We start from the raw sequence: 72,089 nt of genomic DNA, 5'->3' as shown, positions 1-72,089 counted from the left end.
GTTTTTCAGGCAGGAAATCAGCCATGGTAATCTTAGGAGGTGGATTTTGGACTTCTTGGTGAGTCGTTAATGGGCTATTTCTATTCTTGGATTCTTTTTGGTTTGAGGCTTCAGGAGTTTATCACAGGCGACCTGGGTGCTGTCGATTTCAATGGGATGTGGAGTGTTGCAGGTGTCCCAGGTGGATGTCATCAGATTGCTGCATGCATCGTAAAATGAGGGATTTCCATTTTTTCCAGAGTAATCTCTTCTGGTTGATACATCTTGCCCTTAGAAATTGCCAGATTTGGTATTCTCCTTCAACCTTTAGAGGCGTTCTGCAATTCATGGGTTGCGGCAAGCTTCATCTTTTGATCGATGAATTCTTTCCAGGATTCAGTCTTACCTTCCTAGGAGAATAGTGCTCTGCCTTTTTTATTCTTCGGAGAAGAGCTCTTCATTTCCTCTCTGCATGAATCTAGGGCTGGCAATTTCACCCGAAAAAGCGGGGATCCGCCCCGCCCCGTTTGGGGCGGGGATTCCCCGATTTGAGAGGGGAAGGGGATTTTAAAAATTCCCCGGTGCGGGGAGGGGAAGGGGAAGGGGATAGAGTTGTCCCCTCCCCGCCCCGCCCCGTTAATCAATGCCATATTTTTGTATATTTTTAAGTGTTTTTTTGTAGGAAAACTACTAGAAACTCTGTGGATCGGCTACAAGATTCCCCCAAACATAGACTTAGCTTGTCTTTTCCTTTTAATTAGCTTCTGAGAGCATTTTGGGAACTATAATAACCTTTTGACAGATGTTGAAATAATAAAGACAAGCTGAGTGAGTGAGTGTATGCAATTATCAAAAAATCGTACTGCCAACATCGGTAGCCAAAATAAATTGCATTTTATTATTAAAAGTATGGTATGGCCCGCACCATACAATGATCCAAACCATCCATTAGATGGGGCACACCCTAAAAAGGTTGTGCCCCAAAAATCATTTCCATAGGTTGATCCTAACCCTCCGATCTATAGAGGAATAGGATCATTCAGTACCTCTAAAGATCGGAGGGTTAGGATCAACCTAAGGAAATGATTTTTTGGGCGCAACCTATTTAGGGTGTGCACCATCTAATGGACCGTTTGGATCATCCTATGGTGCGGGCCATACCTTACTTTTAATAAAGTCAGGAGTGCGATCAACAGAATACAGTAGTGCTCACAACATTTCCCAAAATTAATGATCCAAAATAGGGTTTGGATGTTGGGTACTCTAAGTGGCAGGCTATGATACCACTTGATCTAAAATTGAAGTTGGATCGAATCCAATTAGCAATGTGTAGAAATCCCATCATCCAACAACAGCTAATGTCGGTCCAATGGGTCCATCCATCCATCGTCCACACACAAATACCGAATATGGATCTGCCCTCTCTTATTAAATCTTCAAGTAAAAAAACACTGCAAACAAGTGAAATCTGGACGTTCGTTGCTGCCCAGCATTTCAATCAATATATAAAGAAGAGAAGACAAACTCCTTATACCAATCTCTTGCTAATTTAATTAACAGCTAGCCTATCGATTGTTAGTTTATAACATTTTTATATATTGAAATTGTATCAAGTTGATTAGGGACACCCAGCATCAGTGTATCAATGACTAAAGAGGGGGTGATGTTGGGGCGGGGCGGGGATTTTGTCCCCGAAGGATGCGGGGAGGGGAAGGGGAAGGGGATTAGATATTCCCCGCGGGGAGGGGAGGGGGATTCCCCACCATCCCTGCAGAGGGGAGGGGAAGGGGAGGGGGGAAATTCCCCGCAGAGGGGAAGGGGTAGGGGACCCCAACATCCGGCCCCGACCCGCCCCATTGCCAGCCCTACATGAATCTCAAGCATGGCTATTTTATGTGCCTTAGATCCTAAAAATATTTCTCTCAAAAGGGAAAGGAAAAGAAAAACAAAAAATAAAGCAATCTTTGCTACGGGAAAGAAATAGAAGTTACCTGGAAGAGAACCCTCAATGTCTTCGAATGCATCGCTTTCCCCTTTGTCATCGTCCACAGGGAAACTAGGGTTTCTCTGCGTCAAAAGAAACTCTGAAAGCTTAGAAGAAGTATTCTATGTTCTCCTATTTCCCTCTATAGATCCCTCAAATCTCCATTTCAGAAACTCTAATAACTCTTCGATGATCTCTCATCTTTCTATTTCTATTTTTGTATGTGACAATCGGTGAAAGAAGAACTTGATATTTTCTCCTTTTCTTTTCCGCCATTCTCCTCTTGTTAGGATTTCATTTTACATGACCTTTTCTTCCTACACGTATAACCCTATACAATTCGAAAGTTTTTGAGTTATTTATTTTATTTTGGACATCTGGGAGATGTGTAATGGTTCAAGTTCATGAGCTTGCGTTAGGGGTAAAATCCGTCCACCTAGAAGCACATGACACGTTGCCTCGGTCTGACCTTAGAGAACTGAACTTACCAATTATAAAACAAGGACAGATAAGTCTTTTCGAACTCCCTAGAGGAGCAACTCTGACAACCTTCCTAAAAGCTCGGAGATATATATGGAAACCGAGTTCCATAAGGAAGCTTTAAGATCGTCCGGATAAACATGGAAACTGATTCCTTAGGGAAGTCGGCCGATTAGAAGGTCAACAAGAAATGCAAGCTTCCTAAGCTTCTTAGGACTCTGGCTCTGTAAAGAAACCCCTACGCTCGAGGTACTCATCTAAGTTGTCAGACACTTACCGTTACTCTGCTCATTTGTTGCTCAGTTTATCTCATGTTGAGCCAATTTCTAACTTGAGCCTCGGAGGGTCTTCCCAGAGTCCAAACTCTGGGACCTCTAACATTGAGTTCTCTGAGCACAGGACGAGCATGGAGCATACTCCTAGTTCCTCCTCTGGCCCGATTGAATTTTTGCACCATCAGATTAGCACCATCCATGGGAACTTCTCTTCTTCTCCCTTTTAAAGAATCCATACATGAGTAACACATTGACAAGGAGTAATCAAAATCATTTTCGGCCCCCTTCTGCAAGACCCCTTGGGATGAACAATACTCGAATTCCTCCTCTGCTCGAGGGTATCCCACCTCCGAGTAATCAACCCCTCAAGGCATCGATGGTCGACTAGTTCAAAAGACCAAGCACGACAAGTCGCTAACTTGGCAGGCATGTTCAAGACCTTCATCATCGGCGATACAAAAGAACCATGACCAAAAAACGATTAAACGATGGGCCGACCATGCCATCTATACCAGAATCTGTCGATCAGACTGTTACTGGGAGAAACCCGAGAAGCCTACGTCAGCCGAGGAGCCACGTTGTCTCAACCTTGGCCACAATCCCAGGCCAGCCCACTAAACCAAACCACCCTGCGGTGACTTTGCTATCACAGATCTTTGAAATCAAATCCAAGACATGAGGCAGAAGATCACTGAGAAGAATGAAAAAGGTCTGATGGACAAGTGAGAAACTGAAGGCGACCCCAGGTACGCTCCGGAGATATTAGCCAAGCCAATCCCTGTGACTTTCAAGATGCCCTAGATTGAATCATACGACGATACAACCGACTCGCTCGAGCACCTCAAGTCCTTCCAAAGGCTTGTGGTCTTCCACAGAATACCCGCCATTGTGATGTGCCTGAGCTTTCCCCTCTACACTTAAGAAAACTGTCAGCAGCTGGTACTCGTGGCTTCAGCCTGGGTCCATTACCTCCTTCTAATAGTTCAACGGGGACTTTGTCCCGCATTTCACGAACAACCGCCATAACCAATAGGAGCACCGACGTCCTGATTGCCATCAAGCAATGAAAGGACGAGACGCTACAGGATTTCGTTGCTCGCTTAAATGCTATGCTGGGGCCTCATAAATCCAGGAATTCGAGATGTGGATGCCAGGAATTTGAGATGTGGATGCCAATCCAAAACCTCAACCTCGAGCTTGATGTTAAGAGGATCCTCGTCGAAAATGGAAGTTCGGTCAATGTTCTATACTACCAAGCATTCGAGCAGATGAAACTCGGTCTAGAGCGGCTCAAAATAGTGGACCCCCCCCCCTTTTGGATTCTCCGGAGATGCAGTAAAAGTTGGAAGATCCATTGAGCTCCCCGTCACCGTGGGCACCGACCATTGCCAACGGACAATCATGGTGAATTTCTTGGTCGTCAGAGTGCCCTCAGCATACAACGCTATCATCGTCCGACTAACATTGAATACTCTTCGGGCCGTAGTCTCCACCAGTCAAACAGATCTGATATCCAAGGTGAGTGGGAACGACGAGTGTCAAATGAAGTCCATCTGTTAAGGTTACCCAATGAATATGAAGTTCCCCACTAGCCAACGAATGGGGGAGGTCAAAGGAGACCAAGTTGTAGCCAGGCAGTGCTACATCACTGCCTTGAAAGGGACCAACGAAGGCGAAAGAAACTCTATCCATCCAGATGCCTGACCTCAAGGGCGAGGCTTAGATCATCCAAGGAAAGCCGGCCGAAGAACTGACCACGGTGTCGCTCTTCAAGATAGATGATGTCTGAACCGTTCAAACCGGGTCTCTCCTTCAAGGAGAGCCTCGGGTGGGCCAATGCTGACTTTTTCGCTTGGTCGGCAGCTGATATGCTTGGGATATTAGCCAAAGTCACTATCCACAAACTTGGCGTTAACCCGAGTTTCAAGCTCAAGAAACAAAAGAAGCAGAACTTCGCCCCTGAGAGACACCAGCATATCAAGGAAGAGGTCGACAAGATCCTCCAAGTCGATTCTGATGCCCAGGTAGGCAATCAGAGTGGGGGTAAATTGGTTCTTTTTCAAAACTTTTCCCTAAGTCCTTTCTTAAGGTCTCCCTTTTTTATCTTTTATTTTATGTAAATAAACAGATTATCACAACAAAAGCGCATATCTGATGTCAAATAAGTCTCAATATAAATAGTAAAAGAAATGCAATTTAGTGAAAGAAAAATATAAGGAGAGAGAGCAAAGGAAGAGTGCACCAGTTTATAGTGGATCAGCCTATTCCACTAGGCCTACATCCACTCACATGAGCAAACCCACTCACGGTTCCACTATTCGCCTTCATTAACAATGAAGACTCCCATGTACAATACATACATAGTTTTCCCAAACCCCAACCAAGAGCTTTTACAATCCACTTGTTGGATCGGTATCCTATTCATTAAGATTTTAAAAAATGGAAGTGAAACGCCTTGTTTTAAGGCTATCAAACCAGTTCTTCTTTCTTCAATAAATGATTACAAAGAAAGCCTACAAAGATCTTCTTCAAAGGTACAAGTTCAAGGCACAAGTGAGGGATTTGAATGAAAACTATTTTCTCAAGTGTAATATAACATTCAAAAAGGTGAATAAAAGCTTTCCTCTAGAATGGTCTTTATATAGGAAAACAAAATATGACCATTTGGGATAAAAAATGAAAGTTTTCAGATAAAAAAAGATTCAAGAAAAACCTAGCTGTTGCAAAGAAATTTCCAAACTAGTACGCGGGCAGATGTCTGGCAGGTGTGACGATCGTGTGTCAGTTTGTGTGCGTGTTGGGGGGGCGGGGGGTGGTTATGAATGCACTGGCGTTCTAATAAAAAAACAAAACCTCAACATTAGGGTAGTCGATCAAATTTTTTGTCCCCCAGGATTGGATTTCTGGCAATTGAGAGGGAAGAGGGGAATCCCACTTCTTCCTTTGGCTCTAATACCTTTCTAAAAAAATAAATTTTCTAGAACGACATGATGCCAAAGTGGAATGTCAACACACGCAAACAACACAAAATGCAAACGACTCATGTATTGATTAACTTGCTAACAAAAGAACACAAACAAATGCCAATGTGAGGGATAGGGAACTAAAGAGAAAGGCTCACTTGAGAAGATGAATCCATCATGTCTTTAATTCTTCAAGGACAAGCTACAAATACGAAAAGTAAATGACAGTGTGGAAAAGTAAAGATAAATGTAAAATGCTAAGACATGTTTGATGTTGGTTATGGGAAAATCTTCTTCTAAGGCAGTCGTACCTTTTATGTAAATGCCCACTACTGTCTCACTTTCTTACAAAAGGAAACTTGCAGCAGCCATCCACTTCAGCTTATACTTTCACACATTCCCTTCTTTAAGGATAATTGCTGCCTCCATCTTCTAGAAAATTACAGTTGGCACGCAGCTTCTATGATTCTAAAGAACAAATCACCAGTCGATAATTCGGTCTCACGCAACTGATTTTAAAGTTCGGTCTCACGCAACTGATTTTAAATTTAAAAATGGGTGTAAAGAGAGATTCAATCCCAACTTATCTACCAGCAAAGTTAACCAGAGAGAGATCATTAAAGCCATCCAAAGGGCGAAAAAGGGGATACATTTCTCACTTCCCAAATTAAATCAGGGCCCGTTTGGATACCTCAATGCATTTGTATTTTGATTTGGATTTGAGTTTTATATACAAAACACATCAATCATATTCATGATCATGTTTTAAGAGAGAGAGAGAGAGAGAGAGAGAGAGAGAGAAAAAGGGGGGGGGGGGGGGGGGGGGGAGCGAGGATGCCTTGTTGCTGCCGGAGCAATGTCGAGGAGTAGCGATGGTGACGGAAGTTGCCAGAAACGTTGATTTCCAAATAATGTCTCGCAAAAAAGATTTGAAAATCGGAAATTTTTGCACTCTTGTAACTGATTTGGAAATTCTAAGGATCTGATCTAGTTCAAACTATCAACTAAATCCAAATCTAAATCTGCTGGTACCCAAACGTGGTCTCAAAGGTTTTTACTTGGGGTAATTTCTGTCTTTTCATGTATAAGGATGTTTTGGTCATTTTATGAGTAAAAAATATCTACAATGGGTAATTTGGTCACAATTTTATGCTAGATTGGATTTGAAAATTCCACTCAATTGTGATGACGCGATTTGTAAATTTTCAAACTAGAAGACTGTTTTTGCAAATAAGGCAAAGGAGAAGGCTTCTTTTGCAAAAACCCCATCACATTTTTTGTGAGGGGCTCTGATTAAAATATAGAGTGCTGCTGTGTAAACTAAGAGTGGATCCGAACAAGTCCCCACGTGCAACATGGCATGGGAGGGATAGTTTTGCCATTTTGAGGAAAAGCCAAACAAAAGAGGAAAAAGATTGCTAACGTCTGAAGAGGCTATTTGACCGGTTCTATTCTCGGTTCCCAACTCGGTTACCATATCATTATGCTAAAAAATATGTTTTTACTGAGATTATTTTAATCCCTTCACAAAAAAGCGAACGACTGATCTAGGCAATAATTAATCGCAACAACAAAGTGAAACTAGGGGTGTCAACGGATCCACTTCGGATCGGATCCACCTGTGTCACAGTCACAATCCATTCAAGTTCCTTATCGGTCGGGTCGGATTCGGATTGTTCTTCGGATCCTACTTTCCATGTCACGATCACGATCCATTTTAATTCGGACCGTCCATCGGAGTGTCCTATTATATCCCACTAAGCTAAGTACACAATTAATTGTTTCTAAAACAGAGTTAGAATGCCAGTCCACTATTAGTGTCTATATGCATTTTCTTCAAATAAATTAAAATTTGTTTATGTTTAATCTATGAGTGAAATAATGCTTGTAAACAATAAAATTAGGGAAATGATTTCAGCTCAACTATGTTTTGATACATGCGCCCATGTATCTTGTCTTTTAGCCTTTAATTGTCATGAAAGTTCTTTTTGGGAACCGTAAAAATCCTTTTACAGCTCTTTAAATACTAAAAGACAAGAAACATAAGCGTCTTGTATCAAAACATGTTTGTGTTGAAATCATTTCCCTAAAATTAATCTAAATTACATATATGAATATAATGTATAACTATTATCAAAGAATATGATATATAACTATTATCAAAGAATATGATGTATAACAATAACATTCAGTAATATCAAAATGATGAACTAATAGTATATTAATGACAGCAGATATTAGTATATTAATGACAGCAGATATATGTTCAAGAGACTAGCATAATGAAAGCATAATGGAGGTGCTGCTATTTTGAGGTGATTATAGAGCGGTGGCCGGGACTTAGAAGAGGTGGTGGAAGTGGCGTATGGGGGGAGATGGTGGAGGGGATCGGTGGCCAGAGGAGGAGCTCTAAATTTCTTCTTATCCTCTCCTCCCTCTTCTTGAAATCTCACAGCAAAAGAGAAAAAAAATGCTAAAACACGAGAGGCGAGAAGTCGCTTTTCAGTCATGAAATCGCACTCCACTTAATTAATTAGAGGTTTTGACTAAAATACCCTTAAAAGAATTATTAAAATTATGAAAATTTGGAGGGCACTTTGGTAAAACGGTTTGGATCGTCACTATCTAGTGGATATCTTTTGCAAGCCCATATCCAATCCAAAAATTTTCGGATCCCACATTTGATGATCCAAAATAGGCCCATGGATCCTATTGATATGTTTAGATCATGTTCATTAACGTTCGAATTCGGAGGATTCATGACCGTCTGGATCCATTGACACCCCTAAGTGAAACAACCTCATAAAAGCTTGTAAAAGGAGTGGTATTGACTTATTTCGGCCTAGAGTGCAACTCGGTCTGGTCGGGTTGAGGCATACCATAATCCAACCCAAGGTACCATTACCTTAACCCCAACCCGAACCATGGGTAGAGGAGGGTAAACCCTAACCCCACTCGTTTGAGCTGATTGTTCAAATCATGTCAAGCTAGGTTAGAGTTTGCCCAAGATAACAGAGAAACAAACAACAAAAAATGCATATTGGGTTAGGGGTCAGGTCAAATACGAATCACAATAAATTTTTGGGTACGTGATCACATTTGGGTTTGGCTGAGTTGCCTAAGGCCTCAACTCTAACCCAACCCAAAATTAATTAAATTGGGCTGGCTTTTGTTGCAGCAAGATCGTATCCTGCCACTAGAAATCCGATTACCGGTAACCACTCAAAGCAAACAATAACAAATGGCAACTAGTAACCCACATGATTAGCCCAAATGAGTATGTGCAAGAAATCAAGTGTATGGAAAAGTAAAGAAAGGAAACAAGTAATCAAGGGACACAAGAGATTCGCGTGGTTTAGCACTTGGCCTACATCCGCAATCCGGCAAGTAGAAATTCACTAAGAAGAATGTGAAACAAAAACAAGGGTGAAAACCCTTACCGCTTCAACAATGGTGAAAAACCCACCAACACCCTCTTCTTGCATCCCAAGCAAAAATCCAACTCCCTCTTTACAATTTCTTAAAAACCCAGATTGCACCATAAAGGAAACCCAACAACCTTGGATCAAGCTCTTGCAAAAGAAGAAGAGAAAAAACCCTAGGAGAGAAATAAACCTCTTTTCTTGTAAAGAAAGGCCCTAACTTCATCTAGAGAATAATTATCTCCCAACTAAAGATAAAACCCTCTTTAGTGGACTTAAAAATATATTCCAAGAATGCCCTTCGTAAAGAAGTTAATTTCAAGTGATTTTATATCACTAATCCAACATCTTTTCCCAATTCTAACCTAATCCAACCTAAAGGAAGGCGACCCCAACCAGAACCGAAATTGGGTTAAACCCGCTAGCTTCAGGTTCGGCTCGACCGAAGTTACACCCCTAAAGCTTTGTTTGGATACAAAAAATGTGGAAGACGACTGGGCATTTCCCGGAATATGGAATGCCACATGTTGTTTGGTTGCCAAATTTGAGCTCAAATTCCATTTGACTACAAGAAATGGAGGGGACACCATTATTAGCTTTTTTCCTATGTGACACCTACGTGGCGGAATTGTCCCCCCTACTAATCTTCCAATGGAAAACCTCCATTTTGGTGGATTTTAGAAGGGAGAAGAGTAGAATATGTCTTGTCTTGTGGAATCATTACATTTCTCTTTCTTTTATCTCTCTCCTACTATCTATTTTGGTTATGACACCCCTATATTTTTTCCACATGGTTTGACCCAACCAAACACACTACCACTCTTCCCCTATTCTCCTCTGGACAACTCTACACATCTCCCATCCTTGTCACCTCCTTGTTGACTACTACTTCCACTAGTCTCCCAGCTAGACCTGGCAAACGGGTGGGTCGGGCCGGGTCAACCAGCGGGTGATGCGGGTGCGGGTTCACGGGTCGGGTGAGGAAATGACCTGCATTTTTGCGGGTCAGAATTTAGGTGACCCGCGCGGCCCGCGGGTGGGCCGGGTCAACTCGCGGGTCACCCGCAAATATGGGATTGTAATAATTCTCCTGATTTGACCGCATCTGTTTTTTCCGTAATTGTTATAACTTTCTATATTTTATTGGTATTTTTTTCGTAATTTTACAACTTTATAACCATTTCTAGGTAATTTTTCATTTAAAACTTTGTAATTTAGCTATTTTACTTTTTTTGTGCAATGATTACTTTTTTTTGTTTGCTAGCAACATTTGCCATGTGCGCATCTTTGCACCCGATAGCCACATGCCGAGAAGTTGCCATAGGAGAAGTTTGGTAGCAAATTCTTATAAAATAAAAAACAGAAGGAAATGTTATCAACACTACTGTTTCTTATGAGCGCACTCTCACTTTATTAAAAGTATGGTATGGCCCACACCATAGGATGATCCAAACCGTCCATTAGATGGGCCATAGCCTAAATAGGTTATGCTCCAAAAATCATTTCCATAGGATGATCGTAACCCTCCAATCTGAATGTTAGAGGGTTGATCCTAACCCTCTATAGATCGGAGGGTTAGAATCAACCAATGGAAATAATTTTAGGGCATAACCTATTTAGGCTATGGCCCATCTAATGGACGATTTGGATAATCCTATGGTGCGGGCCATACCGTACTTTTTATAAAATGAGGAGTTCCCTCATAAAAAACAGTAGTGCTGCTGTGCTGATAACATTCTCAAAAAAAAATTAAAAAATACGGTAAAAATGCAGGTGCCCGCGGGTTGACCCGACCCGACCCGTGTTTTTGCGGGTTGGGTCACCCGCGGGTTAGTTTTGACGGGTCACTAAAACTTAAACCCGTGCCCGCAAATTTGCGGGTGGGTCGGGTCGACCCGTGGGCACGGGTCGCTTTTGCCAGGTCTACTCCCAGCTAACCAAATAGGGCCTCAATGCTTCAATAGGGTATGCCTCATCTAAATCCAATGAGGCATGCCCACTATTATATATTGGGCCCATCTTTAATTGATCCAAACCATCCATAGAATAGGCCATAATTTCGATCTAATGACCCAAATTTAATGACAAAAAATACATATTATTAGATGTTAAGAATGCCCAATTGGCTTGATATTTGCGTAGATTTGGGGTTGTGGAGATCAAACATAGGGCTGGTGCCCTAGCGAAGCTCTTTTTGGTCAATGATAACATCACCCACGTACTGTCGATCTCACCGGATGAGAAATCTTAAAATTCAAAATTCAGACTGATAAATAGGACCCACTTTTTAGTAGGGTCCAAACCCTTGGAAAATGTGTCCCAAAGTACAGTTTTTCCATTAGCAATCTACTGTACCGACTTGGACCTTTTTAACCCTCATTAATAAAACGAAAAAAGGCACCTCAGAGATTTCCAAAACCCCATACTTTCTTCTTCTTCTCTGCTCTCTTTAAAACATTTCTTCTCTGTACCTCTATTTCTCTCAATCAACCTACACACCCATCTAATTATCCTACCTTTCAGCAGATTTGTTATTCTGTTTGTTCTTCAATCCAATTAGATACAGTCAGATAGAGAGAAAATGAGGGCTCCGAGGAGGCCAATTAATGCTGTGGCAGGATGGGGGAGGAGACAGCCTCCAATGGTAAAGGCCTTTCTGGGTGTTGTTGCAGGCATGGTGACCCTTGTATTCCTTCGCTTTATTGTCCATGACCATGACAATCTCTTTGTCGCGGCTGAGGCCTGTCACGCTATTGGAATATCTGTTCTCATTTACAAGCTCATCAAGGAGAGGACTTGTGCAGGTGAAAAATTAAATTTCAGTTGTGGGTTTTTCCCTTTTTCTGTTTCTCAAGTTGGGGTTTCTCTTTATTTTTTCACAGTATGAAGGAATTAACAGATGGGTTTTGTGGTACAGTTAGTTTGGGCTTCTGGGTTTTAGTCCTTTTTGGTTCTGAAATGAAAAAAAAAATGTTTTAAGTTTTTTTCTTCTACAATTTATTTTTAGAGATGGGTTTAATGGGATCTCACTGTTTGTTTTGACCAATCAAGATAAAAACTAAAACACAAAAGAAGAACAAGAGCACAACACAGTTTCTGAAGAGATCTTTAAGACATCACTCATTCTGTATTTAATTAATTATGACATGGGCATGAGCTTCTGATTTCAGTTCCCAAGTTAATTGATACAGGCTCTAATGTTGTTTGAAGGAAAATTGGGATTTTTTTTCTTAAACAAGAGTTGATGAAATATATGGCACACAAGACTTATATGACCATTTATTTATTCAATAGTTCACTTTATTAGGATGGGTGAGTGTCTGATTACCCTCCACAAGGGAGGAAACATCCGCAACCATACTTCAGGAAAGGTGAATAATCAACCTACACTGTTTAGGAAAACTATTATTGAACTTAATACAATAGGCTCTGATAATTACAATTGGGGCAGAACTCCTTTGAAATGTCAAGCTTACTATTTTCGTTAGGGACCATAGGGCCCATAGATCCCGAGCTTCAAGTGGATTAAATATATAGAAGACATTGACAGATTTAATCGAATAATCTTTGGGGACCTCCCTCATTCAGATTTGAGATTGCTTGATTGGAAATCCCTGAAACAGGAGAGAAGTTATCTGAATGATGGAATGAGGCTAGGGGTGCAACTCGGGTCGGGTTGAGGCCAACCCGAACCCAACCCGCGGATCCATTTACTCAACCCGAATCCGACTTGACCGAAGTTCCAACTCGAGGAACCCTTTTTTCCGACCCGACCCGACCGAGTTAACCTGACCCAGCCCCAAGTTTTTAAGTTACTAAAAAACTGATAAAAAATTTCGGGTTTCACTCGGGTCGGCTTGCCCAATCCCTCAACCTGAACCCTACCCGAACTCCACCCAGTTTTGGAAAACTCAACTCGAACCCGACCCCGACCCGAAATATACCCAACTCGACCCGTTTTTTTTTCAGGGTTGAATCTGACGAGTTCGGGTTGAACCCGACCCGAGTTGCACCCCTGAATGAGGCCTCCTGCTATGGATCGACAGATGTGGTTATCAACCAAAAGCTACACTTTAATAAAAGTAAACTCAAGGAGTGGAAAAAAAACTCTTGAATGGCTGGTGAAACGAAAGATTGACTATCTTATAGCATTTAGGAAATTTGTCGAGGTGAAGAGATTGGAGAAGCGAGTCAGGAGGACATATCTGAGCTTGGCCGCATAAGGGAGGAGTATAACCGATTAATCATCCAGGATGAAATTTATTGGAAGCAAAGATCTAGAGTTAAGTGGCTGAAAGAGGGGGATAAAAACACAACTTACTATCATAGAATTGCTAGTGCTAGAAGAAGCAACATGATTAGCACTCTCCAAATTAATGATAGAATCGCTAGTGCTAGAAGAAGCAACGGGATTAGCACTCTCCAAATTAACGGTACACACTGTGAGGATAAGGAAACCATCATTAATCATGGTCTCTACTTGTTTACAAATAGAGGCCTCTTTAGACCAGTTGGGGTTGAATTTGATTCTATCGAGGATACTGACCGCTACCACCTCGAAAAACCTTTCCTTGAGGAGATTAGTGTTAGCCTCTTTTCCTTGAGTAAAGATTGAGCCCTGGTCATGATGGATTTTGCCTTGCTTTCTTCCAAACCTGTTGGGAGGCTGTGAAGAGTGGATATTTGTAATTTTTCAAGGAATTCTATGAAAGATTGGTGTCTGACAAAGGCACAGGAGCTACCTTTATAGTGTTGATCCCTAATGTGTACAGCACAGACAAAACTAGGGAGTTTAGGCCAATTAGCTTGGTTGGATGCCTGTACAAAGTGTTAGCAGAAGTTTTGGCAGATAGATTGATGAAAGTCATGCCTAAAATCATTTCTTCTATCAATCTGCCTTCATCCAGGGAAGGCTGGGAAGCCAGATTTTAGACAATGCTTTAATCGTTAAAAAGATTATTGACTACTATTCTAAGACTGAGACCAAAGGAGTTGTGTATAAGGTAGATATGGAAACCGCCTATGACTACTTAATGGGGCGAATGGGCTTTGGAGATTGGTGGCGTAGTTGGAGATGAAGATTTATTTCACCAACTTGGCTCTCAATTCTAGTAAAAGGTTCTCCTAAAGGATTCTTCAAATCCTCCCTTGGTCGTCATCAAGGCGATCCCCCTCCCCCCTTTCTTTTCTTTATAGTAGCAGAATCTTAAAGCAGAATCATGGAGAAAGGAAGGAGACGTGGCCTCAATGAAGGCTTCTATATCGGTCATACGAGGTAGAAGTTACTCATCTACAATTTGCAAACGATACCTTTATTTTTATCAAGGATGAGAGGGATAAAGTTCTAAAGTTAAATGCAGTCTTTAGATGCTATGAGGTTATTACGGGGCAAAGGTCAAAATTCCCGAAGTCCAAACTTACCGGCATCCATATTGATGAAGAAGAGAGAGAGATCGGTTGGCTGGCCTCCTTGGGTGTTCTCCCTACCTACACCTAGGACTTCCGCTTGGCGGGGTTTGTCCAAAGAAGAGAGCATGGAATGTGATTGTGGAAAGAGTGGAGAGAAGATTATCTAGTTGGAAACAGACTCTAGTATCGTTGGGGTTGGGGTTGGGGAGGATCATTCTTGTTAAATCAATCTTTGCAAACATACCTATTTTTCATCTATCTTTACTGAGACGTGTCATCTCTGTATTCAAAGTGCATTGAACATATCCAAAGAAATTTTCGCCTTGTGTATTGGGAAGATGTTTGCAGGCCTATCAAATCTGGCAGTCTGGGAATTAGAAACTTGATACTTGTGAACACCACTCTCCTGGGAATGTGGCTGTCGATGTTTGGGGAGGAAAGAGAGCAACACTAGGCTAAAGTTATAGAGAGTAAGTATGGTACAACTGGTGGGAATTTGATTTCAAATGAAAATTACAGAAGTACTGCTTTGACCCAACCCTATGGAGAGAGATATTGCAGACATAGCAAATATTTTTTTTTCAACGGTTAGACTAAGCAAATATTTTTGGAAGGAACTAAATTCATAGTGTATAGAGAGAGACTTAGGCGGTGTTCTGGGCTCCTCTTAAGGATTTGCAGTGATATCCCAAAACAAGTGTTGGTCAAAGATTGCTTTGAAAGGATAGAAGGTCGCATAGCTTAGAATATTAATTTCTGAAGAAATCTTTTTTGATAGAGAGCTCGCTAAAGTTGCTCACTTCATTCCTATTCTTCAATCTACTTACATTAGCAATTCTAGGAGTGACAAAAGGGTTTGGATCTGGAGCACATCTGGAATCTTCATCCAAAAGTCCTTGTATACCCATATTACATCTAGCTCGCAGTCCTCTCATCTATCTAAAGAATGGAGAGTTTGCGCGTTTGGGTGGACAACCTTCTAGGTTAAAATCCTTACGTTGGATCACCTTCGTAACCAACAAACATGGATTTAGATTTTCCTTAAATGACTAAAATGTTTCAGTTTCATCCCCACCGAAACAAAATCTCAATGAATTCTTTCCAGGTCATTATTGTCGACCGAAATTCCCAAAATTTGACCAAAATGGTCAGAATGACAAAAAATGGAAAGATGTTATGATTTGCATTTGATTTCATTTCATTAATGTAGGGAATGATATTTGGTAGGCAACAACATTGAATTGCACAGCAAAGTAACCATATTATATTCATGGGATGTCAGATCGGGATGAGACCTATGATACCTTGTAACTCTATGTCGTATTGACATAGAGTTGGGGTCCTTGGAGGGGAGACTGGTTATCATACTTTTATATTCCATTACATTGTTCTTCTCCATTGACTTTACGATTACAGAAATGTGCGACAACACATGTCATTGGGTGTTCGATGTGATTAAACCATTATGGATGGCTTTCGTGCTTATGTGATGGTTTCTAAGTATGTATTTTTGCTTATTCTAGCATCTCCCAAAGTTTCATCTTAAAATTTCATCATTTGCATATGTTTACATATGTTTCCGTGATTTTACAAGATTTCCGGTGAAACCGTAATGTTTCCATTTCTGTGTCTACAAAAATTAAAAACCGAAACCAAAATTTAAAACCTTGCCAACTGTAGACCCTAACTGTAGACACCCCATTCTGTTAGGACAGAACTAATGACAGGTTGTTGCGATGATGAATCCTATGATGAGTTCCGAAGCTTCTGTGGTCTTTCTCTTGATGTCTCTCCCAGTGTTTCTCTAGGTTTTCAACAACACAGTTACCAAAACCATGCAAAAACCCCCAACAACCAAGCCTACACCCAGAACCCCCCCCGCCCCGCGAGTTCACCAATACCTTTCGACTGAGCCCTGAATTGGTCAGACTAAGGTTCTAAGGATCTAAGGATCAAAACCGCAAAGCCCCGATAGCTTGACACCCCTCATTTACAGAAACACAAGATCCCGAAGATCCGATCACCAAAACTCAGAAAAAGCTCCACCGGAAGTCGTTTTGGCACTTTCGGTCATAAGAAACCACTTTCTGGGAACCGTAAACCACTTTTGGCCACCCAAAACAACCTTATGGGAACCAAAAGTCACTTGTTAGACAACCAACAAAACCAGAACCTACAATCGGGAACCAAAAACCAAAACCGGGAACTCGAGACCCCACCCCGGCGATTTTGGGAGCCCCCATAATCGCTGGTAGCGATTTTGGGAGGGGAGGCCCTCCCACCTTCATTTCCATAACCTCACTCCCACCTCCTCCCTTGCTCTAGTTTTACACCCCCTCTTTTGATAAGTACACCACTTCAGCCTTAACACCCCTCCTCTTTTGATAAGTACACCCATTTAGCAATTACACCCCTCCACTTTGATGTTTCACCAATCCCTCTTTAATATTCACACCCCTTCCCCTTTGGTTTTAGAAAACCCAAGAGAGAGAAAGTGAGTAAGAGAGAAAAAGTCAGAAGCTTGTGGAGATTTCCAGAAATTAATCCTACCCAGTTTCTGCCGAAATCTCCTTTGATATATCACCGAGCGTAGGAGTTCTGCCAAAATTGCCTCGGATATACCACTGCACGTCGGAGTTCTGCCGAATTTCTGAGGATTTGGAGCAGCACTAACCCTTGATTTGATAATTTTACAGCTTTCAGTACTTTTCATTACACACTCGGTAACAGGTAGTCTCGTTATCCTACCACTCTATCTTGGGCCCCACTATAGGTCGTGAGAGATAGAGAAGAGAGCTCTATGCTCTTGAGGTGTTGGACAAACGAAAAGAACTGAATTCTTTTTCGTTACTTCCATTCATTTACTTTCTGTCATTTACAACTTTCCGGTTTTTCATCACAAACTCGGTAGTGGGTAGCTATAGGGTATGGGGATCCTCTGGCCCCAAACCCTATAGTATAAATCCCCTCCCTTTCCTAAAGACTTTTCTCTAACTTCTGCTCTATGCGGTCAGTAATCAATTAAATTGAGGATGCCCTTGCTTTCAAGTGCCAAATGGCGAGGCATTGTATGTCCAATCTCAATCTTTTGAGCATTACTATCCGTAAAGGCTTAAGTTAAAGAATTCTCTTTACCTTTTATCATTTACCTTCAGCTTCTTTTATTTATCGCCTTCTTTACCGCTTTACGCACTTACATTCGGGGATCTTGTTGACCCAAGTCATATAATAGGAAATCCCATTTCCCTTACATTTGCGAGCAGAAGAACTATTTTCCATACCTTTTATCTTTCCTTCTGTTTAAAAACCCAACTCGAGAATAAGCTTAATCTTAAAAAGAGTTTAAAATCAATTTTGCTAAACTTTTCCCACCTCCCACCAATTCAAGCCAAGAGACCGGGTTTTTCCGGGCATGAGGGGTGCCTAACACCTTCCCCTCATGTAACCATATCCCTTACTCAGATTTTTGACAAGACCATGCTAAAAACAGAGTTAATCGTCAAACTAGATCGCAACTTTGGTTATCGCCTTTCTCGTAAAATTCGGATTCTTATCCCAAATTCACTAGAAATGCAGATCATGGGTCCTAGGCCCTAACCTAGGTGGCGACTTTCCCGTGAAATTCGGATCTTTATCCCAAATTCACAGAAAACGCAGACACAAACCCACCCCTAACCAAAAGGGAACAAGAGAACAATAAAAAAACACCACCCGAGTGTGGGGAGATACAGAGAGATAGGGCGGGCCTCCAACCAAGACGATGCACTTCCTCTGCTATTCGGGATCCACACCAACAGATGTGGATAATTGATCATCTCGCCTTATGTGTGAGGAATGAGGAAACAGTTGACCACTTGTTCCTTCGTTGCCCTTTTGCCAGGGAGGTTTTGTGCCGCATCCTTGATAAATTTGGGATGTCCTGAGTTTTCCCTTGTTGATTGTTAGAGTTCTTGGATAGGTGGTTCTCTGTGCCTTGGCCTTCAAAAGGAAGGATATTATGGAGAGCGGCAATGCTAGCCTCTATCTAGATCCTCTGGAAGGAGAGAAATGCCAGGCTTTTTAAAAATCAATGCAAGGGGTCTCTTTCTCATTCACAAAGATCATTTCTATTCTTATATCGTGGGTTAGGGTTCTCCCTTCCTTTAAAGTCTACTCTAGTTCTGGCTTCAACAGATGTTGGAAGGAGATTTGCTATGTTGAAGAGAGGGGTCGGTTACTCCTATTTGGGTGCCGTTGACCCTGGGTGGCTCAAGCTAAATTTTGACGAGGTTTTCTTAGAGATATGGAGTGACTAGATGGGCCTTCTCAGCCCCATTGAGGTCAAGGATTCCAACGAGGCAGAGGTAAGAGCGGTGCTTCAGGGCATCAAGATTACTGAAGATAGTATTTTGGACAGGTTAATAGTCAAGGGAGATTCTTTAAATACCATTAGATGGATGGATGGTAGTAGGTGGTAGGCCTGGAGATTTGTGGAGTTGATTGATGAGATTCAAAATCGTGTGGAAGGACGTATAGTCTTATTCCAGCACTTATGTCGCTCGGCTAATAGCGAGTTGGACCGTCTAGCCAGAGATGGGGTGAATTGGGCATCCTTGGAGATCTGCCCCCCTTCCCCCCCCCCCCGCCCCCCCCGGCCCCCGTCTTTTTGTATCCTTATTTCTTTGTATATCTTTTCCTCTTGTACTCTTTACCACGGTCTTGGGGCTTGCCCCTCCTTTTAATATAGATTTCACCATTTCAAAAAAAAAAAAAAAAATCTTCTTTGGCTCAAATATATATATACAACTTATTTTGAAGATAACATGTAATTGCAACTCTATCCACATGCTTACTGTAATGTCAACGAACAGATAGTCCTTCATGGACTACTAGTTTTGCACTGCACTATATTCATTTTAGTTTTTTTTATAAATGCTGAATGAATTAAAAGATAAAGAGGAAGTACAACTATAATTCTTTTCTGCACAAATGTTCCAACTTAAAGATCTCTTTGATGTATTTAGAAGGCTTCTTTCCTTTATTTGGATATGGGTTGAAAACTATGTATTCTAGTTTATTGTCTTCATTTTTGGACTTACTTGATGGCCCAATCACTCATGTAGAAGGGGTGGCATTTTCCGAGAGATACTTTATGGGACTTCATGTCTTCCTACCAGTAAATAGCCTGTGACCATAGTTACAAATTTCGTTTCGTTTCGTCCGAAATGGACGAAACATTCCGAAAACAAAACAAAATCTACAAAATTTCGTTTCGTCCGAAATTTGGTTCGAAATTGACCGAAATTCTGGATTTCGGACAAAATGGCCGAAATTCAAAATAACGGCTAGTTTGACTGGATTTTGCAGAATTTACGACAATGCCCCTGGAACAGCTCTTTTTGGTTTTTGACAATTTTAACCTCAAAATGTGACCGTTTATAGCTGTTGGGAAGGGTATTTTAGTCATTTTTAAATGCACAATCAATTAAAAACTCTATAAATAGCCTTTTCCCTATCTTCTTATCCTCTACCTTCACATAAGTGATTCTCTTTATTTCTCTCCTTCTTTCTCTACTTTCACTTACATTATCTATTCTACTAAATTTCCTACAAGTCTACCCTCTTCTTCAACTCAATCCAAGTCTATTTTGGAGCAAAGGGCATACATTCAACTTACCACTACAAGAATTCAAGAACTATTTCCAAAGGCTTATTTCAAGTGAGTGAAGGCTAATTTTTTCTTCTTCTCTTCAACTCAAGTTCAACCTCAAGGTTCTCTTTATTTCTTATTTCATTTGTCACCTTCTACTTCATTTTTTTGTAATTTGTTTCAATTTTCTTTCTTCTAATTCATTTTTCCCCTTCTTCTACTTCATTTCAGAATGAGTGGGTCGGGCTCAGGACCTTCTGCAGGAGCATCCTCTATTGGTTCGGCACCCGCTGGATCGGATGACCCGGCATGGGCTTACGGTATATTGGTTCCGGGTCAAAAAAATAAAGTAACTTGCATATTCTGTGGCAAAGTCATATCGGGTGGAGGTATTACCCGCTTGAAAGAACATTTAGCGGCTGTTCCTGGTGAAGTAGCATCATGCAAAAAAGTGACTGAAGATGTAAAATATCGAATGAAGCAACTTTTAGATGCAAAGAGAAAAGAAAGGGCTAGGATGAGCCTATCCAGAGCAGATGTTGGAGGTTTTTATGGCACACCAGATGAAGAAGAAGAGCAGGATGAAGAAGACATTGGCACCCAATTTCCTCAACGAAGAGGTAAGGAAGTTCTTGTAGAACCGAGTGGTACAAAAAGGAAGAAGAAGGGAATCACAGGAGGGATCAGGAATTTCTTTGCAGCACGAACAACCCCTGGAGCCCAGCCAAGCATTAAAAGTGCTTTTGCAACTAAAGAAACAATGGATAGAGCAGACATGGCGGTTGGCATGCTTTGCTACGATGTCAATCTCCCTTTCAACGTTGCCAATTCACCTTTCTGGCAACTTATGTTTGATGCTGTGAATGCCGTGGGTTCGTGTTATAAGGCACCTACTTATCATGCTTTAAGGGATCCCATTTTGAAGAATACAGTGGATGAGGTAAACAACTACTTGGAGGAGATTAAGCTGTCATAGAGATACACTGGCTGTAGTATTATGGCAGATGGATGGACAGACACCAAACAACGTTCCCTAATCAACTTTTTGGTGTACTGCCCTAAAGGAGTCATATTCCTCAAATCCGTTGATGCATCTGGCATAGTGAAGAATGCTGATGAATTATACAATATCTTTGCAAAGATTGTCGGAGAGGTGAATCCGGAATATGTGGTGCAATTTGTAACTGACAGTGAGCCAAGTTACAAAGCTGCTGGGAAAAGACTAGAAGCCGCGTTTGGTACATTCTTCTGGACTCCGTGCGCAGCTCATTGCTTAGATCTTATCTTGGAGCATCTGTGCAAACCGACTGTATTTCCTCACATAGCAACCACAATTGAGAGGGCTCAGACGATTACAAAGTTCATCTACAACCATGGAAGCCTCTTGAATTTGATGAGGAAGAAGTTCACAGGTGGGAAGGAGTTGTGCCGCCCTGTTGCAACCAGATTTGCTACAAATTTCATTAGCATACAAAGTCTGGTGTTGAATTGGAAAGCACTTCTGCAGATGTTTGTGTCTGATGGGTATAGTACTAGTAGGTTTGTCCAACACCCACTGAGTGAAGGGGTAGTTAGTACTATGTTGGATAAATCTTTTTGGGACCAATGCAAGTACATTCTAAACATCAGCGAGCCTTTAGTGAGAGTGCTGCGTTTGGTAGATCGGCAGGACAAACCGGCGATGGGTTACCTATATGAGGCCATGGATAAGGCCAAAGAGAACATCAAGGAGATGTTGAAGAGAAAATCAGATTACAATCCCATCTGGAGGATCATCGACCAAAGATGGGATAGGCAACTCCACAGTCCCCTCCATGCAGCAGGATATTTTCTTAACCCTGCTCTCTTTTTCACTCCTACCTTCTCTAGGCACAGTGAAGTAACCAGAGGCTTGTTGGCATGCATCACTCGACTGGTACCTGATGAAGCTACACAAGACCTCATCACCAATCAGATTGAGGATTATCGAGAGGCTAAGGGTATGTTTGGAATGAAGCTTGCAATCCGCAACCAAACGAAGTTGGGACCAGGTATATTTGAGTTGTTTGTTTAATTAAGTATAATTCATTTTAACTTTCAGTTTCTCAACAAATAATGCTTTACTATTTGTTACTTTACAGTTGCATGGTGGAATCAATTCGGAGGTGACGTGGAAGAATTACAGACCTTTGCGATCAGAATCCTTAGTCAGACCTGCAGTGCGACTGGGTGTGAATGGAATTGGAGCACCTTCGAACACATTCACTCTGCAAAGAGAAATAGGTTGGAGCACCAGAGATTAGATGACTTGGTGTTTGTCCATTACAATCTTAAGTTTCGAAAAAGGTATACAACGTATATAATGTTTTCAACTCTCACCTCATCACTTTAAGCTTTTAAGTTTAACCTTTGACATTAAACTTAATGTTTTCCTTTTCAGGGACTTGTTGAGGAAATCATCTACCACTAGTGACCCTTTGAGCATAGACCATCTGGATGTCATGATGGATTGGGTTGCAGAAGAAGAAGATGTCATATTCACGTCGGAAGACATTGGGTGGGAAAATCTTGAAGCACCTACTGCTGTGGTTGGGGCCGGGGACGACGACGACGACTTTCTCATGCTTCTTGAAGAAGATGTCCCTACTGGTGGTCCAGGTGGTGATGACGGCGGCGACGACGACGACGAAGAAGACATTGAGTATGATCATCCGGGTTATGATGACTGAGAGTTGTTGCTACTAGCTATTGTCTATGTTTCACTTTCATGTATCTCTTTTTTTTAATGTTTTTCTATGTATCAGACTATCAGTTGAACTTGTGCAAGACTTTATGTGTTTAAGTAATGAATATGCCTTTTGGGATATATATTTTGGACTATTTATTATTTTTTCATCTTTTTCTATTGATTTTATATTTTTTTGGATTTTTCTCATATTTTTTAATATATTTTTTGTGTGAACGAAAAGTTTCGACCGAAATGCACCGAAATGACCGAAATCCTACCGGAATTCCGTTTCTGTGGCCAAAACGAAATGGCGACCGAAACGGAATTTACAACTATGCCTGTGACCAAAACAATAAGTTGAAGGGAAAGTTTTATAAGATAGCTGTGAGGCCAGCCATGCTGTATGGCTCAGAATGTTGGGCCACCAAGAAGCAGCATGTGCATAAGATGAGTGTAGCAGAGATGCGAATGCTTAGATGGATGTGCGGCCACACAAGGTTAGCATGGAACATAACAGAGAACATGACCTTGGATAGGAGAGAATGGAAGAAAATGATCCATGTAGACAAACCCAACTAGTGTCAGGATTAGACTTAAGTCAATTTGAGCCGGGTGAATTCGTTCACCTTCATGAAAATTTTGGAAAGGATTCATTAGCCGACCCCAACTAGTTTGGGACAAAGGCTTAGTTGAGTTAAGTTGAGTTGAGTCAGTCATTGTGTGAATTCCAGATTGAATAATCACCAAAACCAGTTGCAAATCTAGTTCCAGAAGATAAAATCCATTGTCTATCAAAGAAATCCACTTGGCTTTATTTAAATCTCAGGGAATAGATAAATGCATAAAATTAAATTGTGAACTTGTGAAAAAAGGAGCATCACACCACTATGATCATCTAGTATCACTAATCATTGGTACATCACACCACTGTGATATACCAATAAGCCGATCATCATATATGAAAAAATAAGCCGAACACTTCAACCAATAAGCCGATCATCACATACGAAAAAATAAATTGAATTCTTATTCTATCATCATAATTATGAATAATTACAGCGTAGTGTATAAATCAGTCCCAAATCTCTTAACCCCAAACACACACAGACACACACAAACACACAAAAAAGGAAGATCAAATAACCTCAGGATAATGAGTTTGCAACGATATATGGTCAAGTAAAAGCAGAGTTAATATTTTGTACTTGTCGTCATCTGAGATCAGAATCATGGAGCAAGGTGATTGGTTATCAGTTAGTTTTGCTTGCTGTACTTTGAACATTTACTTCATCCTGGTACCTTTTTTTTTTTTTTTGAATGGTTACCCTATGAGTTATTGATGATGAAGATTTACTTGTATTGCTCTTTTAGGTTTCCTTTCCGTTCTTGTTATATGCATATTATTTTCTTTCATCAAGTGTTTTCTGACTAAAAATTCACTTAATAATGGATTAAGTTTTACTACTTTCATCCCTTTGATTTCCAAACCTCTTCATCTATAGCTTTGTACTATTGCAGGGCTATCGCTCAAAACTCAGGAACTGACAGCTATATTTTTAGCCGTTAGACTGTACTGCAGTTTTGTTATGGAATATGATATACACACACTACTCGACTCGGCTACATTGATGACAACCTTGTGGGTTATTTATATGATTCGTTTTAAGTTAAAGTCAACTTACATGGAGGATAAGGACAACTTTGCAATATATTATGTGGTGGGCATTCTGTATCTCCTTTTGTCTTTCCTTTATATATACATTCTGTTTATGAGATTTGCAAATAAACAAGAATTGCAGGTTTTGAAACTTGGCCTCCCTGTCTGAGTTAGCTTTTCATCAGCCATAAATTTTATATTTGAAATGAGTAAATAGTAAATCACACACATGCTATAAACTTCTGATGTCTGTGTGCAGCGCATTTTTTTGGCCATCCAATTAATGATTGTGGAACTTTTGATATGTTTTTAACACAATAGTGAAATTATAAATGAAAATGGAAATTTATATTTATTCTTGAGGGGCATTGAAACTGTTCATACACACACACACACTACTTGACTTATGTTTTTAACACAATAGTGAAATTATAAATGAAAATGGAAATTTATATTTATTCTTGAGGGGCATTGAAACTGTTCATACACACACGCTACTTGACTCGGCTACATTGATGACAACCTTGTGGGTTATTTATATGATTCATTTTAAGTTGAAGTTCACTTACATGGAGGATAAGGACAACTTTGCAATATATTATGTGGTGGGCATTCTGTATCTCCTTTGTCTTTCCTTTATATATACATTCTGACTATGAGATTTGCAAATAAAAAAGAATTGCAGGTTTTGAAATTGGCTCTCTGTCTTATTTAGCTTTTCATCAGCAGCCAATTTTATTTTTGAAATTAGTAAATTGTTAAAGCACACATGCAATAAGCCTTTGATGCTTGTATGCAGTGCATTTTTTGGCCATCCAATTAACGATTATGGAACTTTTGAATATATTTTCAGAGGAGTTCTAAACTGAAGGGCGCCCCTGCAGAAATGTGGTGAAAGAGCGCCCCCATTGGATGCAAGGGCCGGTTATGCATTTAATGCACTTTGACTTGGTTATAAATGCACAGCTGCTCCTTGCAGCCAATGGGGGTGCCCTTTCACCCCATTTCTACAAGGGCTGCCTTCAGTTTAGAATACCTCGTGTTTTTAACATAATAGTGAAATTATAAATGAATATAGAAAATTATATTTATTCTTGAAGGGCATTGAAACTATTGATAATTATTCACATTCTACATTGTGCAATCAAGGTAAGAGATTTTATATGGTGTAAGCCCGTATCATCCAGTACTTTTCAAAAAATACTGTACGGCTTACACCATAGGATGATCCAAACTGTCCATTTGACGGGCCACGACGTAAGTAGGTTGTTCCCAAAAAATCATGTCTATATGGTGACCCTAGGCCACAGATCTTAGAGGAACTGTGTATTATGAAAACCTCTATAGATCAGAGGGCTAGGATCATTCTATGGACCTGAATTTTTGGGCACAGACCAAAACCTACTTACATCGTGCCCATCAAATGGACGGTTTGGATCATCCTATGGTGTTAGCCGTACAGTACTTTTTGAAAAATACTGGACTATATAGGCTTACCCTATATAAAAACTTTCAAGGTAAAAGCCATTTACTTTTTGAAGTCTTGATTCAACAGCCTAAAAAGTTTAAGTTCCATATATAGGCTAGCCGTAGATGATCCGAGTGTGTTGTCAAGCTCCTCTTGTCATCTCTTTTTATCTTGTCATGTTGGTGCGTTAGTTTCTGATTGTGTGATTTATTGTGTAGCATCGTTGACTTGAATGGCTTTCAGTTTTGGGCAAAATAGGTCAAGGCTTGGAGGCTCTCAGTTGAAGCCTGTGGCACATCAACTTTTAGAATGCTGCCATCTGGTTGCTTCTTGTATTGTGATTGCATTTGCAGCTACCTTTCTGAGATGGCGCTTGGGAGGGTGAATGCAACAATACAAAAAGAATAACGGAAAATAGAAAGATATTTGTTATTACTCAGTAAAAAGTCAACATAAAGAACAAGGTTTTAAATTTTGGTTTCAGTTGGCAAGGAAGCAGAAACATATCGGATTCACTGGAAATCTTGTAAAGTCATTGAAACGTATGGAAACATGCAAATGATGAAATTTTAAGATGAAACTCACATAAGCAAGTAAGCCATCCCAAATGGGTTAATCACATTCAACACCTAGTGACGTGCATTCTTGCTCATGTCTAGAAAAATAAATAAAGGCAATAGTGAAGAATAATTTAATGAAGTATAAGAAAGTACAACGACCAATCTCCCCTCTAAGGACCCAAACACTATGTCACTACCACATAAAGTTACTAGAGAAAAATGTATTTCTTTGATTTGCAGTTTTTCGATTTATGGTAGATTGGTAGATTCACCATTAAAAAAAAAAGGTAGATTAGTAGATTCAGGCAGGATATTTTTGTTTTGAGAAAAACAGGTTTATACGACATAAATCATAACATCTATCCATTTTTTTTTTCATTCCGACCGTTTCGGTCGAATTTTTGGAATTTCGAAGGAAATAATGATGTGGAAGGAATTCATTGAGATTTCGTTTCGGTAGGGATGAAAATGGAAACAATTTGGTCGTTGTGGGGAAATTTAAAAGCATGATAAAGAACACTTCCAGCATCTCTTAGCGCAGGTTGTTGGGCTGCACCAATACTTTGCAAGTTTGAATGTTTGATTGAGTGTGAACTGTGATTGGTTGAATATTCCTAGATATTTTCTTGAGAGGCACAATTTCTTTGAAGCTATGTCACAAATGTCGTTCTCGGGAATTTCTCGGCAAGGGAAAATCTCGGGATATATTAATTTTTTCGGGTTTAGATCGGGAAATAAAAGGTAAAAATAAAATTATTTAAAAAATCTATAAAAATATTAAATTTAAGAAAAAAATATAAAATAAAAATATCGTAAAAATATCAGGATAATATCGCGATATCATTGGGATATTTATGATAAAAACAAAAATATCGCTATATTTTTAAAATCTCGGGATTAGTTCGGGATTTTTTCGTTTTATTAAAATCTCGCGATAAAAACGTGATATTTTGAAAATATCGGAGATATTTGTGACATAGCTTTGAAGACCAAAGGATCCTAAAATAGGAAGGTGAGTGCATCAAAAAACCAAAAAAAAAAAAAAGAAAAAAAGGAGGGGGGGGGGGAGAGGAAGATTACACCCAAGTTTCTCTGAATCATCTCAAATCAGATATATTGTTTGCGTGTAAATTCGGAAAACATAAAACATGAAGTGTCCTTAAGACATAATTAGTAAATTTTATTGGAAATTAGAATCATACTGGTCTTCATGATTTGCATCATCGGGGCACCTCTAAGTATAAACCATGTAGCCCATTACTATATGCAAATTTTGTGAGACCAACAACTTACACCGTAATTCTGTTATTCAAATTAAAACTCTAGCCTTATCTTCCTTTTGTTGTTATTAATAGAATTTAATAGTACCATTTTTGTTATAATTAATGTTTCACATCGATTGAAAAAAATGTTTCACATTGACTGTATATTTATCTTTTTATAAGAATTTGAAGAGAGGATGAATTTATTAAAGAACAAAAGAAGTGCGTACAGAAAGCTAATAGGACTACAAAGTTAGGGTTTGCCATAATGCGATTTATTTCCGCATTTAGCCTAATTTAGTAACGGTTTTATGGTTGTTTGATGGGCATCTGGCATCTTTTAACCATCCCAAATGAATGGGATGGTTAAAAACACATTAAATTCCATCATTCGTTCACTTTTTCACAGCCCATTTCTACCCCAAATTCTACCCAAAGCTTGAAGACAAGGTTTTTTCTCCAATTTTTGTGCAATATCTTATTCCAATGCATTCTACACTACATGCAAGGAGTTCTTGCCTTAAGCAAAGTGGTGGATTATAAAATGTTCCATATTTTAGGGTTTTATTTTCCTTTGTTTAGGGTTTCTTTTGTTCTATTTTCCATTTTCAATTAAATATAAACCCCAAAATGAGTTCAGGACCTTTTAGAGGATTATCCTCCTTTAGTTCCACTCTCACTAGATTGGATGACCCAACATAGGTATACGGTACGGTGCCTGGTCAATGAAATTAAACCAATTGCATTTTTTTCAGTAAGCTTATAGCTTGTGGGCATTTCTGATGAAGGTCGGTCAATGAAATAGTGGACGTATTTTCGGACTAAAAGAATGTCTTGTGGCCTAACTTATAAATTCTGTTTCGTTCGATGTTTCGTTTTCGCTACCGAAACAGAACGTTTCAGTGTTTCGTCTGTTTCGTTTGGTGTTTCGTTTGAAACTTTTTGTTCCGCTACGACGAGGGAAATATTTTTTTTAATAGTTAAAAACATGAAAAAAACAAAAAAAAAACAAAAATGGTTAGAAAAATATAAGAAACAATTAAATGAACAAAATGTGTAAAAGATCCAACAATTACTTAAAGGAAAATCTTAAGTGTGTTGATTAGTGCCTGACAAAATGAAAATTTTTTAGAGACCAAATTATGAGATTTTTTTACCGGACTTTTCGGATTTAATAATGTTTGGACATTATTGAATTTATGAATTTTTAAAATTAGAAAAATACCCCATTGTTTGGAAGTTAGGAATTTCACCCGACCCATTTTTTCCGAATTTTGTACTAGAAGAAAGAGGAAGAAAAAGGAGAATCAAGAAGAGGAAACAAGAGGAGATGAAGAAACACAAAAAGGGGGAATTCCGAATGAAACATGGCATTCCGCCTGTTTCGTCTGGAATTCCGGATTTCGACAGAATTCCGGCCGGAACGATCGGAATGGACCAGAATCCGGACCGGAACAGAATATATGGTCTTTCCGTTTCGGATTCTTGACCGGTACCTGAATTTTGGTCCATTTTGGCCGGAACGGAACATAATTATCCCTTAGCTTGTGGGCATTTCGGACGAAGTTACAAGATATAAGAAGGTCCCATCAAACATAAAATGAAGACCTGGAAAGCTTTTGGAATACTACAACAAAAGAAAAATCTAGAAAGAATATAACCTAAAGTGTCTGAAATTTTCTTTAACTGCCCATGGATCTAATTTTTGTCTCCCCTTTCTTTGGATGTGTTGATTGTGAGTCTACATGTTTGGCATGGATTGATGCCATTGGAATACAAGTTTGCTTTCTCTCTCTCTCTCTCTTGTTCTCTCTTAATCTCTCTTGCCCTTCTTCATCTTCTTTCCCTAGTTGATTCTAGGGTCTTACAAATTGTGCGCTTCAGCTACAATTTTTGATCCACTACGCTAGTTGGTATCAGCCACGCAGAGACAATTAACTGTGCTAATGCGACCATTGGCCTTTGTGCCAAATCATTCTTGATACAGTTGGAATGGGAGCGACATAGATCAGGACAATCACCTGTCAACTGTTGGTATGAAATACGTGATCAATTTCTAAAAAAGTTTGCACTGGTAACTTATCCTGCCTTGGTTTGAAAAACCGGGTTAGATGGGTTGTGAGATTTAAAGGCAGGTTGGGTTAGGTTACCCTCCTCAACCCAAGGTTCGGGTTAGGGTTGGTCTTGACCCAACTTGGCCAAGAGTTACACCCCTAATAAAAACTCTATGTTTCTACACCCACAAACTCACCTGATCTAGAGTAGCAAGCTCCTATGACAAGTCATGTGATATGGACAATAATCATGTTCGGATGGTTGTTGTATGGGCAATCAACAGTCACTTACAATGAAGGGAATTTTCCACTGTTAGATGGGTCCTTACTTCCAAAGCATTTAAAGTCAACGTAGTAAGAGATTTTTAACCAAGCTTGAAGATTTAGGCTAGAATTAGGCGAGAGAAAGACCACAAGGCCAAGGACCATGTCAAAAAGAAAGCTGCGTGTCTCCTAATCCAAAGGAATTTTCTCATGTACCGGGCTCAAAGAGAATTTAAGAAGTATGTCAATTCTGCAATCAAGATTCATAGTTGGTGGCATCAAAGATCGCCTGAGTTGATTACTTGTGCACAAAGTATGCCCCCAACATCATTCAGAGAGCCTCGAGAGCATGAATTATTCGTCGGAGCTCCGTGGTGAAATTCTTTGTTGAAGCGCACGAGTCAATGATGACAAACGTAGATTTACCCCATCTCTATGACAACGCCATTCATACCGAGCATAGCGAGGGGACATTCTGCCTCAACTACCTTGGCTTAAAGAGTATCGAATGCGTGATTTTTAATCGAATTAGGTCCAACCTTCTGTCCACACATGCCGGACTACCAGGCAGATGAAAGTATCTGATTCGATGGAAAGGATTTCAATTCGAAGTCGAAGCGAGCAGTTCATCCATACAGATCTATTCCACGAAGGGTCTAAATTTCAGCTTGTTCAATTCATTTTTTTTCTAAACTCAAGGGCGAGTTTCTCTCAAGTAGGAGCGACTGGCGTAGGACACTAGGTTACTAATTATTTATTTTTTCCCTTTTAGAAAGTAAGTGATAAGTTTCTTGATTTATTAGGATTTTATTTCCCGAGTGTGGTAGGATTACACTTCTAATTATAGGTGTTCTAATTTTAGGGCTTTCTTTTAAGAGAAGCTTACTAAGTTAGGGATTGCATTTCTTTTATATAAATCATTGTAAATTTTAGTTTCATGAATAATGTAATATTGAATAAAGCAAATGCTTTTCTATATCCCTCCTTCTCTAGCGGATTCTAGGGTCTTCTTCTTCTTCTTCCTAGTGGATTCTAGGGCAATATTCGGATCAAGGTTTTAAATCTCGGTTTCGGTCATCAGCGAAACCGAAACGTTTCGGTTTGGGTACGAAATTTCGGACGAAATCTTGTAAAAATTTCACCGAAATTTCGGGTGAAATTTTGTACTTCACCGAAACGTTTCACCGAAATTTCACTGAAATTTTACCGCGTTTTGGGCGAAATTTCCGAAACGTTTCGGCGAAGTTTGGTACTTTTCCGACTCACTGTGAATTTCGTTTCGTTTTCCACCGAAACCGAAATATTTCGGCTGAAACGAAACGTTCCGGCCGAAATTTAAAACCATGATTTGGATCGTACGCTTTGGTTGCAATTCCATGTTTGATCCGCTGCGTTATGGCGACATCAACGAAAAATCTTGATGTGGCTGGGAGACAACCAAGGTGGAGATTGTTGGGAAAGTTGCCTTGTTTCCCACATCCACTTTCCTATTTTGACTGTGATTGTGAGTGGTGTATGATGGGATGGCACAACGTGAAAGTGTTTTTTCTTTTAGGTTTTGTAAAACCTAAGATATAAAAAGGCAAGAGAGAGGCATTTTTCTCTTGCGGGGGAGGCTCTCTGTCTGGCGGCTGTAAAGAGGGGGCAATTGAGAGAAAAAGAGAAGGGAGAGCGAAAGAGTGCTTCTTCTTGGGTTTTTCTTTGGGGTTTTCTCAGTTTTTTCCTCCGGTTTCTCTGATGTATGGTCTTGATTGAGAGGGCAAGGAAACGGTTGCCGTTTGCGGGTTTACAGTTTAATCCCGCTGTAATCCTTGTATTTTTGTTTTCTCATGGTGGAAGATCGTGTTCTCGCCTGTGGATGTGGGCAACTTAGCCGAACCATTTAAAATCTGAGTTTTCATCTAGTGGCTTGTGTTTATTTTTCCTTTTTCGATTGTTTGTGCACGATTAGATTGGATTTGCTCGACGTGTTTTCTCAACAGACACCGATATCTCTTTCAATGTTGCCAATGCTCCATATTGTCAACCAACGTTTGATGTGGTTAATGCAGTAGGCCGGGTATAATCACCCATTTTTCATGATTCAATGGGGCCAATATTGAAGAAAACGGTATGAGATGCATCGATACTTGGCTAAGGTCAGATTCTCATGGAAATTCACTGTTTGTAGTATTATGACCGATAATTGGATGGACACAAACCAACGTTCATTAATTAACTTATGACGTATTGAGGAACTTTAATACTTTATTTTCTATTTTTGATTCGATCGTGATAGAAATTGACAGAAAGCCTATTTACAAAGCTGCAAGGAAGAAGTTGAAGATTAAATATGAAACTTTCTACTGGGCCCCGTGTGCGGCTCACTCATAGATCTTATACTATACAAACATGGCCAAGACGGTATAGTTCCCAATTAATTGCTAAAACGATTGAGAGAGATCGAAAGAACATTGTGAAACAACCAGTTACTCCAAAAGCTATTGTGAAACAACCAGTTACTCCAAAAGCTTAAGCTGTTAGAGATGGCCTTATTTAAACTTTTATACTTTAACACTCCCCCTCACATGTGGTCCCTCTTTTTAGGGTTGGCCTACACGTGGCACATGTGGCCCCTCTTTTGGGTTGGCCATTACTTGTGGATTTTTTTAATATCAAGGAGTTTTAAACCCTAGGCAAATGCTCTGATACCATATGAAACAACCAGTTACTCCAAAAGCTTAAGCTGTTGGAGATGGCCTTATTCAAACTTTTATACTTTAACAAACATGATTGATCTATATAAATGTAGGGTTGTTACACTTAAGGAATAAGTTTATAGAAAGAAGGGATTTTTTTTGTCTTGCTTGGACGAGGCTTGCGATAAATTTCTTGACTATATGGTCTTATGGTGCATAGAAAAGCTGTATAGCAGATGTTTGGCTCCGGTGGAAGGTGTTATGTTTTGGTTTCGGTTTCGATCACCATGGAAACGGTAAAGTTTCGATTTCTGTCGGAAATTTCAATGCAAATCATGTAAGATAATGGAAATGTATAGAAAAATATGCAAATGATAGAAAGTACAAATACATAGTTAGATAGCATCACATAAGTAAGACAGTCATCCATACTGGTTTAATGACATTGAACACTTAGTGACATGCGTTGCTGCGAATGTCTGATAATTCACTATATACCACATTTCACATGCAATTCATATAAATATTTATGTATACTACATACACCACATTTCACATCCACTTCATGTAAATATAATTATGTAACACTTACTAATATAGTGTACTACTAATGCACTTACGATTTTGGTTATTCTATGTTTCAGTTTTGGCATCGTTTCCATGGGGATGGAATAAAAATCATTTCGAATGTTACTCGTTGGTTTCGGTGGAAATTTAAAACCATAGAGCGAAGACTATTTTTCTAGTAGGTATGCTAGACATTCACTTGGCCATGACATTACTAGCATGTTGTTAGATGATAATTTTTTGGTCGAACTATAAATATGTTATCAATGTTGATGTCCCTCTGCCAAAGTACTTCGCTTGGCCGATAGCCAAGAAAAACTTGTTATGGGTTATTTGTACGAGGCCATGAATGAACCCAATGAACCCTTAAGGGAGAGGTTGAATAATAATAAATTGGAGTACATGCCGATCTGGAGAATTAATAGAAGATGGGATAAAAAACTTCACAAAGCCCCTTCATGCAACATGTTACTTCTATTTTTTACCCCCACCTTCAGGCATAATGAGATCACGGAAGACTTGGTGGATTGCATTAGTAGATTGCGACCTAATGAAAATGAATGTATGGAGGATATCATCACTGATTATGTTGAGTAGTATCCCAAAGTCTTAGGTTGCTTCGACATAACTATGACAATCCACAACCAAGACAAGCTGGGTTTAGGTAAAGTTATTTGTTTATACTTTGAAGTTCCTCTTTTTTTTTTTGAAAATTTAGTGATGCACTATTGATTGTGAGAACTTTATCATTACGTGCATGGTGGACGCAGTTTGATAATGATATCCCATAATTACGAAGCTTTGCAATTAGGATAAGATGCGAAAGAAATTGTAGTATTTTCAATTGATGGGGGACCATTCAAGATTCCATAAAGAATCAGGAGGTTAAGAAGATGTAGCCCATTCTTGATGTTAAAAAGAGCTTTATTTGATTTTTAGAGTGTTATTTAAGCCTTTTTAGTCATAGGTAGTAGTAGAGTCTTTTCTCATCAAAATCACATAAGTGTTTTGAGTCATGAGTGTAGTATGTATTACGAAAATTTTAAGTGGGAAGAGAGCGTTTTAAGTCATTATAGGGTATTTTAGGCCAAAAGTGTTAGGTTTTTGTTTAGGGGTTTAGAGCCTTGTTCTCTTCTTTTCTTTTATATATTGTAAACCTTAGGGCCGTTTATGAGATGATGGATGCTATGGATTAATGAATAAAAATTGGTTTTTTCTTGCTTTCTTGTTAATCATGGATGTGAAATCTACTTTTCTAAGGCGTGAGGCCTTGACCCCGATTTTTTTATTTAATTTCTTGCTTAATACTCTTTATTTTTGGTTCTTGATCTCTACATATTATCCTTTGATCCTTGCACCCCTTAGTCTGGCCAAAAACCCTTGCTTGCACCTTCCTAACATATGTATGCATCTTCCAGGCATATGTCGGCACATTCCCGGCATATATCTGCACCCTTCTAATCCTACCCTAAACATATTAGTGATTTTTCCAATCAATCACATATTGTATGATCCAAAACTCTAATCTTCACGTCTCCTTTTCACTTATAATGTCCCTTCCATAGATCTGTCCTACATCAGTTTGGTATCAGAGTGATGTAATAGTCCTTCCGTTGTTCGTCCTATTTTAAATTTGGTATCAAACCTCAGGTTGGAAACATGTCGTCTAGATATAGTTTCGATTGAATAGTTGAGTTGTTGGAAGGCATGAATTCTGTAAGTCCAAGGGTTAATCATTCACCTTACCTTCTTGTTTTGATGCTAACAAACTAAATTGATTAGCATTTATGGACTGATGTGTTGCTTTGAGGTGTTGTGTTGTATACAGGATTTTCATGTCATAATCGCCATTGCACAACTCTTCATAGCACATGACTTGTGGATCAAGAAAGCAAAGGAACCAAGAGCTTGCACCTACATTGGAGGCATCCTCACATGAAGATGTTCAAGTCAAGAAGCTCATCATGAAGATTCCACAAGTTCCTAGCAAGTGTCAAGAAGGAGCTTGGAGTTGAACATGTCATGGTGACACCTCATGTACCTCGACATGCATTGAAGATTGAAGGACAACTCACAAGAGCCAAAACAAGGACAAGATGTTCACCCAAGCTGAAGAAGTCCAAGAAAGTGCAAATGAGCCAAGACATTCCAAGAAGACTCAAGGTTCTTAATTTTAGAATGTATTTGGAGTCCTCTTGATTTTATGTTTAAATACACTTTCAAAAGGTTTTCAAATGGTTTTATACTTACATATTACATCTTTGAAAACTATTAACACACCCAAAAATGTGTTTGAAAACCTTGGACTTAAGCCCAAAGATCATAGCCCAAAAGCCCCTGGATTTTTAAGTTAAAAATGAAATTTCACTCCGGGTCGGTCGACCAGGCTACTCCGGGCGACCGCGGGATGGAACCTGGAAATCCATGCTATCTCGAATTTTATCTGGCTGGTCGACCGGGATGATTCGGGCGACCGCCGTGGGTCGGTCGACTGGGATAGGTTTTATGAGTCAAATTATTGAGCAAACAGTTAGCTCTCGCCGGGCGACCGCCATTGGGCCGGTCGACCGCGACGGTAAGAAATTTGAAAAAAGAATAGGGCGCTCGATAGGGGCGGGCGACCGCCGCAGTCGAGCAAACTAGCCGTTGGGGCGTTTTCTGCTTGACTTTTTCAAGCTAATAATTTACAGTTTTACCCCAAACGGTCATATTTTCAAATACACTATATATATATGATTAAAACCTATCTTCACAAGCTTTTGAACATTTGAGAAAGATCTAATCCCATTTCTCTTTGAGCTTCAACATTTTTATTTCAAAAGCTAAAAACCTCTTTGATCTTCCATTTCTACATGTTATCAAGAGGCACTCCATAGGGCTTTTCTTTTGCTATTTCTTGGGAGTGATTGTGAGCTTACAAAGTTGTAATCCGCCTATTAAGAGGCATTGAGTGTTTTTCATTTTATTTGTTCTTCATGAGAGAGTCTTCTCTTCGGCCCGTGAAGAAAGGTGAATCATGTGTGAGGGTTTGATTCCCTTGCCAAGGCTTCTTGCGAGGGGCTTCGCTTTAGCTTTTGAGAATGGAAAAGCAAGGGTTTGTTCCCTTTGGAGATGAAGGAGTCCGGTGTACGGCTTCTTCATTTTAGTGAAGATCCCAAGGAGGTAAACTTGGAAGAGTGGAGTAGATCAAGTATTGACCGAACCACTATAAATCTTGTGCCTTGTGGATGCTTGCTCTTCTCTCTCTCTCTCTCGCACGTGTAGTGATTGGTAATCTCTAACCTTATGTTTATGCTTTAATTGAACAAGGGTTAGTGAATGCACTTAAGTTAAATGTCTAAATCCTAAATTGCATTACAATATCTATTTGAATAAGGGTTAGCTAAATGTGCATGATTAGAAAGTCTAAACCCTAGATTTTATTGATATACCTATTTGAACAAGGGTTAGACTAATTAGTGCTTAATTAAATGGATTAATTTTTAATCTCCCTTAATTTAGCCTAAAATTTCTAATTAACCAATTCACCTCCCTCTTGGATTGTCACACCTGTATTTCATTTGGTATCAGAGCCTAGGCTCTTAAAGAGATTTTTAAATCTTAAAGATCTAAAAGAGAAAAGATCTGTGACAATCCCTATGGATTTTGAGAAAGGCTGATCCACCCTAATTCCTCCATTCTTTGATGGAACGAATTATAGAGCTTGGAAAGCACAAATGCAAGTCTATCTCAAATCCACAGATAATGACATTTTAGATGTCATTAAAGAGGGTATTTCTTTTTCAAGGAAATGCATTGAAGGTGACATAAAATTGTTTTCTCTGAACTCAAAGGCAATGATCTTATTGTGTTGTGGTTTAACTCCTAACATTTTTGACAAAATTTCAAATTTTTATCAATGCAAAAGATATTTGGACTTCATTAGAAAATATTTTTGAGAAAAATGTTTGTCCCTTTTGAAATGATGAAATTCTTCGACAAAAAGACACTTTACAAAAATCTTTTGCAAATGAAGTTTCTTTCAAATATTTAATTCATGATTTGGAAATTCAAATTGAAAATTTGAAATTAGAAATAAATGAAAGTTTGAAAAGAAATGAAAAATTAAGTCAATTGAGCATATTTGAAATCACAAACATTGAACTTGTTGAAAAATATAAAACATGTTTGTGAAAATGAAGAACAAATGAATGAAGAACACTCCATTAAGAATCAAAGACTTCATGAAGAAAAAGATAAACAACCTTCAAAGTCTTATGATTCTAATTGCTCCTCATCTACCTATCATAATTATTGTGGTAGAGTTGAGCATCACAATTCTGAGTGTAAGCTTGGAATTGTGAAATCTAGCAAGTTTGTTTGGATAAGAAAATGTACACTCCCACAAACAAACTTGGATGGAACCAAAGGAATTTGGCTTCCAAAAGAGTCCCTCTAATCTAATTAGTGAATGAGTTATCATTCACATTCTTGCTAGATACTTTAATTCATTGAATATTTTTTGTATCTAGTTTTCATGAGCTTAATGATATATCTTTTTAATTTTGAGCATTAAACACTCATCATTATTCATGTACTTAATAGTTTGTATCTTTGCTCATTGTGCTTAAATGATCACATTTTTATTTTATTTTTGTGCTTTATTGAATATCTTTCTTGATTAAGCCATCTAAGTGCAAATCACATCACTTGTGCACTTAGCATCCACAGAGTAAATCCATATTAGAAAATTTACTGTGAAAACCATATATGTGCTTCCATGAAAATTAACCATAACTTTTGTCCTTGAGTTCAAATTGATCTTTCAAGCTCATTCCTATCATTCTTGAACTCTATTTAGGACAATCTTGGCATGTGCTAGATCTCAGTATATTCAACTTAGGAAGAATATCATTTCTAGCAAGATTGAGTAGTAAAAGCCATGTTTAAAGGAAATCCACTCAAATCCTTTCTTAGAAATCTCTTTTGGCCTAGGTGAGTAAGTATGTTTATTACTATTCACCTAGTTGTTCTTCTAACCCATTCTTATGTGCTTAACGAGCATATCATTAAATGCATAAGAAATCCTGATGAGTTAAATTGATTAATTCCAAAAATGCTTAATATGAATATCCTCTCATGACTAAGATAAAACTATCTAGTCATAGTAGTTTATTTTGGAATGCATGTGTCCAAGGTGTTCATCACTTGACATTCTAGAAGTCCTTGGATTATTCTCTACAGTCCTGCATGAATATTTTTGTTTGTATAGAGAATTGAAAATGAGTCTAGATTCAATGTATGAAACTCAATTGAGTAAAAGTGAAAATGTCATAGGAATCTAGTACCATTGTTGGGCAGTTTCTCATTGTTATGGTTATCATCTCTGTTCTAAAAGGCGGCCGCCTAGGCGCTGGGCGCAGAAAAAACCCACCACCCAGGCCCTGAGCGTTTAAAAATGGTCTCACCGCCTGGGCGTTATTAGGCGACCGCTCAGGCGATGAGGCCGCCGCCCAGGCCCTGGGCGTATTTGACTTTTTGTTATTATTTAATGTTTAGTGCTTATGTATAAAATGGTTTGGATTGTTATGTATTCAAGTATTTGTATTTTATATAAAAAATGCAAGATATTATGAAAATAAATTATTATCTAAAAAAAATGAAAAATGCCTCAAAACGGCTGGGTGCTGCCTGAGCGGCCTGGGCGCTGGGAGGTCAGTCAGCTGCCTAGCTCCGCCCAACGCTTTTTAGAACATTGGTTATCATGTAACACATTGTGATGGGAACACTTGTTTCCCACACATCTTGGTTTTCCATAGGCCTTTTGCACTTTGTGCTTAAATGCCCTATTTTTATATTGTGGTTTGTGGATATAGGCATAGATGTTTGGACCATGATTCGTGTGTCCAAACATGGTAGAAGATCCATGAATGCTCTCATTGAATGAGCCATGGATGTCTCTCTTAGACAAGGGATTCTATTGATCCCTCTTATAATGTCTAAGTCCTATAGAATTGTACTTAATTGATATTATATATATTCTATAGTTTTTCCCTTGTATGCTACTGGGTACATGGTAAAGATGGTAAACTTAAATATAAAAGTTATTCAATTGGTACTCTTAGTCCTCTTACTTAGAAAGTTGGAGAGTGTACACTCATCTTCAATTAAAACATCTAATTACTTTAGCTTTTAGCCAGCATCTTAACCATAATAAGCCATATGTGCATTGTGTGTTACATATACATATATATTATTTGCACATATTTAGGGGTAGCATGGTTTGCTAGGTTGTCACCTCTTTTGTTATCATATGACTACCTATAGCAATCATGCTTTAGTGGCCCAATGGTGGTTTGAAAATCATTCACCTTTAAATCCCTTGGTGTCTATGTGGTTGGACAGCGCTTTGGATTCATACATTTTATGAGTCACTTTCAAAGGGAGAGCTATACATGCTCAATGTCTGTCCATCCACCTTATCATATGATGTGTGATGTGCATCACATATGATAAGTACACTTATGTGGAGCCACATTGCTTCATGTGTGTTGTAGTTGGGTCTTGTCCTATTCTTTAAATTTGAGATCATCTCTCATCTTCTGACAAGTTCCCTTGGCCTAAAGTCTTAGTAACATATCCTTTTTGGCCTTATACTTATCTTGGATAGACTTATATGTTTCTATATCTGCCAATGATAAGTATTTTGTTCTAGAGTTTGAAAAATCTCTAGAACCCTTCTTCATTGGACAATGCTTGAGATGATCATCTCATTGTCTATGAAGTAATCTCTTATCATGTGCTCTTAAAGATAAGAACATCTTTAATCATGATAAGATCCAATGACTGTGCTTTCACATTCTTATCTATAGCCATTGTGTATTGCCAGGCCTTACATTATAAGAATTATCAAAGGCCAATGACAATCTCTTGGAAGAGGGATGATTTAAAAATATTTTTGAGTTTGTCATGTCCCATCATCTCTTCTAAGATTTTAGCTTCAGAGGACCCCACTCAGATCATGTCCTTCGTAGCTTATTTATAGTACTTGTCTCCTTCCATCGTGCCAGATGTAATAAGATGGTAGATGTACTCAATTTTTCTCTGTCCATCTCTATATTCTTCTACTGTGAAGGATGAACAGTGACTAAGAAAATTGAAGACTCTATTTAAAGGCTGACATGTGCACTTCATGATCATTCTTTCAAGGATGACCTTTTGTTGAAGGAGAAGATTTAAAACAAGTACCCAATCTCTCAATCCGGAAAGATTTGTCAAATGATGCTCCCTTACATGGAAGAAAGGGTCAAGCATTGATCTAAGCTCTTCTAAACATTCATCAGTAGAAGAGTTCCGGATAGAAGAAAAGAAGTTTAGTTTTACTTCTTTCGAGAGATTTTCAAATACCACTTTTATCACTTCTTGAAGTAATAAAAGAAATATGGTATTAATCTTCCATCTTGATCATGTATATTGAGCGTTATGGTCCTTATCTATGTATACATGATCTTTTGGTTGCTATGGATATGTACTTTATTGATTTCATTCTCCTATCCATGTGTTTATTAGACCATCTGCCTTAAACTCATATTCTATGTCTAATAATCATCCACTCATATTCAAAGTGTGATTGGTTTATGAATGGAGCAATCCGAATGGTTAAAGGTGATTAATTAAATCATGGTTTCTATGTGCCTTGATCTATTACATTTAAATTAGATGCACTCAGTTAGGGGGAGCTTTTACTTTGATATGTGTAAATCTCTATGAGCAAGAAACAAGTTATCTAAAAAATATTATATTATAGTTCAGAGCATATTAGTGCTCTGGAATAGACTTGTCTGCTTATTGTCAAGAGATCCCCTACACAATGCAACTTGTGAACTTGAAAGTTATGTCTAATACTTGAGTACATCCTTGCTAAGGTAGAGACTCATCTTCTTACAAGATGCAAATAAAGCCCAAGTGTTTAAATCATTCACCCTTTAAGCCATTCTGCCTTGTCATGCCCTATCACATAGGTTTCACTAGGGCCAATGACAAATAAAGGAGGGGAGAGCCAAATGGTTGTTTTTTCATGTTTATATAGACCATTGTGATGTGCTCACATAGTCTATTGCCCCCATAATTGTGCTTAACTTACATATCTTTTAAAGAAAAAAAAAAAACTCTGCTTATCATGCATTTTACTTTGTTTTCATTTTGATAAGCATCATATGAGCTTCATTGACACATCATATACACTTTGCATAACTCTTATGAGTTGTTCTTCATCTTGACACCCCACTTGCACTCACACTTGCATATCCCTACCTTTTTGCTGTTGCCAAAAGGGGGAGAATTTTGGGAATTGATTAGGTAGTCCAATTGTATATGCACCACATGCTTTATATTCATTTATTATACTTGTGCATATAGTGAGGGGGGGCATTGCTTCATTGTTTATAGTGTTTAATGCTTATTCATCTATTTGTTTAATATCTCCTACCTCCCTAATCAATTTGTTTGCCATCATAAAAAAGGGGGAGAATGTAAGCCCAAGGGTTAATCATTCACCTTACCTTCTTGTTTTGATGCTAACAAACTAAATTGATTAGCATTTATGGACTGATGTGTTGCTTTGAGGTGTTGTGTTGTATACAGGATTTTCATGTCATAATCGCCATTACACAACTCTTCACAACACATGACTTGTGGATCAAGAAAGCAAAGGAACCAAGAGCTTGCACCTACATTGGAGGCATTTTCACTTGAAGATGTTCAAGTCAAGAAGCTCATCATGAAGATTCCACAAGTTCCTAGCAAGTGTCAAGAAGGAGCTTGGAGTTGAACATGCCATGGTGACACCTCATGTACCTCAATATGCATTGAAGATTGGAGGACAAGTCACAAGAGCCAAGACAAGGACAAGATGTTCACCCAAGCTGAAGAAGTCCAAGAAAGTGCAAATGAGCCAAGACATTCCAAGAAGACTCAAGGTTCTTAATTTTAGAATGTATTTGGAGTCCTCTTGATTTTATGTTTAAATGCACTTTCAAAAGGTTTTCAAATGGTTTTTATACTTAACATATTACATCTTTGAAAACCATCAACACACCCAAAAATGTGTTTGAAAACCTTGGACTTAAGCCTAAATACCATAGCCCAAAATCCCCTGTATTTTAAAGTTAAAAATGAAATTTCACTGGGGGCCGGTCGACCGGGCTACTCCGGGCGACCGCGAGATGGAACCTTGAAATCCAGGCCATCTAGAATTTTATTGGGCCGGTCGACTGGGATGATCCGGGCGACCGCGGATGTGTTTCTGTTTCTACAGAAGCAATCCAATTTGGGTCTAGGGCGGGCGACCGCCATGGGTCGGTCGACCGGGATAGGTTTTATGAGCCAAATTATTGAGCAAACAGTTAGCCCTCGCCGGGCGACCGCCATTGGGCTGGTCGACTGCGACGGTAAGAAATTTGAAAATAGAGTAGGGCGCCCGATAGGGGCGGGCGAGCAAACTAGCCGTTGGGGCGTTTTCTGCTTGATTTTTTCAAGCCAATAATTTACAATTTTACCCCAAACGGTCATATTTTGAAATACACTATATATACATGATTAAAACCTTTCTCCACAAGCTTTTGAACATTTGAGAAAGATCAAATCCCATTTCTCTCTGAGCTTCAATATTTTTATTTCAAAAGCTAAAAACCTCTTTGATCTTCCATTTCTACATGTTATCAAGAGGCACTCCATAGGGCTTTTCTTTTGCTATTTCTTGGGAGTGATTGTGAGCTTACAAAGTTGTAATCCGCTTATAAAGAGGCATTGAGTATTTTTCATTTTATTTGTTCTTCATGAGAGGGTCTTGTCTTCAGCCCATAAAGAAAGGTGAAGAAAATGGTCTCCGATTCGGCCCATGAAGAAAGGTGAATCATGTGTGAGGGTTTGAGTCCCTTGCCAAGGCTTCGTGCGGGGGCTTCGCTTTGGCCCTTGAGAATGGAAAAGCAAGGGTTTTTCCCTTTGGAGATGAAGGAGTTGGGTATACGGCTTATTCATTTTAGTGGAGATCCCAAGGAGGTAAACTTGGAAGAGTTGATCAAGTTGTGACCGAATCACTATAAATCTTGTGCCTTGTGAATGCTTGCTCTTCTCTCTCTCTCTCGCACGTGTGGTGATTGATAATCTCTAACCTTACTTATGTTGTGCTTTAATTGAACAAGGGTTAGTGAATGCACTTAAGTTAAATGTCTAAACCCTAAATTGCATTACGATATCTATTTGAACAAGGGTTAGCTAAATGTGCATGATTAGAAAGTCTGAATCCTAGATTTTATTGATATACCTATTTGAACAAGGGTTAGACTAATTAGTGCTTAATTAAATGGATTAATTTTTAATCTCCCTTAATTAAGCCTAAAATTTCTAATTGACCAATTCACCCCCCCTCTTGGATTGTCACACCTGTATTTCATTCCAAATTTGAATAGTTGTAGCCCCACAAGAATCGAGTGGAACAATCATGTTTGAGACTCCGCATGTTTCATTAAGTCAAGAGTTCGTGTTGGAACAATCATTGTTGATACTTATATGGATCACGGAATTAGAGCAACATACCAGAGTCACTATTGTCATACAAAGCTGGTTTCGAAGATACTTACCTTATACATGTTACCCGTGGATAAAGATGACAACGGTCTTTCATTCAATACGCTTGGAGTATGTCAGAGCTTCAATTTGTATTAAAGACACGGAAAGTGCTTGATACAATGTCGTTTGTTTCAATAACGTACATAATGCTTTAAAATTATATTGAAAATGAATTTGACATCCAGATTGTGCTCATCTGAGGATATTATCATTTGACGTACTATGATGGAAATTCTTGGTCCGTTGAAAAGGAGAAACATATTCGACATGCGCGAAGATCAAAGCTTATAAACTCCCTCCAGTGAATCTAACAGTTATACTCGATAGTGTCGAGTCCTCTAAAGCGAAGGAGAATGATGGGGGACCATCCAAGATGCCATGATGAATCAAGGAGTTAAAAAGATGTAGCCCATTGTTGATGTTAAAAGAGCTTTATGTGATTTTTAAAGTATTAATGTAAGTCTTTTTAAGTTGTAGGGGTAGTAAAGTCTTTTCTCTTTAAAATCGCTTGTGTTCTTTGAGTTGTGAATTTTTTAAGTAGGTTCCGCACATGTATTCCAAAAATTTTAAATAGGGAGAGTCTTTAATTCGTTAGAGGGTATTTTAGTCCAAAAGTCTTTTCTCATCCTTTTCACCTTTTGTTTATGATATGAATCTCACCAGTAAAGTCACATAATTGGACTGTTCTACGGCGGGCACACATTGATGATCCGTCTTGTGATTAGGAAGTTCTTTGCATGAGTTGGTAATTGCTTTTGTACACGTCTCCTCTTCTGATTTTTATGTATGATTTGTCTGTTTTTGCATTTAATCTGTTAATATTTTTTTTTTGGATAATAACGCAATTTTCCATCTTGATGTAGGTGGTACCTTGTGCAATATTAGCTCTTGTCATTCATCCATCAACATCACATAATATTGTGAACAGGATTTGCTGGGCCTTTTGTGTTTATTTGGAAGCTGTCTCAGTACTACCTCAGTTACGCGTGATCCAGAACACACAGGTGCAAGTTGAAGCCACATGCACATATGATAATTTTGGTTCATTGGGGGTAGCGTTCCCACTTTAACAACCACGTTTCATGTTTCCAGATTGTTGAACCATTTACAGCTCATTATGTGTTCGCATTGGGGGTTGCAAGGTTCTTGAGTTGTGCACATTGGGTTCTCCAGGTTCGACACAGATTGAATTCTTTCATGTTTCGTGAATGATGAATGATGCCTTTCTTGCATTCTGGTAACTAAGGGTGCAAACTCGGGTCAATTTTTGGGAATTAGGGTTGAGCTTTTACCTTAAAATCGGGTCAGGTTCGGGTTGATTTCAATTCATTTTTTAGCAAAAGCTCAACCTAACCCAACCCAAGTTGCACCCCTGCCGGTAACCCATGGTTTTACTTAAGTCTGATAGGAACTAGGTAATGTTAGCCTGCATGTCTTACCTTTACACGCCCTTTTTACACTGTGACCCATGCATAAGAAATGAATTGATGAGATTTGGATTATGTGCAACAAACTGTAAATTTCACATGCAGATATTCTCATGTTCTCAACCCTCAGACATGGATATCCTACCACTTTCTATGTTCCTCTGTAGGATTATGTTTTTATTGCTTGGTTGTGTTGGGAAACTATTATTCAATTTTATTGGTTTCATCTTGCATAATTTGACCTTTTTGTGGCCTAGCCTTGTACATAATTTGGGTGTCTACTAGACATCTAGTTTATATGTAGTTAATTTGACTTCAGTATTCACTTACCTATCAAAGACAGTGAAATAAAGATACAAAAATAAGCTTATTCTTGTCCTGTCTAGCTTTACTTTTTTATCTGTAGTTGATCTTTTGGCTGTTAACTCTCTAGGATCACTTGAATCTACTTATCCAAGGTTCTATATCCATTGAGTGGGTGTAATTCCTTTTGTACTTGTATGCATACAAGCTGCTGGCTGGTAATCTTGGCTGACTTTTTGGATATACATGATTGGTCCATTTATACTTTATAGGGTATCCTCCCACTATCGCTAATGCTATATCTAACATATTTTGCGGTAAAAGTTCTTTTTACATGATTGTTATCTTTATTCTTTCTTCTTCTTCCCCCCCCCTTTATTCTGTCTCATTTGATGAGATTACCACTGTTGTAGTCGTGACAGTAATCAAGAAGGTCGTGATCAACTACTGATCACCCACCTGATCTCTTTCATGTTCTTTCGATCGACTTCTCTTGAACGGTCTTTTATAGAACATGGCATTATACTTATGGTTTCCTTTAACAGGTCTTGGATACCCGTGGGCGCTTATTGACAGCTTTGGGCTATGGCTTGTGGCCCTCTATGGTTCTTCTCGCTGAAATAGTTCAAACTTTCATCCTTGCAGATTTCTGTTATTATTATATCAAGAGGTGAGCTTACATGTGGGGTCCATACTGCGGAACATCTCTTTTCTGACATAAGCTTTAAAATCTTATTCTACTTTCCCATTTTGTTGCAGTGTGTTTGGTGGCCAGCTTGTGCTGCGTATTCCTGCTGGAGTGGTCTGAGTACGAAGCTTTTGTGCGGTGTATGAGATAACTGTATCCTTGGGTAGCTCAGTAGGAAAAGAAATGTGTTGTCTGTGCTATTTTACACTCTCAGTCTCTCTTGCTATGATGAATTATGTTAGCCGTCCTGAGAATCATTTGCTGTTGTGAAATTGGGAACATGAGAATTCTGGTTAAATATAGTTGAAAGCATGGTTTCAGTGAAGTTGAACCCCCTTGGAGAGTTTTCAGGTGGCAGGTATCACCGTCTTAACTTGATGAAAGGTCTGATTTGTAACTTACAGCAACTGATTTGATCTGTTTTGTTGTGATTATTTCCTTCCATTTTTGAGTGAATTCTAAGTTGGAAATGCATGAACCTCCATCTCATCATGTTTTGTGTCATGGTGTTTGTGCATTTTTCATTTATTCCAACCAATCTATACACCCACCTTAATTACGTGGATAGGAAACTGAAAGTAGTATTTATATGGCTTCTGTTTGTTCATGAGAAATTGATGTGACATTGAAAATAAGCTTTCCAATTATTTAAAAGGTTTCATGGTATGAATTTTTTTTCGCGGTCCAGTGTCTCGAAGACTATGGTGTCACCTTTCAGTCATTTTACATGGGTTCTTGTGATCATTTACTTTGTCCATGATGCATTTGCTATTTCTAAGAACAAGGTTCATTTAAAACCTCGCCGCCGCCACCCACGCTTCCACCAAAAGGTTATTTAAAACCTTATAAATGTGAAGTGTCTTTAACTGTTTAACACCTAATAAATGTAAATATACTATATATAATTGGATAACATGGGTATGCCCAAGGTTATTTAAGATTTTATAAATGTGAAGTTTTTTTTAAAACTATTTAGGCCTATCAATAGACGTGGTCAATTTTTTGGATGCAAAGGGTCCGAGTTTAGTTGTGTAGGACCTGGGTACACAAATTAGATTTTCGGGCACAATTCATATCTATATCCTAAGTTTCGAAATCATGTTGGATTGGACCTAGATAAAGGCAAAGTTCATGTCGGATTGTCATGCTGATGCATCTGATTGAAGTTGCCGTTGTGTGAATATATACTTTCTAATTATCATAAATGAAGTGTATTCTTGAGAGATTTTTGAAATTAAGAAAACTAATCAAACCCCATGTTCCGTCTTTCCGAATAAACTAAACTCTCTTTTGCTGAGGTTTATGTTACCTTTTGCTTCTAACCTTTTGCAACTGCAGGCAAAAGCTTCGCCCTCTGGGTTTTTCTGTTTCTTCTATTCTTATTTTTTTCCCCAAAATTTTACATAGCAATCTGTGGGAAGATATTCAAGAAAACCCATTAGCAACTACCCTTTCAGTGATGGATAATTTCCTCGTTCTCCTCTGTTTTATGACTGAAATATGACGTAGGAAACTCCAATGGATGGTTTCATTCAGAATAGATTGTGACCTAGACACTGAAATTAGGATCCAACTATACCCCAATTAGGATCCAACTGATAAGGGATCTGAACAGATCGTGACCCAGACATTAGGGGGATCTCAGATCCTAATCTGAGTATACTTCGAATCATACTTTCAGTTTCTAGATCACTATCCATTTTAAATTGAACTGTCCATCGCAGTGACCTATGTCCTACTTTCATTGTACACAGTTAGAATTGGACCCAAGATCTGATTCCCATTAAGAATGAGCAAAAAGACAAGAGTAAAAACATTTGAAAACACGCATATTTTCAAAACCCTACCATTTTGAACACGTGGGATTCAAACATTGGCAATCAAGCTTAAATAGCATCTCAAAATATCATTTCTAGCAAGAAGATTGAATTTGCTATGCTATTTTTTTTTTAAAAAAAGATTGAATTCGTTATTTATAGTTGATAGTAGGCCATGTAATGCATAATTCTTTTTATTTCTATTTTCATAGCCTTTTTTTTTTTCAGAGCATGCATTCCCATGAAGAACATACTTGTGTTTTTTGCTCATGTATAGGATGCCAATATTGAGTTCCTTTGTTTCAGTTGACAGACCTGTTTATGCTGCTTACACTTGTTCTCACTGTTCTGCTTTATAACTTTGGGTGTGGGATGTGGCAGTTTGTGTATTTCTGTTTTTATTGTTGAGGAGGTATGACTTATAAACCATATAAATTGCATCTCAAACACTATAATATCTGGATAAATAGAACGTATGTGCTGGCTTTTCTCTTTCAATTCAATTTTTTGCTCAGAAAGAAATGGAAGGAAAGAAACAGAGTTGCAAGAAAGTCACGACAGTTTTTATTTTTCTGTCTTGGTAGTGTGTACCCCCTAATTTGTAGAGTGTGATTTGTGTAGCAAAACAGAGTTACAAGAAAGTTATGGCAGTTTGAGTATAGTAGTATGCATGAAAACCCCCAAATTTCTGGTCGAGCTCTCTGTGCTTTATGTATGTTTGCAGTCAACTAGTCCTTTACATGCAACTAAACACAACATCTTCCACTTTTCCTGCAGTCTACTAGCCCTTTACAGGACAACCAAACAACACTCTTCAAGTCTACCTAAAGACTACTTAAAGACCACTTGACCACTGCTCAACGGGAACGCATGTAAAACAACCAAACGGACCCTATAGAACATGGGAATTTGTAGAAACGCACTACCATTTCTAACATCCTAAAATAGTGAGCAAACTCTTAGAATGAAACCAACAAATGAACCCAGTTTGTTTTTTTGTTTTTTGTTTGAATGGTACCAACAGATGATCCCGTTTTAAAGGAAATGAAAGAAAATTGTGAAATATTATAAAAATTAGAAAAACAGTTCATAGGGACCCTACCATTCTAACTTACAAAATTCTAAAACCAGAACCTAAACTCCCAAATCAGTGGTAGTTATGTAAATATTTAGGAGTAAAACACGAAAGAGAGAACAGAGAGGAAAAGTGCCCTTCTATTGACTAAAAAACAGTGTGCAAGAACTAAGAAAAATCTATAAATGGGTAATCATAGAAATTCATGATTTCACTCTCTCCACATAAGCAAGAGGAGAAAATCAATCATCCATCACTAAAAGGCTAGTTGGGAATGGGTTTTCTTGAATTTTTCCCATGATTATAAATCGAGCAGTAAAATCGAAAAAAAAATGAACAGAAATGGAAAACGTAGACGATGATACATGTAAATGCAGAAGGATAGAAGCAACTCAAACAGATGGATAGTCTAAAGAAGGGAACTCGAACAAACAGCGAATGGTGAAGGGAGCTTGATTTGAACAACTTTGAAGGGAAGGATGAATGGCGAATTGGCAACCATTGAATGGAGAAGGGAGAAAGATGAAAGAGAATGAAGAATGGTGAATGACGATGAAGAGAAGAGAAGAGGGAAATAGGAAAGCTCAGTCGAGAGAGTCATTCATTCGAAAATGAAAAGGCGAAATTTGGGTTTTGATTAGATTTTTTAATTCCAACAATACTAATAAAAAATACACTTCATTTATGAAAATTAGGATGAGTGTTTGTACATTGGCAGCTTCTTTGGGACCTAGGATGCCTAGAGAGAACGTTGGGTTTGTCCAGGTTCGATTCAGACACGATTTCAAAACTTAGGATATGGATCTGAATAGTGTCCATCGGATCCAGCTATTGTGCCTAGGACTCTTTCATCTCTCCAGAAAATTTCAGTTCAAGATGATTAGTTGAGAGGATCTAATGGCAACTAGAATGCCCTCGATGATAGAAATGACCCCTTTATTACCCGGTGTGTGGAATTACCCGGATTTCTATCCCCGCTTAGGCCACGGTTGGATACCAACAAGATTTAGATTTGGATTTAGTTGATATTTTTAAATGGACCAGATCCTTAGATTTCCAAATCAGCTACAACAGTGCAAAAAATTCTGATTTTCACATCTGTTCTGTAAGACATTATTTGGAAATCAATATTTGTGGCAACTTCCTTCACCATCGCTGCTCCTCGATGTTGCTCCGGCAGCAGCGAGACATCCCTCCCTCTCTCTCTCTCTCTCTCCCTCTCTCTCTCTCTCTCTCTCTCTCAAAACAGGATCATGAAGATGATTGATGTGTTTTGTATCCAAAAACTCAAACCCAAATCAAAATACAAATGCATGAGGTATCCCTCTTTACTTTCTATCTCCTTCTTAAGTTTGATCCTCCCTAATAGCACATAGAAAGCTCCTTGAATATGTTTTATCTAGCACTTCCTCTGTGTTTAATGTCAAAGTGATTTCCATTCATATTTCATAAATTTAAGGGAGAAATCCACTAAATTTAGAGAAAATGTAAAAACTGAACAGACTGCTCAATTTCCCACAGAAGTCCAATTTTCTTCGGCCAGATGGAGAGTCGGTTTGATCGGACATGAACTTTTTGTTGCCATATGCTAAAATTATTCTTGTCGACTTATATCTTTCCACCTTAATTTTCATGTTTTGTCACTTTTGTTGCCATCTTAGATTACCTCCACACTATTTAAGAAACAAAGCAATGTATTAGAATATGTGAGATCTCACAGTTAGATTGTGTTGAATTCACACCGTTGGATCACCATGGTGCTAGATTAGGCTAGTGGGTTGAATGAGGGTAACCTACTAGATTAGTTAGCTAGCTTAAATTAGCAATTAGGCTAATCTGAGTAGGTAGGATTTCTAGAATTATCTCTTGCCGTGGTTATGTTTATCTCTTTCTATGTTTAACCCTTTGAGTGTTCTATATAATCACTCATTAGGGCTAATTGTATTGTATTCAAGAATAATAGAATTCTCCTAATTTTTTCATGGTGTCAGTGCCAATGATCTAGACCTTGATCACAACGTTTGGAGGTTTCGTTCTCGGGCGGACAGCCTGGCCTTGCCGGCCATCCTTGTCGTCCGCCTGGCCCTAGTAAAGCTTCCGTTCTCCCACTCACCTCTCCATCTACTGATTCATCTTTTTGGTTTCAGCAGTTTCTTTAGCCATCCTCCTAGTCACGGCCATTGTGGTTTCAGCCGTTCACTTTATGATCCTCCTAGTCATGGCCATTGTGGCTGAATTTATCATGCACCTCCTCGGACATAAGAGAAAGATGGAGGAGAAAGTACAAAAGAGAAGACTAGAGATAGTAGAGGCATGCTGTAATATTCTCTTGTCTGAGAATATAATGGTAATACCACCCTACAATTTTTCAAGACACCAACTTTCTCTTGTCTTAAGCAGCCAGACCCCACTTGCTATATACACTTCTTCATTCCTATTTTCTGGTTTTGGGTCTTTTTATCATGAACCTCCTCTAGGTTGTATGAAAAATACATCTCTAGAAATTGATATTGCCAGCAGCTTTCCAAATTTTTTTCCTTGTATTTTATTTTAATCCACTTTCTTGCAGGTCAACCTTTTCACTCGTCTTATATTAAAATTCCTCAAATTTGATATATTCACCTCTAAAATTTCTTCTGCATTGTCCAAATCCTTTAAGTTTTCTCACTCATGGATACTTTGCCATCAAATGCCGCGAATTGTCGCCCATCTCTTTGCCTTTTTTTTCTCTCTCCTTTGTTGCCCATTCAAGCATTGGTCCATAGTGACCCATTTCTTGCCCACTCCGGCATTGGTCCATAATTCTTTTGTTGCCCATTCCGGCATTGGTCCATAATGACCCATTTCTTACTCATTCCGGCATTCGTGGATAGTGACGCATTTCTTGCCCATACTGGCATTGGTCCATAGTGACCCTTTTCTTGCCCATTCCGGCATTGGTCCATAGTGAGCCATTTATTGCCCATTCCGGCATTGGTCTCATCGAGGCTTGAGTCTTGTTTAGCCCATTGAGGCTATGATTTGTTCTCATCAATCTCTTCACGGCAAATCAACAAGCGATGTCTTCTTCGGCAATATACATTCGGCAACATCAGGGCATATTTATCATCAAACTTCGGCAGTGCTTCAAATCGAAAGACTATTTCCTTATGGGGAGAATTTTATTTTCTTAATGGGGAATTTCATTGTAGTCAAACTTATGTTGATTTTCAATCCACATACGTTTGAGGGGGCATGTTAGAATATGTGAGATCTCACAGTTAGATTGTGTTGAATTCACACCGTTGGATCACCATGGTGCTAGATTAGGCAAGTGGGTTGAATGGGGTAACCTAGCTAGATTAGGTAGCTAGCTTAAATTAGCAATTAGGCTAATTTTAGTAGGTATAATTTCTAGAATTATCTCTTGCCTTGGTTATGTCTATCTCTTTCTATGTTTAACCCTTTGACTGTTCTATATAATCACTCATTAGGGCTAATTGTATTGTATCCAAGAATAATAGAATTCTCCTAATTTTGTCAAATGTGTGACGTTCTAGTTGTGAAAGCTCCACCTTCAATGAGAATCCACCGACCTCATTCTCGAACCCCTCCACATTTCTTCAATTTGGTCATTCTAGCCTAGCTCTCACACCGCTGTAGAAATTTCATAGGAAAAATCTAATCAAAACCATGAGCGCACATATAAGTCTTGCGGCTCGACACAAAAGCCTAAATCTACAGGTGAGATCATGATCTTTCACCGTGAGAAAGCAACAATACAAGGATTAGAACGGAATCAACGAAAAATGTAGAGACTTCCTGACTTACTGAGTGAACGGAGTCAATCTCCGCCATATTATTGCGTCTAGGGTTCTTGGAAAGCAAGCAGGAGAAGGAGAAGAAGCAGGTTAAGATCAAAGAGCTGGGTTCGGACAAGCTAGTTCGAGAGCGAGTTCCCAGGCTTCTATCATTGAGAATAGCCGGTAGGAAAGCGGTTTAGTGAGAAAAGAGAAGATTAAACTGTTACCCTTTCCTTTTCTCTCTTAACAGTTACATTACATTTACCTTCAATTTATGATGACATCCTTCTAAATAATCCATATCCATATATCATTCCCTAAATTGTGGAAAGAAAAAAATCCTGTCAGATCCCCCCCCCCCCCCCATCTAATCCAAATGAGCTGATAGGCATCGAGTTATTTCTGGTCACTCCTAACTGTAAAAATTCCCAAATAAATCACATAAAATAATATGCCTCTAATATAATATTTATTTATATTTATTTAAGGAAAAATTATTTAAAAAATGCAAAGTTTTGTCTAAATTGTGAATAAAGGGTAGTGATTTGAGATTTATAAAAAAAGTGTTGTCAGGTGAGAGAAGATGACTTTTAAGACAAATATACCCCTCCTTCCTCTTTTTTCTATCCACCTTTTTGCACCACCTATCCCTATGCACTTACTACCTTCTCACCTACCACCTTATTCTTCCTCAAGACTTTTCTAACGTGGAAAACTCCATGGAAGGGTTTTGAAGGTTGTCATTTATAACGTGGTTTGGTATTCATGAGGGTTTATTCATGATAAACTTATCGAAGCAGTGTTACAAAATGCAAAGAAAATGAATTTGGAGCTTAAAACTGAATTTTGTTGTTTTCCCCATTTTCAACATAAATCTATTTTCTTTGCAATTTTAGATTCTAAAATATCAAAACCAAGCTTCAATTTATGGTTGCCTGCATGACACTAAGATCACAATGTATATCCCTATTATCCTTGGAATTATTACTCAATTTGAAAATAAAAATCTTTGGAATTATCCCTATTCTACTAGCTTCCGTCGGAAGTCCGAACAAAACTTCGGACTTCCGAATGGAAGCCAGTATACGTAACCAAAATACTGGTTCTGTTCGGAAGTCCGAAGGTTTGTTCGGACATCCGAACAAGCGGTCGGACAACCGACGGAAGACAGTCGGACTTTGTAGTTCGGTAATTGTCATTTGTTAGTGCATTCTTTTGGTATTTTTTCGTAATTTTACTACTTTGCTTCCATTTTTTCGTAAATTTTCATTTAAAACTTAGCACTTCAGCTACAAATCCGTAATGATTACTATTTTTTACAATTATGTTTTTGCCAGCCACCTTTGCACCCATATTACTTCTGCCAATCTTTGCATCAAAGGATGGGCCACAAGCCGAGAAGTTGCCTCGGCGAAGGTGGCTAGCAAATTCCTATACAAAAAAGGGAGATGTTATCCACCCTACTGTATTTTGATGAGGGCACTCCTCACTTAATTAAAAGTACGGTATGGGCCCCCCCATAGGATGATCCAAAGCATCCATTAGTTGGGCCACAGCCTAAATAGGTTGTGTCCCAAAAATCATTTCCATAGGTTGATCCTAACCCTCCGATCTGTAGAGGGTTAGGACCAACCCTCTAACATTCTGATCAGAGGGTTAGGATCAACCTACGGAAATGCTTTTAGGGGCACAACCTTTTTAGGTTGTGGCCCATCTAATGGATGATTTGGATCATCCTATGGTGCGGGCCATACCGTACTTTTAATAAAGTGAGGAGTGTCCTCATCAAAATACGGTAGTGCGGATAACATTTCCCAAAAACATCTTAAAAAATACGGCAAAAATCCGGGTGACCCGCGGGTCCACCCGGCCCGTACAGGCCCGGCGTGGGAACTACATTTTCTACCCCGGAACCACTAGGGAACCACATTTTATACCCCGGAACCATTGCGAAACACATTTTATACCTCGGAACTACTAGGGAACCACATTTTATACCCTGAAATTATTAGGGAACCACATTTTATACCTTGGAACCACAAGGGAACCACATCGTATACCCCGGAACCACTAGGGAACCACATTTTATACCCCGGAACCTAGGGGTGCAACTTGGGTTGGGTAGGGTTGAGCTTTTGCAAAAAAAATGAATAGGAATCAACCCGAACCCGACCCAATTTTAAGGTAAAAGCTCAACCCGAATTCTTAAAAATTGACCCGAATAGCACCCCTACCGGAACCACCAGGGAACCACATTTTATACCTCGAAACCACTAGGGAACCACATTTTATACCTTGGAACCACTAGGGAACCACATTTTATACACCGGAACCAGTAGGGAACCACATTTTATATGCCGGAACCAGTAGGGAACCACATTTTATACCTCGGAACCACTACAAAACCACATTTTATACCCCAGAACAATTACGGAACCACATTTTATACCTCGGAACCACTATGGAACCACATTTTTTACCTCGAAACCACTAGGGAACCACATTCTATACTCCGGAACCACTAGTGAACCACATTTTACCTCGGAACCACTATGGGACCACATTTTATACCCCGAAACCACTAGGGAACCACATTTTATACCTCAGAACCACTAAGAAACCACATTTTATACCCCGGAATCACTACCGAACCACATTTTATACGCCGGAACTACTAGGGAACCACATTTTATACCCCGGAACCACTACCGAACCACATTTTATACGCCAGAACCACTAGGGAACCACATTTTATACCCCGGAACCATTAGGGAATCACATTTTATACCTCGAAACCACTAGGGAACCACATTTTATACCCCAGAACCACTAGGGAACCACATTTTATACCCTGGAACCACTAGGGAACCACATTTTATACCCCGGAACCACCACAGAACCACATTTTATACCCCAGAACCACTAGGGAACCACATTTTCTACCTCGGAACCACTACGGAACCACATTTTATACCTCAAAACCACTAGGGAACCACATTTTATACCATCGAACCACTACCGAACCACATTTTATGCTTCGGAACCACGAGGGAACCACATTTTCTACCCCGGAACCACTAGGGAACCACATTTTCTACTCCGGGACCACTAGGGACCCATATTTTCTACCTCGAAACCACTAGGGAACGACATTTTATACCCCGGAACCACTAGGGAACCACATTTGATACCTCAGAACCACTACGGAACCACATTCTATACTCTGGAACCACTAGAGAACCACATTTCATACCTCGGAACCACTAGGGAACCACATTTTATACCCCGGAACCACCAGGGAACCTCATTTTCTAACCTGGAACCACTACCAAACCACATTTTATGCCTCAGAACCACTAGGGAACTACATTTTATACTTAGGAACCACTAGAGAACCACATTTTATACCCCGAAACCACTAGTGAACCACATTTTATACGCCGGAACCACTAGGTAACGACATTTTATACCTTGGAATCACTACGGAACCACATTTTATACCCCGAAACCATTATGGAACCACATTTAATACCTCAGAACCACTAGGGAACCACATTTTCTACCTCGGAACCACTAGGGAACCACATTCTATACTCCAGAAGCACTAGGGAACCACAGTTTATACCTCGGAAGCACTGAGGAACCACATTTTATACCTCGGAACCACTAGGGAACCACATTTTATACCCTGGAACCACTAGGGAACCTCATTTTCTACCCCGGAACCACTAGGGAACCACATTTTATACCCCAGAACAACTACGGAACCACATTTTATACCTCAGAACCACTAGGAAACTACATTTTTTACTCCGGAACTACTAGGGAACCACATTTTATAACCCGGAACCACTAGGGAACCACATTTTATACCCCGGAACCACTAGGGAACCACATTTTCTACTCCGGAACCACTAGGGAACCACATTTTATACCTCGGAATCACTAGGGAACCACATTTTATAACCCGGAACCATTAGGGAACCACATTTTCTACGCCGGAACCACTAGGGAACCACATTTTATACCTTGGAACCACTAGGGAACCACATTTTATACCCCAGAACCACTTGGGAACCACATTTTATATCTCGGAACTACTAGGGAACCACATTTTCTACTCCGGAACCACTAAGGAACAACATTTTATACCCCGTAACCATTAGGGAGCCACATTTTATACCCCGGAACCACTAGGGATTCACATTTTATACACAGGAACCACTAGTGAACCACATTTTATACCTCGGAATAACTAGGGAACCCCATTTTATTCCCCGGAATCACTAGGGAGCCACATTTTATACCCCGGAACCATTAGGGAACCACATTTTATACCCCAGAATCAGTACAGAACCACATTTTATACCTCGGAACCACTAGGGAACCACATTTTATACCCCGGAACCACTAGGTTCTAACATGTAACCAAACATGTGTGTATACATAGAGAGAGATAGAGAGAGGTCAAGATAAACATGGCAACCAGACAAAGCGTCTCATAAATTGGGTGAAAAAATCAAAGCACAAAAAACATGAAAACATAAAGAGAAGCTGTTAAACCTAACCGAAGCTATGTTTATCAGCCAAATAAGCAACGGAGATTTTTTTCCAAACTACAATGGCAATGAAGCTATATCACGTTAACAATGGGCTTTTTTCCAAAAGTACAATGGCAATGGAGCTCTATCACGTTGCAAATTGAGTTTTTCTTTCAACACTACAATGGTAATGGAGCTTGGAAAAGTTGGCAATGGAGTTTTTTGCCAAAACTACAATGGCAATGGCAACCTTCAAAAACCTTCCATGAAACCTTGAGGAAGACGAAGGTGGTAGGTAAATGGCAACCTTCAAAACCCTCTCATAGAGTTTTCCAAGTTAGAAAAGCCTTGAAGAAGAACGTGGTAGGTGAGAAGGTAATAAGTGTATAGGAATAGTTGAAAAAGGTGGAGGGAAAAAAGAGGTAGGGGGGAATATTTGTCCTAGAAGCCATCTTCTCTCACTTGACAACACTTTTTTTATAATTTTCAAATCACTACCCTTTATTCACAATTTAGACAAAACGTTGTATATTTTTAATACTTTTTCCTTTATTTAAATATATATATTTTTTAATTTTCCTTTACGATTTTGCATTTCTCTCCTTTTCCATTTATTGGGTCTTTTTATATTATTTATTTACTATCACATTCTACGTTATTTTTAGTCCATGCATATTTGCAAGCTATTTTTTAAACAGCTTCGTGCACCATAATTAGTTCCGCACGCTGCCCCTTAATATAATATTTTCTACCATGCACGAACGAGAAGCATCAATATACTTATATCTATTATTTATTAAGAGCTGATATTTGCACCCCCTTTTTTGAAAATTTCGCTCCCTCTCTTTTTAAAACATCTTTCATTGGTTTTGAGTCCTGACTGCTAATTGAGTATCCAAAAACAAAGTTCTGTACGTCTCTCAAAACAAGCTGGCCTATTGCTGTTCTCCAAAGCTCTTAATCTTTCACAAATTCAAGTTTTATTATCTTAAACACACCACATTATTACATCAATTACATTAATCCATACACTCAAGATACCATGTTTTACCTTGTTCCTTCCATCTTTAAGTAGAAATTTGAAAAACAATGTAGAATGAGAGATTTGATCTATGGGCATTTGAGTCTGTTCCCGTGAGTAGTCATGTTGGCATAGCACGCACACAAGTCTTGGTTGCCTGAAGTGCCCGGAGGGACACAGTTGCACCTCGCGCAACAAGTCCCGCAAGCCCTCTTGCAAAGTCTCGGCCTCCTAGACAAACTGCACCTCACCGCGCAAGCTGACCCACAATCTGCACATAAAAATCACCAACACAGTTTAATAGAAATTTAATGTTAAATTATGAATTTCTACTAATTCTTAGATGCAATTACAGAGAACTGCAATGCTTATATAGAGTACTTAGTTGATACATGTAGAATAACATCTTCATAACTATGGAAAGAGACTATTCTCATCCAATCTAGTTGCCTAAACTATCTAGGTTACCCCATCTAACCAACTTGCCCAATCTACCTCCAAGATGATCCAATTATGAGATCTTAACCTGGTAAAGTATAAAGCTTTTGGAGTATATCAGAGCCAAAGGTCCTGAGTTCAAACCTCCTTGATAGCAAAAATCCACATGCGATGGCCAAACCTAAAAGAGGGGCCACATGTGCCACGTGAAGGCAAACCCTATAAAGAAGGGTCACATGTGACGGGGAGTGTTAAAGTATAAAAAAATAAATAAGGCCTTCTCCAAAAGCTTAAGATTTTGGAGTAACTGGTAGTTTCACATAACCCAATCAACCCTTGGATCTCACATATTCTAACATTTAAAACAGATTTGCTAGGCAATTCTACCAAATGCCTTCTGCGATAGACGCTAGCAAATCCCATATACAGATAATAGGGCATGAAAGTTTACAAAATGAGGAGTGCCATTATCAAAACAAGGAAGACATACCTATGCGCTGGAGGAGAGACCTCCCTGCTACACTTGTAGTCAACTGCAAAATCCATGAATATAACAAGTAAACTTCAAAGATTCAAAGAATGCATAATAATAAGAATGATTCTGATGTTACACCCCTTTATTTTGATTATATGCACCCTATCCCTTTATTTTAATCGTTCTTTTATTGCTTATAACAGCCAATGGGAAAAGTCAAAGGGGGGGGGGGTGCATCTATCAAAATGAGGGTGGTGTAAGTATCAGCTTCTTAAGAAAAGAAAATGATTGCAGTTTTTGTTATTGCATGTGTACCATGTTAGAATCAAACCCAAGATTGGCCTCAACGTGATGGAGAGCCAAGATAGATAAGACAAGGAAAAGGAGAAAAACAGTAGAGGAAGAAGCCATTGAAGGAGAAAACCCAATAGAATAAGAAGAGGAAGAAGCCATTGAAGGAGAAAACCCAATAGAATAAGAAGAAAAAGAATGTGAATGAAGGGTTTCTTGCTGTAGAATTTTGAAGGGTTTCTTGCTGTAGAATTTTGAAGGGTTTTGTGATGAATGAAAGGAAAGGCTGACTGAATTTATATAGCGGATGATTGGGATGGGTGGATGGAAGGGTGGGGGGTGGCTGGGGAGGGGAACATTCAAGAATTGACGAGAACACTCGTAGAAAGCAAACTGTGAACGTAATCCCAGAAAAGAAAAGGTGTGAGTTAGGTGGTGTTTGTCGACATGCCAGAAGAATAAAATAAGTGTAATGGCTTAGCTAATTGGTTAAGCCATCTATATAGCACTAGGGTTCGCTGGAGGGTCCCGCCCCATCAAAACATGAGCTGTAAAACGGTGGGCCCCTAGGTTTATTAGAGTTGGTGGGACCCACCTCATGAAAACATGAGGTGTAAAATGGCGCGCGGGCCAACTCATGCTAGGCATAGTTACAAAATGTTGGGCCCCACCCCACCATAGAATTAAGTGTAAATTGGCCCCGCCATATGCATGGGTTTAGGTGGAGATGGTGGGCCCAATAAATCAAAGTGTAAAATGGTGGCCCGGCCCCATCTATGCTACTCTCTAGTATAAAATGGCAGGCCTCACACAATCACGACTGAATTTATAGTGGAATTTTTTTCCAATTAAACGTTTTCTTGGAAAGAAAATGAATGACAATGTAAATAAATATGGTTAGTATATGTTTTAGATTGGAAAAACAGTGTAACTCCATGGAAAAGTAGGAAGTTCTCGCGATATGGGAGATCGAGGAGGTTGAAATTATTTTCAATCATATGATATTAAATAATGGAAAGGAAGGAAATTGTAGAAAAGTTTTTACTTTTCCTACAATCCAAACAGGGCCTTAGGTTTTCTGAGTACAAGTTATTATTTGTTGTGAACGATCAAATCTTAAAAACAGTGTAACTCTCAAATCTTCCTATCTTCTTTGTGGGCGTCGGCACGCTCGTCGTTTTTCAAGTGGTGTGATGCCTTTTGGTAGCTAGTATGGTGTGACCCACGAGTTGAGTTCGAGTGGAGAGGGCAACATCTTAGGCAGGCATGTTGTTAGCCACACAGCTGTATGTGAGCTAAAAGTGAGTAAGAAAAAAAAACAACAAAGTATGGGGATTTGGTACTCTTAACAGCTGTTTTCTTCTTTGTTTGAAGCTTTCCTTGCCAGTTGATGCTTTCTTCCTTATCATATTCTTACAAAAGAAAAAGAGGAGGGAAGCTTCCCAATAATTTGTTCTAAAGATTTTAAAGGCATTTCTTTAAATGCATGCATGCTGGGTATTTTATTTTATTTTATTTTTCTTGTTATCTGTGGGCTACGTAATGCACTACAAACTCGATCATCTATCTGTTTTTTTTTTTTTTTAAAGAACGTGTAGAGGTTGCAACTGTTTAAAATTAGTACTCCAAATTGTTGTTTGCCACTCCCACCAATACAAGGATATGTCTTATCCTTATCATTATGACTAAATTTTAGGAGATAAAAATAGAACAAACAGTTTAAAAATAAAGGGTATTTAATAACTATAATGATGTTACTTCTATTTACTAGCCCATAGAAAAATTTACGTGTTTAAGGTGTCTTGACTGCCAGAGACTATAAAAAATTTACATTTATAAGGTAGTTAATACGTAAAGGAAACATTACATTTACAAGGTTCTTGGTAGACCTGGCAAACGGGCGGGGCGGGCTGGGCTGGGTTTGACCCCTGCCCGTACGGGTCCGGGTCAAACGGGCCTGGCCAAAATGACCAGGAAAATTTTACGAGTCATTGAGCTCGGACCCGCACTGGCCGGGTCGACCGCGGGTCACCCGGATTTTTGACGTATTTTTGTTAAGATTTTTTTTTTGTATAGGGATTCGTCAGCGACTTTTGCCGAGGCTACTTTTTGGCTTGTCGCCCATCCTCTGCTGCAAAGATAGGCAGAAGTACGATTTGTGCATATGTGGCTAGCAATAAATAATAGCAATTTATAATAATTACTAAGTTTTAAATGAAAAATTACGAAAAAATGGAAGCAAAGTAGAAAAATTACCAAAAGAAAGTATTAAATATGACAATTACCAAAAAAAATTTTAATTTTCTTTGTAGGTTTTTTCTTTGCTTCCATTTTTACATAATTTTTGACGGGTTGGTTGGACCCGTGGGTCAATTTCAAATGCATCACAGATTGGTGACCCGGACCTTGAATTTACGGGCGAGCCGGGTGGACCCGCGGGTTTGGGTCACTTTTTGCCGGGTCTAGTTCTTGGTAAGCAAAGGAAAATGGCATGCACGTGAACACTATTTATGTAGAAAATATCTGCTTTTATGATTACTGTTTGTATGAGGCAAAAATAGAGCGAATGTCTTAAAAATGTAGATGCTTAATACCTATAAATTAATTTTATATTTATGAGGTATTTGATAGCTGTATAGAAATTTACTTGTAGAAGATATTTATTAGTTATAGAAATTTGACACTTATTGTTAAAGTTGCCTTGAATTTTGGAAGGCAATTACGTACTCTTGCGAAAGCAATTTCCAAATTCAATAGGAAACCTAGTCGATTTTGGATACTTATCCATTGACGAAAAAGGAGGATTTGCTTGGCTACAACTTCAACTAGAGAAAACGTAATAACGTATTGGGGAGTGGTGCTTACAATTTTTGTGAAAATTTGGAAAACAAGAGAAGAGAAAAACATCTTCGAGCTAGGGTTTGAAGGGTGTGAGTTTTTCTTAGATTTCTCTTGGGCTAAGAAGAAAAGATCTTGGTGAGTATGAATCTTGCAAATATTTCAAAAAACTTGGTGGTGGTTCAATTATTTTGATCTTTTATGTTGATAACATGGTTATAGCAACTAAAAGTATATAAGTTGGAAATTAATAAGTTGAATGTTGAGTTGAGCAAGGAATTTGACGTGGAGGACTTAGGCAGTGCAAGGAAGATTTTGGGTATGAAGCTTCGCTAACACAGAGAAAAGAAAAAGTTGTGGTTGTATCTCAAAAGAAGTATATTGAGAAGATACTTTCGAGGTACGAAATGAACAAAGCGAACCCGGTAACTACCCCACTTGGTGCTCATTTTAATATTTCTTCTAATTTGTCACCTACTACAGTTGAAGAAATGAGGTACATGTCCCGGGTTCCATATGCTAATACTGTTGGAAGCATGATGTATGCTATGGTCTATACTAGATCAACCAGATATTGCACAGGCAGTGGGCGTTGTTAGTAGGTACATGGTAGACCCAGGAAAAGAACACTGGCTGGCAATCAAATGTATACTTAGCTATTTGAAGGGTACATCTTCCCTTGGGATTATGGCTGGCAATCAAATGTATACTTAGCTATTTGAAGGGTACATCTTCCCTGGGATTATGGTTGACAATAGTAGTGTTGAAAAGGAAATATCATGGGCTAGCTATGTGGATTCCGATTATTCAAGAAATTTGGACAAAAGAAGTTCCACTACAGGTTATGCTTACACGCTTGCTGGATGACTCGTGAGTTGGAGGTCCACTTTACAATCAACTATAGCTTTGTCTACTATAGAGGTAGAATATATGGCATCAACAAAAGTGGTGCAAGAAGCTATATGGCTGAGAGAACTCGTAGGTGAACTTAGTATAGATCAAGGAAATGCTTGTGTATATTGCGACAACTAGAGTGCTAGACTTGTCAAGGATTCAAGGTTTTCATGGGAGGACAAAACACATAAACGTGAGGTACCATTTCATTCAAGAGGTCATTGAAGGAGATGAAATTTCTTTGGAAAAGGTTGATACAAGGAACACTGCCACAAATATATTGTCTAAGCCTATGCCGTTGAAGAAGTTTATGCATTGCTTGGACCTGATTAATATTCAGTCAAACTAGCATCCTTCAGAGTGTGGTGGAGAAGACTTTGTAATGAAAGATATTTACAGGTGAAGGATGAATCAAATTCAACTCAAGGTGGAGAATGTTAATGCTGCCTTGAATTTTGGAAGGAAATTGGAGAGCGTTAAAGTTGCCTTAAATTTTGGAAGGCAAATTGCGTATTGTAGTTTACGCTAGGGCTGCAACTCGGGTCGGGCGGGTCGGGTTTTGGAGAACCCAACCCTACCCGAGAAATATCTCGGGTCGGGTCGGGTCGGGTTTTTTTTCGGAAAACCCACGATTCCCAAACCCGGCCCTACCCATGATAAATTTCGGGTCGGGTTTTTTCACGTTGACGCAATTTTTTAAGGAAAATTCTTGTTTGGCAAGGCAACTCAACTCATAGAAGTAGAAATTACACTCACATTACACTTGAATCAAACAATGATGTAATTACACTCACATTACACTTGAATCAAACAATGCCGTAATCAAACAATGTTGTAATTACAATCAAACAATGCTGAATCAAACGCTTGAATCAACTTAACTCATAGAAGCAGAAATTACACTCACATACAATAACAGTGGGTGCGTGGGTTTTTACTTTTAACTTGTAACTAACAATAGAAAAAAATGTACATACTATAACTTATGTAACTCGGGTCGGGTCTGGTCTGGTCGGGCCCCTTCAAACCCGGCTCGACCCGAGATTCATGCGGGCTTTTGAATGCTCAACCCGGCTCAGCCCGAAACCCATGAAACCTGAACCCGACCCAGGTTATTTTCGGGTCGGGTAAAACCCGGCTCGAGTTGCAGCCCTAGTTTACACTTGCTTGGAAATGCAATTCCTAATTCAATATAGGAAAACTAGTCGATTTTGGATAAATATCCGTTAACGAAAAAGGAGGATTTGCTTGGCTACGAGCTCAACAAGAAAAAATGTAATGACGTTTTGGGCTATGGTGCTTTACAGTTTTGGTGAAAATTTGGAAAACAAGATAAGAGAAAAACGTCTTCAAGCTAGGGTTTGAAAGGTGTGAGTTTTTCTTGGATTTCTCTTGTGTAGTTAAGAAAAAAGAAGCACGGCTAACTAGGGAGCGGATGCCCTTGGATTCTAGACGACATCAGATTTATGTCTTCTGTAATCGGAAGAAACCTGTTGTACTTTTGAGATCTGGTAAGGGTTTCTTGCAATCTTTCTTATTTCTACATAGTGAAATCTTTTGAAGTCTTCTCCAGTGGATGTAGCCACACACTGTGATGAACCATCTAAATTTTGTGTGGTTTATTTGTGGTTTGGCTCGCACTTTATTTTATCTTATTCTTGCAAATCTACTTCAGAATCATTGCGTATTGCTAACTCGTATAATCGGAAAGATACTTTTGTGTTTGGATTTTTAACGGGTCACCGCAGAGAGCTGTTTGGCTCCCCAATTACATTACACTTAAGCATTTAATAGTTGAAAGAAACTTTACATTTATAAGGTTTTAAATATTCTTAGGGCCACCCAAGCTTTGCTGTTTTAGATAACCTCTTTATATAACTCATGCATTGAGATAGTTTTATTTATTAGGCTTTAAATATTTTAGGGAATTGTGCTCATGACAGCCTGTTCTTTCCCATTTTTTTTTTTTTTTTTTTTTTTTTTTTTTTTGATAGGTAAGCTGGGGTTAGGCGGACCCCGACCAGATATATTAAAAATGGAGAAAGATACAACAAGAAAAGCAAGAACAACCCCAAGCATACAGGGGAGGACTAACAACAAAGCAACCAGCACAAAGAAAAACTAAAAAGAAACAAGACAGAAACAACACCCCCAGCAAAAACGGGGGAACAACAAAATCACGAAAACAAAACGGGCCCAAAGCAAGGAACAAAACAACCAACAAAGCTAACAAAAAGACCCAAGACCAACCCCAAAGAGATGATCAACATCTATGTCTTTGAGATCCTGAGAAGGAGGTCGTTGGGATTCCTTGGGGACAAGATGCTTGGCAAGGGATGGAGGAAAGGAAAAGTGTTTCCTTTATTTTTTTTCTTGAGAACTTTTTGCCAAGGACCTCCCAAAGATGAGGAGGCAATGCCCATATCAGAATCTTCTTTAGAACGACTTGAGGAATTATCTATTCCATCCAATAAATCTACTGGATTAGCAAAGGCTGAGAAGCTGTTGGATCGAGCAATCTCATCAGAATGGGCAAGAGAGCAATTCCTATTTGGAGAAATTGACCCAAGCAAGGGACTAGGTTCAGGGATAATAGGATAGCTGATTTCTTCCTCATTGGATTTAGGGACTGGTTTCCATTCTTTCCGGGATTGGGGAGGAATTGAAACAGAAGCAGAAGCAGGGCATTCATCAGAACAATGACTGAAGTCCCAGCAAGTAGAGCAAGCTTTTGGCTTGAAGTCATAAATAATAGGCTGAATAATCTCTCTCGTTGACGTTTTGAGTGTGATAGAACTAGGAAGAGTTTGCTTTGCATTAATTTGAATGCATAATCGGGCATAATTGAGCCGAGTTTCTTCGGCTGTTGGGGTATCCATGTATAAGGGTTTACCTATCAAACTGGCGATTCTACTCAGGCAGTGCTTAGACCAAAACTTGAGGTGGAGCCCCGGGAGCCTTACCCAGATGGGGATTTCAGGCAGCTGCTTCTTTTGTAAGGATGTGTCAGGATCCCACCTTTGAAGGATCAAAGGCCTTCCTCCAAAATGATGCCCAGCTTCCTCAAGAATCCTACAACAATCAGCTGCAGAAGAGAATTTGAAAATAATGAAGCCATGATCAAGGTAATACATTTGAAAAGAGCCTGTGATCTTCCAACTTCGTAAGAGAGAGTCTCGAAAAGAGATGAAGTAGGGTCTTTTTCCGATAAAATATCCAACCAGGCAGTTCGCCCATTTGGTTTCTGATTCAAAAGTTTCTTCATCATCGAAGATAAGCTTGAAGTTCTCTTTCTCCTCTTCAGCAGGGGCAATGAGATCAAGCTTTTTAGGAACAGACGCAGGTTCAGGATTTGAGAACAGTTTATTCCAATGATTTGGAGCTGAGCTAGGCAAGCTCGGGATCTTATCAGATTCAGAAGCAATCCTGGGGGCGCTAGTAGTCTGAAGACTTGCAGGCATTGGCAAGATTGGATGGTCTTTAATGTGAACGAAATTGGAAGAGATCGAAGGATATTTGCTACTGACAATGGGAGGGGGGGGACAAGAATTATTTTTGTCTAAACAAGATTGCCGAGGATCCGACAAAGGGTTTGGGTTAAACTCAGAAATTGCAGTTTGAAAATCTCTATCAGATGGGCGGGAATCAAGCAGATAGAAGGCATTAGACTGAAGGGGCAGATTCCCAATGCCTATTTCTAGAGAACTCCCATCAGCATTTAATGGCCGCTCAGAAGAAGAGGCACCATTCATTGCATTTATTGGGGTCTGGTTTCCAAGGACTGATATCGCCAGCGGTTGATTGTCAGCCAAAAGGTCAGTCAAGATGGCTGAAGATATCATAGAAGGGCTGCTCTCCGTACAGGTGAAGGGAAGGATGAGAGAGGGAATAATCGTCTCCTCATTGACCGAGGTGGTTTCCTTCACTCGATCATCAAACGAGGGGAAGATTACATGTTCATCTTCAGAAAAATGATTATGCGGATTCGAAAGCTTTTTTCTGCTCTTCTTGGCTCCTTTTGTTGTTTTTTTTTTTTTTCCCGAAGAGCAGTTCTCAGCAGAGGGAGGTCCTTTCGAAAACAAGATTTCTTGCTCAACCTCATTTAAGAACTTCAATTTATCACGAGCAGAAGGCTGGAATCGATCGAATTCTCCCTCTTCAATAGAAGATCGAATCCTCCGTAAATAGCTAGATGGAGTAGGGGTAGAGTCGATCTTGAATTTAATCAGTTGAGGGAAAGAGAGGCTCTCAGTCACGGAGTCGGAATTACCGATATTCCCGGATCTGAGGCTCTCAGCCTCAGAGCAGCATTGCTCGAGTGAAATGATATTCTCAACCAATACAGGGGAAACGAGAGAAGGCGGCTCAGAGATGCACTGGTCTGGAGAAACGAGGATTTCAGCCAAATCAGGGGAAATGAAAGATGGAGGCTCCATTACATAAAGCTCCGATCAGCAGAAACCCAAAACCGAAAAAGAAGCAAAACCCATATAGAAACCCAATGAAGGAGCTCAACAGTAGCTCAAGATAGGCTGAGTTTGAACGGCACAACCATGTCTCGCCGGAGAAGTGGAGAACCGGAGAAGGAGGAGGAGGAGAAGATCCCGCCGGAGGAGGAGGACGGCCTGTTCTTACCTTGAGGGGCATAGATCCACTTTCCCTCCAAATCCTTCCTCCATTGCCTCTTCTTCTTCTCTTCTTCTTGGAGAACCGGAGAAGGAGGAGGAGGAGAAGATCCCGCCGGAGGAGGAGGAGAAGATCCCGCCGGAGGAGGAGGACGGCCTGTTCTTACCTTGAGGGGCATAGATCCACTTTCCCTCCAAATCCTTCCTCCATTGCCTCTTCTAGGCTTCCTTCTTGTTGGGGAGAACTGAAAAAAAATTTGGAAAATGGTGTTTGAAAAATCCGACCCGTCTCACCCAATTCTATAATTTTGACTTTCTCTTTCCCATTTATTTGTTCTCCACCTGTATTGTTGTTAATTTGCCAATCCCAAATCCCACCAATACAAGGATGTATTATTTTATATTATTTAACATAGATTAACATATAAAATTTAGAAGATAGATATAAATTATGCAGCTGATGACCGTATTTAGTCATCGCATAGTTCAGGAAATAAAATCGTTCTGATCTCTAGTCATGCACCATGACCATATTTAATTTAGTATTAGTTTCGCTTTTTTTCGGTAGTTAAAAAACTCGAAAACTCACTCGACCCAATGTGGGCTCAATTGGATGCACTAAAAAGTGGAAAAATCAAAGTAAAAGGATACATTTTTCATTTCTTAGCATTCTTCGGTTGCCATTTACTATTCACATTGTAGTTCATGTAGGCTGTATATTTTCCAAATGCAAGCTGTTTTGTATTGTTTTACTTTCCTCTTAAATAAGGAGAAAACGTAAAGTAAAGATATAGTTGTGTCATTTTAAAACAAAGACGAGGTCACGGGCTCAAATTTTCCCTTGGGTCTATTCACTTCGGCTCTACTTCTTTCTGTGTAAAATGAGCATGAGACAAATTTTGCATCAAAATGGGTGCAATATGAATTTTCCATTGCGTCTCCATTTCTTTCGACGTAAAATGGGTGTAGAACAAATTTTATTCCCATTTTTCCAGTGGCTGTAAAATTTGTTTTCCGCCCTTGTTGACAGAGTACTAGCTAACGCCACAAAAATTCAAGTGGGGTTTTCTCTTGGGTTACTCTCTTGTGCGGTCTTGAGTTGATAAGGGTTGCGGATTTTGGGTTAAATCCATTCTAATCCTTGTATATTGTTTTCTCATAGCGGAAGATCGTGTTTCTTGCCCGTGGAAGTAGGCTAGGCCTAACCACATATATTCTTTTTGTTCATTTTGTGGCATGTGTTTAGTTTACTTTTCTTTTAATTTGTGCACGATCGGATCGAATTTGCCCCGCGGATTTTCTCAACATTCTCCCACCCTTATAGACCTCTCTCACACTGAGATAAACTAAAATTCCATGGAAATTTTTTTCATCGCAGTCAAACAGGGCCTTAAGTGTCAAATCAATCCTCTAAGAGTGAAACCTAGTCAACCACGAACTAAGTTGACCTCGCACGCCCAAACCCAACCTGTCACACTTATTTTATTCTTCCCGCATGGCCGACAATACCACCCAACCCACCCTATTTCTTTTTCTGGATTTGCATTTTACAGGGTCGATTCTTAGAATGTTCCCCTCCCCAGCCACACCCCACCCTTCTATCCTACCCTCGCCTCCTCTCCCCCATCTATAAATTCACTTAGCCTTTTCCTTGTTTCTTCACAGAACTCTTCAAAAATCTTCGGCAAGAAACCCTTCTTCCTTCACATTCTTTTTCTTCTCATTCTCTTGGGTTCTCTCCTTCAATGGCTTCCTCTACTGTTTTTCTCCTTTCCCTTGTCTTAGTGCTCTTGGCTCTCCATCATGTTGATGCCCGTTTTGGGTTCGAGACTAACACGGTAACATTCTTTTTTGGTAGCCTAAAGTGCCCAACACTGTTAACATTCAAAAAGAAGACCAGAAATCTAATTTTTCCTTAGGAAGTTTATACGTACACCACCCTTATTTTGATAGCTACATCCCCTTTCTCAACATTTACCATTGGTTGTTGTAGCTCTTTCGGTATTGTAGCAACCAATAAAGGACTACAATAAAGAGAGAGTGCATATAATCAAAACAAGGGGGTGTAAACATTGGAATCCTTCTTATTGGAGGAGTTGCTAGCTAATTTCGCAGAAAGCCATTTTGCGGATGGCTTTTGCATGTGAAAACAGCTACACAGGTTGACTTTTTGGCACATTTTGTTTTTTTTTCATTTAATTCATCTGAGGTGGCTGTTCTCACATGCAAAAGCCAGCTGAAAAATGGTTTTCTGTGAAATTGGCCAGCAAATCCCTCTTATTAGGAATTCTTAGCACATTTGAAGTTTACTTGTTATATGTATGTGGATTTTGCAGTTGACTACAAGTGTGACAGAGAGGTCTCTCCTCCAGCGCATGGGTATGTCTTCCTGTCTATTCCTTTTGATTCCCTTGTTTTCTATTCGTACTTTCTTTTTTTATCATGACACTCCTCACTTTATAAACACTTTCTTGATTTTTTGGTAGTTTTTTGGGAATTATAAAGGGTAGGAAGGAGTTCCATTATTAAAAGAAGAGAATGGATAAATTATTTCCCAATGTACGTATATTTTAGGGATTTGCAAGGGACTTCCGCAGAAAGGCATTTCGTGGCTGGCTGTAGCATACTAGCGTGAGAAAGCGTCCACCTCATATGAATTAAATGAATAAGACAAAATCTGCTGAAAAGTGAGCTGTGTGGCTGTTCTCTCCTGCAAAAGTCAGCCGTGAAATGCCTTTCTACAAAATTCCCAAGCATATATATCCCTATTTTTCTTTAACCCGGGTGTGGCTGTTTGGCTTGAAGTCATGGGTATGCACCCCAGTGACGGGAGTTCGAATCCCCAAGCATACCCAATGCGCGTGTGGTTTATGAGTGAGAGTGATTGCGCACATCCTTAGGGAATAGTCCAGCTCTAAAAATTGGCTATCCCTACGTCATAAAAAAAAGTGCATGATCGTGTTCTTCTTACAAATCGCATGTACAAAATATTCTTCTATTTTAAATATCTGTTAAATGGTTTTTAAGTACGGGTGATTTTTATGAGCAGATTGTAAGTCAGCTTGCGCAGCGAGGTGCCGCTTGTCTAAGAGGCGAAAACTTTGCAAGAGGGCTTGTGGGAGTTGTTGCGCGAGGTGCAACTGTGTCCCTCCGGGCACTTCCGGCAACGAAGACGTGTGTGCCTGCTACGCCACCATGACTACCCATGGAAACAGGCACAAATGTCCTTAGATCAAATCTCTCATTCTACATTAAATTCCGAATTTTGCACTTAAAGATGGAAAAAACAAAGCAAAACGTCTCTTGGGTGTATGGATTAATGTAATTGATGTAATACTGTGATGTATTTAAGAAAATAAAACTTGAATTTGTGAAAGGAGCTTTGGAGAAGTGCTCTTGGTCACGTTGTTTTGAGAGACGCGCCTTTCATTTTTGTTTTTGGATGTTTTAAATTGTTTGTTGCAATTCTCAATTAATGTAATTGATGTAAGAATGAGATGTGTTTAAGATAATAAAACTTGAATTTGTGAAAGATAGGAGCTTTGGAGAAGTGCTCTTGGTCACCTTTGTTTTGAGAGATGCCACTTTCATTTTGTTTTTGGATGTTTTAAGTTGTTTGTAGCAATTCTCAATTTGCTGTCATGACTCAAAACCAATGAAAGAAGTTTTATAGAGACAGGGAATGTATTTATCTTATAAAGGAATGCAAATATCAGCTCTCAGTAAATAAAGTAATCTACATAGGTCATTTATATTTGCACCACCACGTTTTGAAAATGGAGCTTACTAACTTGTCTTTTTTTTAATTGGCTGTTAAAAGCTCTTTGGGAATTACAATAGCCTTTGACAGCCGGTTAAATAACAAAAGACAGAGTGCGCTTGACCCATTATCAAAACATCATAGTGAC

The 72,089-nt window shown here is 39.1% G+C and overlaps 4 protein-coding genes across 4 annotated transcripts; 3 read left to right on the top strand and 1 right to left on the bottom strand.

Moving 5' to 3' along the window:
* Positions 1–11,492: 11,492 nt before the first annotated feature.
* LOC143854996 (uncharacterized) lies at positions 11,493–46,858 on the top strand. Its single transcript, XM_077365150.1, has 6 exons — positions 11,493–11,907; positions 24,367–24,566; positions 44,830–44,970; positions 45,059–45,139; positions 46,242–46,366; positions 46,456–46,858. The coding sequence occupies exons 1-6, from the start codon at positions 11,685–11,687 to the stop codon at positions 46,502–46,504; spliced, it is 819 nt and encodes a 272-aa protein (XP_077221265.1). The 5' UTR covers positions 11,493–11,684; the 3' UTR covers positions 46,505–46,858.
* On the top strand, positions 21,139–23,082 carry LOC143854740 (uncharacterized). Its single transcript, XM_077364849.1, has 3 exons — positions 21,139–22,171; positions 22,262–22,466; positions 22,561–23,082. Exons 1-3 carry the CDS (start codon positions 21,139–21,141, stop codon positions 22,847–22,849), a joined length of 1,527 nt encoding a protein of 508 aa, XP_077220964.1. The 3' UTR covers positions 22,850–23,082.
* Positions 46,859–58,562: 11,704 nt separating the features above from the next.
* LOC143854444 (gibberellin-regulated protein 1-like) lies at positions 58,563–60,117 on the bottom strand. Its single transcript, XM_077364426.1, has 3 exons — positions 59,849–60,117; positions 59,549–59,591; positions 58,563–58,891 (listed from the first exon to the last, which is right to left on the bottom strand). Exons 1-3 carry the CDS (start codon positions 59,984–59,986, stop codon positions 58,710–58,712), a joined length of 363 nt encoding a protein of 120 aa, XP_077220541.1. The 5' UTR covers positions 59,987–60,117; the 3' UTR covers positions 58,563–58,709.
* Positions 60,118–69,926: 9,809 nt separating this feature from the next.
* Positions 69,927–71,530, top strand: LOC143855200 (snakin-2-like). Its single transcript, XM_077365421.1, has 3 exons — positions 69,927–70,019; positions 70,518–70,560; positions 71,231–71,530. Exons 1-3 carry the CDS (start codon positions 69,927–69,929, stop codon positions 71,410–71,412), a joined length of 318 nt encoding a protein of 105 aa, XP_077221536.1. The 3' UTR covers positions 71,413–71,530.
* Positions 71,531–72,089: the final 559 nt, after the last annotated feature.

Source organism: Tasmannia lanceolata, unplaced genomic scaffold (assembly GCF_043159265.1).
Source record: "Tasmannia lanceolata isolate RefF3 unplaced genomic scaffold, GAP_Taslan_0.1 ptg000020l, whole genome shotgun sequence".
In the NCBI taxonomy this organism is placed as follows: Eukaryota; Viridiplantae; Streptophyta; class Magnoliopsida; order Canellales; family Winteraceae; genus Tasmannia; species Tasmannia lanceolata.
The sequence above is the reverse complement of the archived record's forward strand: the minus strand, read 5'-3'. Positions and strand labels throughout refer to the sequence as shown.

Bases quoted from the DNA above. Each gene is read 5' to 3' on its own strand.
- LOC143854996 (XM_077365150.1), top strand. From the start codon at position 11,685: ATGAGGGCTCCGAGGAGGCCAATTAATGCTGTGGCAGGATGGGGGAGG. The intron at 11,908-24,366 runs GTGAAAAATTAA...GTACTATTGCAG, and splicing joins CAAGGAGAGGACTTGTGCAG to GGCTATCGCTCAAAACTCAG. The intron at 24,567-44,829 runs GTGGGCATTCTG...ATCTTGATGTAG, and splicing joins ACTTTGCAATATATTATGTG to GTGGTACCTTGTGCAATATT.
- LOC143854740 (XM_077364849.1), top strand. From the start codon at position 21,139: ATGGCAGATGGATGGACAGACACCAAACAACGTTCCCTAATCAACTTT. The intron at 22,172-22,261 runs GTATATTTGAGT...GTTACTTTACAG, and splicing joins CCAAACGAAGTTGGGACCAG to TTGCATGGTGGAATCAATTC. The intron at 22,467-22,560 runs GTATACAACGTA...TTTCCTTTTCAG, and splicing joins AATCTTAAGTTTCGAAAAAG to GGACTTGTTGAGGAAATCAT.
- LOC143854444 (XM_077364426.1), bottom strand. From the start codon at position 59,986: ATGGCTTCTTCCTCTTCTTATTCTATTGGGTTTTCTCCTTCAATGGCT. The intron at 59,592-59,848 runs GTACACATGCAA...TGGATTTTGCAG, and splicing joins TTGGGTTTGATTCTAACATG to TTGACTACAAGTGTAGCAGG. The intron at 58,892-59,548 runs GTATGTCTTCCT...TTTTATGTGCAG, and splicing joins GTCTCTCCTCCAGCGCATAG to ATTGTGGGTCAGCTTGCGCG.
- LOC143855200 (XM_077365421.1), top strand. From the start codon at position 69,927: ATGGCTTCCTCTACTGTTTTTCTCCTTTCCCTTGTCTTAGTGCTCTTG. The intron at 70,020-70,517 runs GTAACATTCTTT...TGGATTTTGCAG, and splicing joins TTGGGTTCGAGACTAACACG to TTGACTACAAGTGTGACAGA. The intron at 70,561-71,230 runs GTATGTCTTCCT...TTTTATGAGCAG, and splicing joins GTCTCTCCTCCAGCGCATGG to ATTGTAAGTCAGCTTGCGCA.